This window comes from Lissotriton helveticus, chromosome 1_2 (genome assembly GCF_964261635.1).
Source record: "Lissotriton helveticus chromosome 1_2, aLisHel1.1, whole genome shotgun sequence".
NCBI lineage: Eukaryota > Metazoa > Chordata > Amphibia > Caudata > Salamandridae > Lissotriton > Lissotriton helveticus.
This window is the reverse complement of record NC_136058.1, coordinates 313,307,504-313,379,025: the sequence shown is the minus strand read 5'-3', so window position 1 is coordinate 313,379,025 and position 71,522 is coordinate 313,307,504. Positions and strand designations below refer to the sequence as shown.

At 48.7% G+C, this 71,522-nt stretch overlaps 2 protein-coding genes across 2 annotated transcripts; one reads left to right on the top strand and one right to left on the bottom strand.

Moving 5' to 3' along the window:
- Positions 1 to 45,794: 45,794 nt before the first annotated feature.
- LOC144802418 (histone H2A type 1) lies at positions 45,795 to 47,417 on the bottom strand. The gene has a single exon (XM_078671810.1). The coding sequence runs from the start codon at positions 47,340 to 47,342 to the stop codon at positions 46,950 to 46,952; it is 393 nt and encodes a 130-aa protein (XP_078527936.1). The 5' UTR covers positions 47,343 to 47,417; the 3' UTR covers positions 45,795 to 46,949.
- A 187-nt stretch (positions 47,418 to 47,604) lies between these two features.
- On the top strand, positions 47,605 to 48,975 carry LOC144802434 (histone H2B type 2-E). Its single transcript, XM_078671811.1, has one exon. The coding sequence runs from the start codon at positions 47,654 to 47,656 to the stop codon at positions 48,032 to 48,034; it is 381 nt and encodes a 126-aa protein (XP_078527937.1). The 5' UTR covers positions 47,605 to 47,653; the 3' UTR covers positions 48,035 to 48,975.
- Positions 48,976 to 71,522: the final 22,547 nt, after the last annotated feature.

The window sequence follows — 71,522 nt, the reverse complement described above, 5'->3', positions numbered from 1 at the left end:
GAACTCTTGTTTCAGGATCAAACAGTACCTGGGAAAGAACGTTATAATTTGAGACCAAGACCTATGGACAAATAAATAAAATATTTTCTTTTTCCCTCCAAGTACTATTTTTGAAAGTGCAGCTCTCCCATCTGAAAACTTGCTTATTTTTGTTTTTCGAACCGCCATCCGGGTTCCGCTGCTAGGGCCGCGGTTGACTAAAAGTCTTTGGGGTGCAGCTGACAACGTTAGGTCGGTAGTTCTGGTTGGTCCAAGGGAGTTGCCCTGGACTGACAGAAGCATCCCTTAGCAGAATCAACCTCCCACCGCGGGCAGCACTCTAGAGAGGATGGAGTTTTCCGAGATGGAGAGACCTGCCAAACCAACGAACTTTAAACACAAATTATGTAAAGTGATGACAAGGAAAAGTTTTTTAATATTGTGCATTTTTCTGCTATTCAGTGTGATGACATTTTTGATGGGATATGTTTTATTCTCTTTTCGTGTAACATTTGCACCCACTGTATCGCCCATACCTCCTCCTACTGTTTCCTCTCATTCTTTCCACCCTCTTCCTGACCATGAATCCAATAGAAGGTTAGAGTTCATTAATAACTCCTTTGTTCAGCTGTTGCACCAACACCAACTAGTAATGAACACAACTAACTGTTGGGTGTGTGGTCTTATGCCTCACACAACGGATAAAGGTATCCCTTATCTGGTTCTGCCTTTCAGCCACAATGGTTCTGTGTGGGCATACAGAACAATGTTCATATACGCCCGTGAAGTCCACCCCCTACGTTCTGTAAAAGACAACCCCAAGACTAGCGCCCTAGTCAAAGGTATAGTCGACATGATTAAGGGAGAAATCTCTTATGAAAATACCCCGGACGATGAGATATTTGCATATATAAATTGGAACGTGACCGGATATGAAGCTACTCTGAGCGAGAAGCAGCAAGCTAAGAGATCATCCCCGATTTGGATTGTACCCCATCAGGGTCACCTGTGTCTGCAAGGTACTGGCAAGAATCCCAGAGCTCAGTTAGGGAAGAGTGTCTGTACTGAAACATATGTTTTTGGGTCTCAGACTTCCCCTGCGTTTTTGGCAGCTAAGGGTACTTATTTCATCTACCATGATAGAGCCTATACATGGTTGCCCCCTGACTTTTCGGGCTCATGTTTTGTTTCATTCCTGTTGCCTCCCACCTACACAGCAGCGGCAGATTACCACAGGACAAGGATAGTTAGAGGTGTCTTGAGTAAAGAAGACACTGCAGGTCAAGAATTTGGGGACTTTGCAAAGGGTTTTCTGCCATTCTGGGGATCCATGGCTAACAGCAGGAACATAAGGCAATTGACAAGGGTAGTTGAGTCCACCATGATTGAAACTGCTGGTGCCCTTAGTAACTTGACTGCTGAGCTCCAGTCGGATCATCTTATGACCCTTCAGAACAGGGTCGCTTTAGATGTCATACTTGCAGACCGAGGTGGGGTATGTAGATTGATCCAATCGAGCTGCTGTGTTTTCATCCCAGATAATGCTCCAACAGTGTACCAGGCCATCTCCAAACTGCATAAGATTTCCGAATCTATTCATGTGGACAAAGGAGATTGGTCATTAATGGGATGGTTCTGGGAACTGATATCCGGCTGGGGATGGAAAATTCTGATGGTCATTGGGATGGTCTTAGCCATCCTTTTCCTGTTCTGTCTGTGTGTGCAGTGTGCTCCTGCAATCTGTGGCCTCTGTGTTACATCATGTGTAAGGAAACCTGTATCACGAGACGAGCTAAGTACTAGGATGATGTTACAGCAACATCTCAATGACTTTAGGAATATAGACCTGGACTCAGATTAGCATGAGATTAGGTTAATTTGCCTATGTAAGGGCAAAAGGAGGGATTGTAGTACTGAAAATTCTGGACTCGTGCAATAATTCTGCACTCGAGAGCACTCGAGAATAAAACTTCACCGGAACATGACGAATTTGGTATCAAAAGACCGAGAATGGCTAGTACACTATGTACAAGCATTTTTGTCGTATTTGAGTGACGACTTCACCTCGAAATCGTCATTTACCTCCTGAACCCTTGGCTTCCATTTTGTGTACGACAGCCATTTTGTGTGTTGCCCTTTACATAGGCCTATAATGCAGCTCCATTCAATCCCAAAGGACACGTACACCTTTAATTGACTTTTCTCTGACCTGGGCAAGTTGGAACCATTGCCCCAGGCGGAACCTGTTTGGTCAGTTCATCTCCCAGTGGCCGAGCAAGATAGCATCAAGGCTCAACAGGCCATAAACCCATTCATCGCACACACACCCTGCCGAATCTCGCTCACACCTGTCCCTGCTCTTTTCTCTCGCTTGCTTTATGATGGGGAGGTGCCCGGTTTTATTGGGGGTCCAGCGATATCTGATGAAATGTTAGACCTCGCCGGGTAATTTATTGTGGGTTGAACCAACTGAACTGTGACCTTGTCATCATGACTCTGCTTTTCTTTTGTAATGGTAACATGTCTATGGTATACTAAAATTCGGAGAATGTTTGCCTTAAGCACAATATTTTGTATAAAAAGAGAAGCCTGACTTTGTGAATTGCGGCAGTCTCCTGAGAACATACTTCCTGTGTGTTGTACTTCTAGGATGCTTGTTACCTTGGTTGCAGCCAATAAAATCGATCCTTGACTTCACCTAGAAGACTCTGAGGGGCATATTATCAAGGGGGTTTATCTCCGCTTTTTTGGCTTTAAAAGCCAAGAAAGCGGAGATAAAATTATCTCCCTATTACCTAGCTGTCGCTAACACCAGTTAGCGACAGCTAGTAGGTGATAGCGACCATCTTGGGCCCCACTTTGCATGTCAGTGATATTTATCAATAATGACATGCAAAGTGGGCGTGCCAAGATGTTAGCGACTGGAAACAGTCGCTAACATCGCTATCTCCTATTACCAAATTTTGGAGATATTCGCGCTAAGCGCGAATATCTCCAAAAACTAACACCTGCCCTGAGCAGTTCTTAGCCATGTTATCCAATGGGAGGTGGATAACATGGCTAAGAGCATTAGCTCGGTAATGCATGAATATCGCTGACTTTTCAGCGATATTCATGCATTGCGGCCGTTTTTTATCGCATTTGCGATAAACCTTGATAATAGCAAGGTTTATCTGCGATAATTTCTGACGATGCTTAGCGTTAAAAAATTCGTTGCTAAGCATCGTTAGCGATAAATATCGCTTAACGTTGGTAATATGCCCCTGAGTTTCTGTGGTCTAAATCAGGAAGAACTCGAGGTCTTTGGGTGTACCCTGGCACCGCTGGGTTACCGGATCAGTACCGGTTCTGAAAAACCCAGTACCTCACCTTCCAGTCCCATGTCTCATTCCTTTACCTAAACACTCCCTTTTTAGCTGTCTATTTATACATGGCTGTGTACCAACCACACTATTGCTCTACCTTTAAACTCTCTCTGTACATCACACCTCTCTTTCAATAAACCTCAGTGCCCCACAGCACTTACCTCTCATGACCTCAACTTGCCACCTCTCTCCGATCGTACCTCTACATCTCTAGCTCTCGGTCAGCTCTCTGCCCCTCTCTTCTCAAGTACCTCTCTCTCTCTCTCTCTCTGTCTCTCTACTTTCTCTTCTTTCTGCATCTTGCTGCTCTGTTTACATCTCATCCCCCTCTTCCATTTACTTCACCTCCCACATAATTTCATCTCTCGTTATCTTACCCTTTTCTATCATTTTTGCCATCTAAACCTTACCTTTCTCTACCTCTCTCTCTTCCCCACCTCATACACTATCTAGCCTCTCAATTTATCTCACCTATTGGCCTTCTATGTCTCTCTTTATTGATGTCCTCTTTCCCTCACCTTTCCCATTATTGTATTTCTTTCTCTCTACAATGCTCTCTATACCTCTTCCACTCCATCTATCACTCCCTTTGCTTTCATCTCTCTTTCTATCTCCTTCCCTGTTTCTGTTCACTCTCTCTGCTTCCAATGTCTCGCTCGTTTAATACATCTGTCTTACCTCTGTCTCTCTCTCCCTATTTCACCATTCTCTACTTCTCCCTCGCCCTTCCTCTGTATTCGCCCCACCTCTCTACCTCATCTGCACCTCTTTTCTCTCTACTTCTCATATCTTTCTATTTTTCATTCCCACCAGATCTACCTGCCTCTCTGCCTCGCTACGTTGTTTACCTGACCTGTCATTCTGTGCTTCACCTTTCTATTTGTGCTATCTCATTATAACTCACCTCTCTTCCTATCTTATTTCTCGCTAGACCTTGCCCCTCGGGTTGGCATCTTTCTTACCAGCCTACATTGAAAACTGCATGCCAGGCCTAAAACAAGCATTGGCATAGCCAATAGGTCTCGCCTTTGGGACCTTATACGTTTTTAGCCATGCACCAGTGATGTTATTGATGTTATTGCACCAGGGATATTGCGCAGTATAACTAAATACTTATAAGGTCCCAAAAGCGAGACCTATTGGCTATGCCAATGCTTGTTTTTTATCGGTTTCGGTGATAAAGATGATGTCTAGGTGATGCCCTCAATAAATTCTGCCACTTCTAGCCCATGTGGTATTTGCCAAGCATTTTTCCAAAGAGTTCATCAAGACACAAAAACAACACAATTTGCCTTAGAAGTCTCTTATTGGCTACAGCCCCTAACCTTTATGGCCAATTTAAACAACTGGTTTCCTTAATGCTTTAGGCATGAGGAGGGGAGCGCCTCTGAAGACCTCTCGTAGGACATGCCCATTTAAGTTTAACATGACAAAAAGAGCACAATCCTTGAAACTGTGGTGTTCAGCCACTTTCTTCCAGTCTCTGGAGCTCAAACGCAGCCCGTAGTGTGGGATTCGACTGTGATTCATTCACAATGTCCACCTTGTCCATTGCCAGGGGATGAGGATGTTTGATGACAATTCTAAGGTGTTTCCTGTCAATGAAGGCTCTGGTGCCAGCGTTCACCATTGGGAGGTGGAGACGGTGGTAGGATTCTGGTTCATTTTAGGTTTGTGTATCATCTTGAAAGGATAATCCTGAAGTCACAGATCCCACTTCTCAAATCAGAGAGGTGAGGAAGGGATACAATTTTTTTAGGTTGTCTAATGCAGTCACAAGAGCTTGATGATTAGTAACAACTGAGAAAGTTTTTCTAAATTAAACCCAATCAAAATGCTCAGAGCCCTATACCATGATGACTAGACTCTACTTTTTTCTTTCGTGAATGTGTTCCCTGGGTATTTCAATCTCCTGCTGGAATGTTTAATGATGTGCCTGGTTGTGTCAGGATAACGCGGTGCTAAGATGATGCCTATGGCAACAGAATAGGCATTTATTACTACTCCAGGGTGCAGGGGAGCTAATGAAGGCTAAGCTCTAAAGGTGTCTAGAACAACAGCTGGCCAATCCAGGAAATGATCTCAGAGTCAAGACATTTTCAGGAGCAGGTGCTGAGGGGTGCTGGTTGCCAGAGGCTGTTGATCTCTGGTCAGCTTCTTCTGAAATATTGAATAATACCATTTTGAAGTATTTGCACCCATAGAGACCTGGTGGAATGTTGCACACTTCTATGGACTTGGTATACCAACCACCAAACAAAAGAATATTCAGGTGGGAAGGGGGGCGTGCAGGAGAGATGGTGCAGCTCATGGCCATCACTGCAGTGATGGTGCCTCTCAGGTACAGCTTGCTGGGTCTCAAAGAACTCACCTGGTCAAGGAGTTCCACTTGCAGGGTCATGAGACCTCACATCCGTGGGGATGGATGGGCTCAAAACAGTGGAGGGCGACTTCCCAGGCTCCTTCTAACAGGGCCTCATGCCAACCTTTTGCCTGCAAGGCGTCTGGGCTCCTGATAGTGATGGGCCACCTCATAGAGTTTCTCTCATTGGGTCTCGTGTGGCTTCATGATGAGAAGTCATGGGGTTGGTAGTAGTGACGGGTCAATCGTGAAGTACCTCTCGCGGGGTCACATGCTGACCTCAGGCTACCGGTGCTTCATCGGGCAGGAGTTCTAAAGTTTAGCTTCTCTCGCTGGTCCCAGGGACATTGTGTCCTTTCTCAGCATGACCTAGCACCACTAACCACTTCATGGCAGCCCAGACACACGTGATCACAGGATCTAATACTGTGGTGCAATGAACGTTGCAAGCACATAAACCCGCCCAGTTCCTTCTCAGCAGCTTTTCCAATGTCATGCGTTACCTATATATATATATATATATATATATATATATATTCACTGAAAAAACCATAGGTTATAGACCATATATAGTTAGGAATTAGCATTTACAAAACCTTGAAAATTCACTGAAAAAACCATAGGTTATAGACCATATATAGTTAGGAATTAGCATTTACAAAACCTTATTTTACTCACACAAAACCATTGAAATTCCATATATAGTTAGTTGCACTAACTATATATCGCGCACCCGCAATCCACTGCTGATGATGTCACATATTACATCATTCATGACATGGTCAGTGACATCACTGATGACATCACTGATGACATCTCAAATGACATCACTGATGACATCACTGATGACAACATACAGTGACTGTATGTTTCTGTAAAGTTAAAATGTGTCTTACATATTGAAGAATGAGTGGAAGTATAAGTGTCTGGACAAAGGATTTAGTAGGTGCATGACTGAATGTATGAGTGAGTGATTAAATGTGTCTCACTGAGTGCATGGGTTAGTGACTAAACTGTCTTAATTTGTGCATCATTATGTCTGTTGTTCTGTAAACTGCTGCATGTGTTGATCAGTAGCTATATGATTAACTATATGGGTTACTGATTGATTGTCCAAGTATTTGTATGGGAGACTGAGTGTGTGTGTGGCTGGCTGGGAGGTGTGTGACTCTGTGCAGATCAATGTGTACTTGTATCAATGATTGTATAAGAAGGTAAGTATGTGTTAGTATATGTTTGAAAATGTAAGGTGCTCTATGTTTAACTGTATAGACAAGAAAATGGAAGTGTCATTGATTCTTTACAGGACTGACTAGGTGTGTGAGTAACTCCATGGATGAGTGGCAGACTGTGAGTGTCTGTATAGGTGTATGAGTGCATATGATAGTGTTGTAAAGATGAGTGATTGTATGTATGAATGATTGTATGGGTGAATGAGTGAATGTGTGTGTAGACATAGGAATCAGTGAGTGCGTATGTAGTAACTAGTATTGGTGTGTCAATGGTTTCAAAAATTATACTCTGTATTTAACACTGGGTGAAACAGAGGTTATATTAAAATGTGAGGAGATGCATTGTATTGTCACATGAATGATATCATCAGTGATGTGGTCATTGATGTCAAATGAGATGTCATCAGTGATGTCATTTGAGATGTCATCAGTGATGTCATCAGTGATGTCACTGACCATGTCATGAATGATGTAATATGTGACATCATCAGCAGTGGATTGCGGGTGCGCGATATATAGTTAGTGCAACTAACTATATATGGAATTTCAATGGTTTTGTGTGAGTAAAATAAGGTTTTGTAAATGCTAATTCCTAACTATATATGGTCTATAACCTATGGTTTTTTCAGTGAATTTTCAAGGTTTTGTAAATGCTAATTCCTAACTATATATGGTCTGAAACCTATGGTTTTTTCAGTGAATTTCATTGGTTTTTTAACAGCTAATATCTGTAGCTGTAAAATGTATTCTTCTTTAAATCCAAAAATATATTTTATATGTTTATGAATAATTTTTTTTTTAAATTTTTTTTTTTCTTCGTTCCCGCTTCGCGAATCGGGAAGCTTCCCGTTAGCTGACCTTGATGCCGCGAAATAGACCGCGAGCCGGTAAACGTTTCTTTACCGCAACTGCCGCGTTAGAAAACAACATCGTGACGCCTCCCGTCCGCATGACGTTTCACGTTGTCGCGTGATACGTCATATGACGTGCTACGTTAGCGAACTGGTACGCGAAGCGAGTCGCAAAGCGCAGGTTTCTGGAAGCAAACCGGGAGGCCCTGCAAAGCGCTTAACGTAAACACAGCAGGTCATGTGACTTGGTAATAACACTTTTCATTGGTTCATTTCACTTTTGGTTTCCTAATGATGTAAGACTAGGTCATATAATATAAAATGAACACTTTTCATTGGTTGAGAACTCTTGTTTTTCCCAAATGATGAAAATCCCTCCTTCTTTCCTCACTCTGACTTTCATCTTTGTGAGAGAAAGACCCTTTGTTACCAGTGAGCAATGGCTTCTTTAGTAGCTTCAGCTGGTGCTTCCCCACCACCTCCACCACATCCAAGGAAGAGTGGACCACCTGCTCAAGTTATAATTCAACAAGAAGAGGAAGAAGAGGAACAGGACGACGAGCACGAAGAGAGGCAGTTTTTGCCTGAGGAGCTCAGGACGTCTCACCGGAAAGAAAACTTCATTTGGCAATTTTTTAAAATTCCCAAAGGTCAGAAAAAAGTAAATGCAAGATACGTAACTTGCCTTATATGTCAAGATAGACTGTCCAGAGGGACCGAGAAAAAATACAGTTTCGGAAACTACACAATGCATCGCCATATGACTAGGTGGCATCCTAACAACTACAGTGCTGCACAGTTTCGGAACGACCTAGATAATCTCCCTATTATGGCCAGAAGATCTGTTGTACCGGAAGTAACGGGACCAGAGGGCAGGGAGATAGTGCCAAATATACAAATGAGATTTGGTGAAGTAAAACACGTCTGCGTACATTGCGATGGATTCATTTGCTACGGAGAAAGAAGCATCACTCTGATCAACAGAGCTATTGACTATCATATGCAAGTTTGTACAAAACGCCCAAAATAATAAATACTTTTTTTTTGTTTTGTTGCTCCTGTTGAGCCCTTTACAATGAATCGTTTTCATTGCCCCCTCCAAGAAAAACCCAAAAAAATATAAAACTGTTCAGAAAATTTCAAAAAAAGTAAAAAAATGTTCAGAAAAATAATAAAAAAAATATAAAACAACAAAAACAATAAAAAAAAAAGTTCTTTTCAGAACTACCTCCCCGTTATTAAAAAATTGGTACAATATTTGGAACTGTGCCAACCTCTATTTCTCATAGTTCGCTTCCCAGTTCGCTCGCCGGTACGCGAACCGGAAGTGAACCAAAATGTTTTTTTTTTTTAAAAGAACAGTAAGTATAAGGGAAGGAAACAGACACTTATGTTAAAAGAAAGACAGCTATAAGGAAGTAAACTAGAGATACTATTACCCGTAATCCACTGCTGATGATGTCACATATTACATCATTCATGACATGCTCAGTGACATCATCAGCAGAGGATTGCGGGTTTTTTGGCAACGTGCCTTATCCACGGTTTAATAACGCTGCCTTTTGCTTTATATAAGTTTTCAAATTGTATGAAATATATACCAATAGGTCGTTATGAACCTTTAGGTAGTGCTTTTCTTCATGAGGTCTGGTCGCTTCCATACACATACAGATGTTTCAAAGATGATCAAGAAGTTTATCTGAATGGAGAGGAATGCACTGAGACGCCACATCATTCACTAATGTGTAGGCACATACAGTTACACGGTTCATGCAACAAACACCGACCAAATAAGGCTTGCGTGTTGCAAGGCACGCCAGTTCCTGCTATCATCCCCACGTTCAAGTTGTTGGAAAATGGTAGTTATTTGATGCTCAATAATGAAGATTGTTCTGGGTTAATTAAAAGTATTCCTTTTATCGTAACAGTAAGTGAACGGGTTATTTGCTGCAGAAATGTTCTATTTCCTCCCACACATGAACATAGGGAGTTTTCAATCTCGCCACAAATACCAACCTTGGGAGCAGATTTCAACGGCATGGCAAGAATAAGAGCTCTTTTGTCTCAGAGAGAGGTGGCCTTGAGTTCGGCCCGTGAAACTTTCGTGCTTCACATAGCGAACACCCGTACAGAGGTGCAGACCCTTTTCAATACAGATTTGCCTTTCCATTTCAGCAAGATGGTTCGGACTATCTTTAACGCGTCCTCCACAAAGGCCCTGGCGCACTTTTTTAAAGTTGTTACCAGTGGTCTCGTGACTTCATTTGAGAAAATCTTTGGAGTCATCCCTGCTTTCTTTCATTCTATTTTTTCCACTCTGCTTCGTGGATTCCCCTTTTTACTTGCATTACCAGCGGACGCTCTTGTGCTTTTTTACATTTTTAAATATGGATGTCCCTCCTGTGCAAGCTCCCGCCCTGCAGCTGCTGACACTGTTCCGCAATCGCATGCTAGAATATTATGGCACAATGCCGTTGGCGATATTAAGCACGGCATATGGATTATCTTTTCGATTCTCCTACTTCACCTGTGTCCAGCCTGTATTTCACTGCCTGACCTGTGATTTCGATTGGGCCATTGATTTGTGTCTCTGCGGACCGGTTTCTCCTGACGTCGACTTTAATCAGCTGATGACTCCTATCATTACTCACGAGTTGGTTTGTCCTGGCGAAAGGATTATGGCTGTGGCATTGATGCATGGACTAATTGGTCCCTGGAATTTACTGGCGGCAACACAGTCTTTCTTGGAACAGAGCTTTCTTGAAAACCCACCGAGCTGTCCTCTGATGGTGATAGAGGATCCGGTGCTGGGAGAGCACGTATGTTCTTTTCCGCTTTTAAATTGGATGGCTGAACTCTTTCGGATGAAGACGGTGACTTCCTATTGGAGGCTGTTGCAGCTTATTTTGCATACACAGTTATGTCATAGACCTTTTTCATGTTTGATATGCTGAGTACTAGCATTTCATTGACAATTCATTGACTTATTTGTCAAGTTTTTATTATTTAGCTTGCCTATTGGCTTAAGACTCGATAAAGTACTTGGCTGTTTTATTTTTCTTTAGCATTAAATTTTCCTAGTTTTTAATGCTTTACCTTGCGGACCGTCCACATATAAACTTGCAATCTGCTCTCATGAGATGGCACTTCTATTATCTTATTCAGTTCGTTTCCGGATCATGGGGAGGTGTCATCTAGGTCCTGGATATCTTTACACCGTGTTAAGTTAGCATGGGCTCATTACCGGTTTAAACGCCATTTTTCCTTTTTTGCAACTTCTGCACACGACACTTAGTTGTTGCTTTAGCTTTCAACCTAGTAGTTCATCGTGGTTTACATGAGAATAATATGTTCTTGCTCTACTATCTGCTTTGCTTGTTAAACTATATCTGTACAGCGAGTGCTGAAGTTTCAAGAACAACACGATACAGAATTGTTATGAGGTCTGATCTCCACGACTTCATACTCATAACATAAGTGCAACTTCTGCCAATTCTGGGCATGAGGCGGGTTTTATATTGCTTTGCCGAACACACATACACAACAGTTGATGCGGTTCACATGAAGAGAGAGCTGGTGTATGCTGATGTGATTCCTTCAAATCTAAGACACTAAAGTATGGGCACGCCCTAAACCAACACAAAGAGACCTTCTTAGCAAATAATATAATATGTGTATTAGGGAGGGTGAGATATAAGCAGCCGCGGGCCGTGGAGGGAGTTACGGTGGGGCAGGGAGGCGGGGAGGGGGAGGGGCAGGGTGGAGCCCTCTCCACCCTGCCCCTCCCCCTCCCCGCCTCCCTGCCCCACCGTAACTCCCTCCACGGCCCGCGGCTGCTTATAAGTGTTGCTAACTCTTATTCATTTACAGCATGTTAACATACTGTCACCATTCGCTTTTTATGTACTAGTAACTATGCTGGTAATTTTGCTACTGATAATATGTGTACTTGTATTATCTAACATACTACGCCTGAGAAGACGGCATTAGTAAATAAACATTTCAAATACACATGTGTTCTTCTTAACTCCATGTTCTGGTTTCTAAGAAATATATAACGACCGACTGTTCATGAGTTCCACGTATCCTGAGGTACTATAAGTTCATATTCTGGATTGTCTAAACATTGAGAGTTTGTTATATCCAATGTGACACTGTACCTAGCTTGCTAAGGGGTTTTGATTACTAAGGTGAGTTCTGGGACACTTTAATTCGCCGAGGTTCCAATCCTCTGTCCACAGTTCTGTGTGAGAACAGAAACCCTGCGACAGGGGCACCCCTGAGCCTTGCTGGAGCTTCATCACACTTGCGATACAACTCCAGCAATGCGCCACCTTTACGGCACAGATACGTCACGCATCTGTGCTGTTTTTGCCCCATGATGCGCCGCATTGTAAATGCAGCACACCATAGGTGACGGAACAGCGGCACAGAATGACTAACACATCCCTGGTGATGCGCCAGTCATCATAAATCTATCCCTATGCTTCTTATCTTGTTAGAGATGAACCGCCATATGTATCATCAACGTTTTTTGCATTTCCTAAATAGCGAACTTTAAGGAATAAATAGCGATTCTTTACCATTCCTAGTTTGCGATGACCTATTTGCTAATTACAAATTACCCATTCATTTCCATGCAGCAGGAGGCCCATAGGAATGAAGGTGCAATTTGCGATTAGCAATTACCTCATCGCAAATTACGAATTTTTCCGAGGGTGCAGGGGTGTCTCAAGAACACCCTGCTGCACCCCCGAAAAAGAAATTTGGGGGCATATGGCGCACATAAATTTTGAAAACATTCCTTTACCTCAAAAAGGATTTTCTTTTTTTTTATATATTCATACTTTGAGTTTCAAAACAGTCTCAGAAACACACCAATTTGTCTTCAGCAGAGCAAAAGGTATGCACTCCAGAGTCTGCAGCTATCAAAAGCACAGAAATGATGTAATTCCTCACACATATCTCTCATGTCACACCAATCAAAACTCTTCCCTCACTTTTTTTCAAAGCAAAACCCTGCCCCCTCTCTGCTTTTTCTGCATAGCAACCACCTCTTGCAAAACCTCTGGTGTTTCCAAGTTCACACAACAATGTTGCAATTGAACTCTGAACTCTCAGTGCACCTGCATATCCAGAGCATTCTTTCATTTAATGATTTTTTCTTCGCCACTCAAAATACATCTTTCAACGAACTCATCCATGCACACTAACTTTCTGTTTTCAGCAATCAAAATCCACCAATCACTCTTACTGCTTCATTAACACAGAAACTCCTCAGTTTTTTTCATTTTACACTCTCATTTTTTCAACTGCCATTTCATTGCCACACTTCATCTGACTGCAGCAGAACCTTCTCTCGCCATGTTTTCTGTCTGGATTGTTGGACATAGTTATATCTATTGGGCTCAAAGGTACGCTGAAAACAGGAATTTACCTAACCTCAATTTACAAGATGTGGAAATTAAGTGGTTTGGCCACAGAGGATTAAAATGTCACCAATTGATACCATTGGTGAAAACCTTTATGCATTTGCCAAAACCTGACCTGTTAATTGTGCACTGTGGAGGTAATGATTTGGGCACTTTGACTGGGTAGGTCTGGAAATGCTTTTAAAGGACACCTTTGAGCAATTGATGGCACTTTTTCCTCAGACTGCCTTGGTATATTCAAATATATGCCAAAGACAAAAATGGAGGTGGTCGAACCAATTTTGTCCACAAATTGAGAAATCGAGGAAGCATGTAAACAAATGTGTTTCAGCTTACATGAGAGACCATGGAATGGGCTCCCTGTACAACAATAACTTGTGTTACTACATGCAAGATATCTACAGAGGAGATGGAGTTCACTTCTCAGATGAGGGCAACAGAATTTTCACTCTGAATTTAAGACTGTGCATTGGTACCTACTTATAAGTACCTAAATGTACCATAAACCCAAAAGCTCTTCTCAGAGCTACCCTACATCTGATCACTCACAATTATTATTTTACTCTAACTTTTTTCACTAATTTTCAAGAAAGTACGCTCCCCAAAACGCTTCCCGGTTCGCGAACCGGGCGCACTCCACGCAAAAAAACTAAAAAAACGGTATATTTTTTTTTTGCCCTGCGAGACCCTTTCAAAGCCTCCACATCAAACCTAGGGGGTCAGGGACGATCTACTATGCCCCCTTATGGTCATTTGCCCCTTCGCTTTGGCCTCCTCTTGTCTCTCGATCCTACCGAGAGACAAGATGGCGGCCGCTACGGACTGTTTGGAATGTTTACAGACGCCGAAGAACCAATCAGCTTCGCAAACCTCCGTAACGCGAAAAGTACACGAAGCGGAGCGCTATTACAGATATATATCTTTTTTTGAACGTTAATTTCTCAAAATCCACTGGAGCACATATATTGAGACCTAGCAAAGGCACATCGGGCTACCAGTCCCTAATATTTTACCAAGTTTCGTGCAAATCCATTCAGCCGTTCGATTATTATTATTATTTTTTTTTTTTGCCCCGCGGGGCCCTTTTAAAACCTCCACATCAAACCTAGGGGGTCAGCGAGGATCTACTATGCCCCCTTATGGTCATTTGCCCCTTCGCTTTGGCCTCCTCTTCTCTCTCGATCCTACCGAGAGACAAGATGGCGGCCGCTACGGACTGTTTGGAATGTTTACAGACGCCGGAGAACCAATCAGCTTCGCTTCACAAAGCTCCGTTGCGCGAAAAGTACGCGTCCTGGAGCGCTGCCCGGTCCGCTGTTACAGATATATATCTTTTTTTAAACGTTAATTTCTCAAAATCCACTGTAGCACATATATTGAGACCTACAAAAGGCACATCGGGCTACCAGTCCCTACAATTTTGCCAAGTTTCGTGCAAATCCATTCAGCCGTTCGGGCTAAAAGTGAGGCCAACCGCCCTATGGAAAACTCAATGTTAAAAACACGTTTTGGGACCCCCCTTTTTTCTCGGCCCCCCCTTGACGAACCCCCCCCAAATTTTCAAGGGCTGCTCAGAAACAAAATGTGCCATTTTCCTGAAAATTTCAGCCAATTCCGTCCACAAACGCCAAAGTTATTAGACATAGAATTTTCAAAAATCCCATAGAGAAAAAATCCTAACTATATATACCTACTGGCGACCGCCAATAGGTAATATATATATATATATATATATATATATATATATATATATATATGTATATATATTATAGCCACCCTTATTCAATCATTTGACCTAATTATGTTTAGCTATGTGGATAATACACAGCTTTCTGTGAGCCTAGAAAAAAGTCTCTAAAATCCAATCAAGTTTTTAGAGCTGTTCTTGTGGAGGGGTGAACCCTAACTCTAGAACATTACACTAGGATACAACTGAAGACCTCTTCCTCTGAGACAACTTTTCCCCTTGATGGAATGCCTGCTGCCCCATCCCTGGACCAGCCTCCTCTGCCCACCTCTGCAGAGTGAAATCTGGGAACCTTCTTTGATGTGTCTGTCTTCTCTACACCACTCCTCAATAAACTTGTCTCCGCCTCTTTTGGCTATGAACACTTTGAAGCGGGTCCTCCCCATTGTGAAATAGTGCTCAAGGCTGTTTTAACTTCCAGACTGGATTATGGGACTGTGGTTTAATTGGGGTCTGTCTGAACATTCTTTGGCTCCCTCCAGATTATCCAGTCCACGCAGCCAGGGTGCTCTGTGGCCTTCGTGTTGGTGGTCAGCCCATGAACATCTAGTGATACTTCCCCGCCACCCACCCATGAAGCAAACTACCTTTAAGGGTCTGTGCTGTCAGTGGGCGTATCTCAGGACCTCTTTTTATGTTTATATTGTATTTATTTTATTTTAGGAGTTGTATATAGCGCTGGCATGACCCAGGGGTATCAGAGCGCTTTACAGCAATAAATACAACAGAATCATAAACAGTCATAGTACACTAATAAACAGAGATTCTAGGTAGTTTTCAATTCGAAATAATGAAGTAAAAGTTCAGTTCAGGCGAGTGGAAAGTTTGAATGAGGAGTTGAGGATGGGAACAGCAAGAAGCTTTGTAGTCCCTTTTCTTCTGCCTATATTGATCATATTTCATTGTGCCATTCAAGAGTCCAGCCGGACCTAAAGTTTGCCCCAAATGCTAAGAGGAAACCAGTTCCTGCAGCTATTTGGCCAAAGCCCGGTGGAGCTACCTGATAGCTATAGAGGAGATGGGTTTTGGGACTTCCCCCTCGACCGTCACCTAACCAGCCGGACTTTGGGCAGACTTTCCTTTGTCTTTCTGCCATATCTCCCTCCCACCCCTTTACCCTTACCCCCTTCCCCTCTAAATTTCACTTATCTCGTTTTCTATGCTCTTGTAATTGTTTGCCTAGCAACTGATGTAAATTGGAACTGATGCAATCTTGTAATTTTGTGGAAGCTCATGTAAAGCGCTCTGATACCTCCGGGTCTAGCCAGCGCTATATAAACTCTTAAATAATAATCGTGTCCTTCTCTCTCAGATTGCCAACAGCTCATTTGCAACCCCTGGCTTGGAAGGAAACTCCCATCTTGCAGTGTGTGTATTTCACATTGGCTGTTTCAGTTCTCTGGTGTGAAGTGAAGTATTATCCAAGTTGTTTTTTGAAGTGGGCTCCATGTAGCCAGGTCACCTGGCCAAAGTCTTTGCCCCTGTACTGCACTTACTCACGTCGCACCTTGATTGCTGCACCCCACCGCACGTGTGCCCACATTACTGCCATGCACATGGGACAGATACTCAGGGGGAACACAGGGGGTCCACTTATAGCCTACTACATCAGGGGTCTCCAGGCTTTTCTGTAACACGAGTTACTGATGTTCAATTAAAATCATCCTTAGCTTCTAAAATGATTAGTGTTGTAATAATGACCAAATCACACAAGAATACAGTAGTGGCCACCCAATGCCGGATTACCAGCACAGATCACCTCAGCGCATGACGCGGAGTTGCCAGCAGTAATGTAGAAAGGCTTTGTCTGATGGGAATGCCTCTATGTAGGAAAGGGGTACAAAAGGGGGTGGTGATGGACAGAGCATCTGAATCAATCAAACACTCACACCCAGTCAAAAGATCTGGGTTGGATCCATCACCGTTCTTTAGCCCACTCTGCCACCCCAGTTCCCACATGGCTATATGCAAATCAGTCTGACCCTGTGCCTCATGGGAACAGTCCAGCCCGAACTGCCAAGACATGCCTTCCCTGGACCGGAAACAAGCTTCCGGGGACCGGTTTCTGGCATTACAGCCATCTTCAGCCCGGCTTGCTTGAATCCAGTGGCAAAGTTAGCAAGGGACTCACGTCTGAGCACACCCTGCCACACCCTTGGCGGCCAAAGCGGTACAAAAAGGGGTGGTGATGGACGGAGCATCTGAATCAATCAAACACTCACACCCAGTCACAGGGAAGGCATGGGTTGGCAGTTCGGGCTGGACTGTTCCCATGAGGCACAGGGTCAGACTGATTTGCATATAGCCATGTCTGAACTGGGGTGGCAGAGTGGGCTAAAGAACGGTGATGGATCAAACCCAGATCTTTTGACTGGGTGTGAGTGTTTGATTGGTTCAGATGCTCCGTCCGTCACCACCCCCTTTTGTACCGCTTTGGCCGCCATGGGTGTGGCAGGGTGTGCTCAGACGTGAGTCCCTTGCTCACTTTGCCACTGGATTCAAGGAAGCCGGGCTGAAGACGACTGGAATGCCAGAAACCAGTCCTCGGAAGCTTGTTTCCGGTCCAGGGAAGGCATGGCTTGGCAGTTCGGGCTGGACTGTTCCCATGAGGCATAGGGTCAGACTGATTTGCATATAGCCATGTCTGAACTGGGGTGGCAGAGTGGGCTAAAGAACGGTGATGGATCAAACCCAGATCTTTTGACTGGGTGTGAGTGTTTGATTGGTTCAGATGCTCCGTCCGTCACCACCCCCTTTTGTACCGCTTTGGCCGCCATGGGTGTGGCAGGGTGTGCTCAGACGTGAGTCCCTTGCTCACTTTGCCACTGGATTCAAGCAAGCCGGGCTGAAGACGGCTGGAATGCCAGAAATCGGTCCTCGGAAGCTTGTTTCCGGTCCAGGGAAGGCATGGCTTGGCAGTTCGGGCTGGACTGTTCCCATGAGGCACAGGGTCAGACTGATTTGCATATAGCCATGTCTGAACTGGGGTGGCAGAGTGGGCTAAAGAACGGTGATGGATCAAACCCAGATCTTTTGACTGGGTGTGAGTGTTTGATTGGTTCAGATGCTCCGTCCGTCACCACCCCCTTTTGTACCGCTTTGGCCGCCATGGGTGTGGCAGGGTGTGCTCAGACGTGAGTCCCTTGCTCACTTTGCCACTGGATTCAAGCAAGCCGGGCTGAAGGCGGCTGGAATGCCAGAAACCGGTCCTCGGAAGCTTTTTCCGGTCCAGGGAAGGCATGGCTTGGCAGTTCGGGCCGGACTGTTCCCATGAGGCACAGGGTCAGATTGATTTGCATATAGCCATGTCTGCACTGGGGTGGCAGAGTGGGCTAAAGAACGGTGATGGATCAAACCCAGATCTTTTGACTGGGTGTGAGTTTTGATTGGTTCAGATGCTCCGTCCGTCACCACCCCCTTTTGTACCGCTTTGGCCGCCATGGGTGTGGCAGGGTGTGCTCAGACGTGAGTCCCTTGCTCACTTTGCCACTGGATTCAAGCAAGCTGGGCTGAAGACGGCAGGAATGCCAGAAACCGGTCCTCAGAAGCTTGTTTCCGGTCCAGGGAAGGCATGGCTTGGCAGTTCCGGCTGGACTGTTCCCATGAGGCACAGGGTCAGACTGATTTGCATATAGCCATGTCTGAACTGGGATGGCAGAGTGGGCTAAAGAACGGTGATGGATCAAACCCAGATCTTTTGACTGGGTGTGAGTGTTTGATTTGTTCAGATGCTCCGTCCATCACCACCCCCTTTTGTACCGCTTTGGCCGCCAAGGGTGTGGCAGGGTGTGCTCAGACGTGAGTCCCTTGCTAACTTTGCCACTGGATTCAAGCAAGCCGGGCTGAAGGCGGCTGGAATGCCAGAAACCGGTCCTCGGAAGTTTGTTTCCGGTCCAGGGAAGGCATGGCTTGGCAGTTCGGGCTGAACTGTTCCCATGAGGCACAGGGTCAGACTGATTTGCATATAGCCATGTCTGAACTGGGGTGGCAGAGTGGGCTAAAGAACGGTGATGGATCAAACCCAGATCTTTTGACTGAGTGTGAGTGTTTGATTGGTTCAGATGCTCCGCCTGTCACCACCCCCTTTTGTACCGCTTTGGCCGCCATGGGTGTGGCAGGGTGTGCTCAGACGTGAGTCCCTTGCTCACTTTGCCACTGGATTCAAGCAAGCCGGGCTGAAGACGGCTGGAATGCCAGAAACCGGTCCTCGGAAGCTTGTTTCTGGTCCAGGAAAGGCATGGCTTGGCAGTTCGGACTGGACTGTTCCCATGAGGCACAGGGTCAGACTGATTTGCATATAGCCATGTCTGAACTGGGGTGGCAGAGTGGGCTAAAGAACGGTGATGGATCAAACCCAGATCTTTTGACTGGGTGTGAGTGTTTGATTGGTTCAGATGCTCCGTCCGTCACCACCACCCCATTTTGTACCTCTATGTAGGAAACACATGCCAGAGCCAGTGCAGTGCCCCGGCACAAAAGTAATCGTATTAGTAATAGGCCTGCCCACATGATTTAGCACTCAAATAGCAGCCTTAAATATATTTTGGAAATTCTGCCATTTTTCTCCAAACTTTAGCTTAAGAATTCTGAAAATACACACATTTTCATCTTGAATAGACAGTGTTGGCAAACATATTAATTCAGCCAAGCAAAAGGTTGCAACTTAGTAGGCCGGGCTGCACACAGAAGAGCTACTCACAGGTTGTTGGTGAGCTACCAGTAGCTCACAAGCTACTCGTTGGAGGAGCCTGTACAGGGCCGGACTGGCCGTAGCGGGCACCAGGTGTTTCCCCGGTGGGCCAACAGGGTGGGGGGCGGTGTCCACCTCAGGGGGGTGGGGGGCGTTTTTGTTACCAGGGGGCGGTTTTATCACCCTCCGAAGCAAAAGTAGCGGCAGTGTTTTGTGCGCGTCACGCCCACCCCCGCGCCGCCGGTCTGACTCCATTGCCAGGGCTGGTTTGCGTTCCCAGTCCGGGCCCGAGCATGTACAAGGATTTACCAGAGAGAGCCAAGGAAATGTCCAGAGTGGGGTTTAAGTAAGACGGTATTTAACTTACTACTAGAAATAGCATCCACCATTAATAATGTCAAAGCCAGGGCACCAGAACTATAGTCTCCCACTCTAAAAGGGGTCACATTTTGGGTGGTCCCCGAAAGTGTTATAGCATTCTTTCAGTAAGGCACGTGGCATAGTCACCTGGGGCACTGGACAAGGGACGTGCGACAAGAGTCACTTTTACCAAAAATCATATCAGGTTTTCCCGAAAGGTTAAATCAAGGAGCAGGTTTACACCTGGACACTCCACCAGGGATGTCTGACCCTCTACACCTGCTGCCATTTTGCCTCCTGAATTACAGTGTTGCTTATTCTATGTACATAGGTGGTTCTGAGTAGGACTGCATGTATTGCTATGTTTGTGTCGATTGTGTGTCATCAAGTGTGTTGATCTGTACGTGCTGAGATGTCCTTGTGTGTTGCTCTAACTGCATGTATGAACCATAGTATAAAATGCACACACAAATACACATGGAAATACTAATCTGCTGGCATGGAAAACTATAACTGACTAACTTAGCAATGTCGTCATGTTGTTTATTAATGCAAAGCTTTAATATAATCAAATGCGGCATAAATGTGCTTCCTGTTTGTGTATTTCGTGGCAAAGGCATGGAGGTAGGTGAGTATATCACGCATACATGTTGCTTATTTGCTAGGTAACAACTAACGGGAAATCTTTAGTACGGGGGGAGGTAAACAGAAGGGCTATATTTCAATAATTAACATTTATTTGTGTTTGTTTCTATGATAGTTTCCGTTCTGGCCCGTGAGGCCTAGTGAAAATATGGCTGCTTTATTAACTGTGAATAGAAGATGAACTGAGCATGCGCAGCCGACGTCCGAAATTGAATGTGAGCTGCCTGTGCCTGAACGAAAGGGGTTCAAGGACGACTTGCCCTGGAAGTCCTGATGACTGCCAAAAGAATGAACATTTGGGTTACTGATCGTGGAAAAGGTTCATGTAGTTGCTAGTTGAGGATGTGACTAGGCCAAAGACTTTCTCAAACAAAGGACTCTTTAAAATTCAGCTGATGCTACGGAAATTGAATATTGGAATGATGAGGTGATGCTCATCCACCCTCAAATTGTCCAATCAGAACTTGAGTTTGTGCTGATAGTTACTTTTGTAGATAGATAAAGTTAGTGAAAAGGGTATAAAAAGTCCTGATTTTCCTTAAGAAAAAACTCTCTTCCGATTTCCTCCTGAGATGCTGTTGGTATGCTGATTTCCTGAGATGTAAGAATTCTTGAATAAATGTTTTATTTCTTTGAGTGAGAACTGAGCTTTAGATGAGGTCATTAGTTAGGGAAGTTAGGAAAAAATGAATTTTGGGAACTATCTGTCGTTTGCTAATATTTGTGTTCTGAAATCTAAATAATAATGTCTATTTCTGAATCTCTGAAATAAATGAATATAATTGTTTGAGATAAAACGTTTCCTCCTTAAAGTTATTTTTAAATAAATAAATAAATAAAGCGAATAAAAATCTGTTGGACATGCTAAACGTTGCTTTTAATAAAAACTAGATAAATGGAGAATTAAGCTGGTCTTGTATTTTCCTACGCCTAATTTTTTACTAGCAGATTCGTCGAATATAATGGTGGTGTGTCTGAATAAAATGTCTTGTTGATAGAAAAACCATGGTAAAACTCATTTTACCTGTAGGTGTAAATAGTATAAATATTCGGTTTTAATTTAGACACTTCGCTATGATACAGCAGCTCTCCTTTGAATTTCACCGATCCATGAGGTAGGGTGGAAGTGTTTGTGAGTGACTCACAGTGTTATGGGGCCCACTGATGAGTAAATGTATGATTTGATACTTCAGGGAAAGGTGATATGGCTTTAGAAAATATTTCTGGAGTAGCGCTGCATCACTGCATGTATGAACCATGTCAAACTGTGCCTGTGTGCATGCGCCACATAATAGCAAAACGCATAGGTTTGTGGGTGTTCGTTTTTGTACAACATTCCCCAACTAAGGGTGTCTGGTTTCTTTAGCTTACTGCCATATATGGTGATTGATTCTACGTTTCCCTATTTAGTGGTTGCTGGTTGATACACTCCATGTTTGGAGCGTCACTGCCTCGTCAGCAAACGTTATCTTTTAGCGGTTGCGCTGCGGTGAAGGTTGCCTTATCTCCCTAGCGCAGAAGGGCTGATGACATCCACATTTCTGGATATATATGCTCCTGGCCAGGGAGGTTGGGTGGTGGGGTGTGCACAGTCACTAGTTAGTTCAGGGGGGCGGGGGGCTGGTCCCAATGGTGGGCTCAACTAATTTTGGGCTCACCAAAAGAGCAGCATTATTGGCACTTACCTTCCTATATGTTCCAGATGAAGGGATGTTAGAAGCTTATAGGTGAGAAGCTTAGGTTACAGTGCCTGGAAGTGGCTGTCTGGGTTGGTGGTAGTTGCATAAGTGACAAACGTTCATAAGAGCATTGAACAAATACCATAAAGACTCACGCATTATATGTTTTTGGTGAAAAACATGCAAAATGTGTTTCTGGGTTGATTCCTGTATACTTTCCCTTACATTTCACACTGGATTTTGCCTACTTTTAGTAGCTACTCTTTTGTGGGGGAACCTGGACATTTGCAAGCCCAATGGGGCCCATAACTTTCATGAATCCATTTATGTGGGAGACGACGTGTTCTTACGGCTTTCACTTACCATGGCCCTTGATTACATTTTTTATGGAGTTTTATATAACGGGAACTTGACCCAAAGATATTGGAGCACTTTACACGAGCACCAGTTGCGTTACATGAGGACACATTAATTTTTGTTAGGCACGGGGAGATGAAGTGATTTGCCCAGAATCGCAGGATATTGCGTGTCCTTGCCCAGACTCGAACCTGGTTCCACAGATTTGAGGTTGACCGCCCTAGTTGTTAGGCCACATCCTCATCCTCCCTTTATTTTGATAATGTAACTAATGATACACTTCTCATTCTTTGGTTTCAAATTTAATTAAGGGGGACCCCTTGGCCATGTATCAATTTTAGATTGAGCCTATTAGACAGTGCATGGGCTGTCTGTCCTTTGCCAGGCTTATTGTGTGTTACCGAGCACACAGAGCAGCTTGGACCCTGCCCACTGCTTACCATTATTCCGCTTTCCTTATCACTGTCATTTTCCTGCTTCTTATTTGAATCCCAGCTCGTCAATCTTATATGTGTCCCTCCCATGGAGCATTGCCTCTTTACAAACCCTTTGATTGGCTGTCATCGCTGCCTCCACTGCTTACTTTTCAAGCACTACTTTTTCCTTTAGTGAAGCATTTTGTTATTTTTTGTGTTTTTGAGCCGTTTGCCTCGTATATATACACGTCTCTTCCCCTGCACTCCGTGGTGCTCTCTTTTGCACAGCCTGTTTTTTTATTTTATTTAATGCGATTTTCTATAGCGCGAACTTTACCCGAAGGTGTCAGAGCGCTTTACATAAGAACCAGTTGCAGAACATAAGGACTTAGGATTACTTGCGTTACATACAGGATACAAACAGAAAAAAATCTACAAGATGTAAAGTCACACAAGGAGGAGATACAAACAGAAACAAATTGCAAATGTACAAGTTGTAAAGTCACACAAGAAAGAGATACAAACAGAAAGAAAAATTGCAAATCTACAAGATCTAAAGTCACACAAGGAGATACAAACAGAAACAAATTGCAAATGTACAAGTTGTAAAGTCACACAAGAAAGAGATACAAACAGAAAGAAAAATTGCAAATGTACAAGTTGTAAAGTCACACAAGAAAGAAATACAAACAGAAAGAAAAATTGCAAATGTACAAGTTGTAAAGTCACACAAGAAAGAGATACAAACAGAAAGAAAAATTGCAAATGTACAAGTTGTAAAGTCACACAAGAAAGAGATACAAACAGAAAGAAAAATTGCAAATGTACAAGTAGTAAAGTCACTCAAGGAAGAAATACAAATGGATATACTCTAAGAGTCACATAGGAATGGTAGAGAGTACAAAGGTCTACTACATATACTAGTGGTTAGAGTTATCTCTATATACTTATATATACACATAGTAGATTTTCTCAGGTCAAGACCCACAAAAAACAAACCAGGAGAGCAGAGTTCCATTAAGTGGGGTCGGAGGGGGAACGCAGTCACAGCACCAAGGGAAGGCAAAACAGAAAAGGGAAGAAACATTTGAGGATTGTCAAGGGGGAAACGAGGGAAAATGGTAAAGGAGGAGGGAATGGACAAGATGGCAGGTCGGGGTCCAGAGAAAAGCGGCCGAGAACAGCAGCAAAATGGCGGCCAGGACAAAAGAAAAAGTAAAGACGTCCATGAGAGTTCGTGGCGGGACAGGCCGCTCCGATGAAGAGTGTTCTCTGGGGAGGGTATGTTCCAGAAGGGGCTGTGGTGTGCCAGGCAATATAGGTTCGGACTGGAGGGTAGACATGTCCAAGGTTAAATTGCAGGACCCAGTATGCACGTTGTGCCATCTTCTGGTGGCAGGTTAGTGTCCTAGCATGCAGCTCCTCTAGACTGAGCATCCGTGCGGCACCCCTCCTTACCCTTGCCGATGAGGTTGTAGATGTCCGGATCGACGCACTTCCTCCAGAGCACCGCGTGGGTGGAGAAGAGCGGGCGGCCGCAGTGCGGGGCCCCAGCACGCCGGCCCCAGCCCCATCATTGCCCGCCAGTCCTACAGTAGCTCCTTAGGTTCGTGCACGCCACCGGCCGGCGCCGGGGAGAGGAAGCCCAGGCGGCCGGGTCCCGGGTGGTGCGCCGCACCGTTGGTAAAGCGCCATGACCCGTTGACGCTGCGGCGCCCCGGAGCTACATGGATTATTTTTATGCTACTGCTTTGGTAGTAGACTGGACAAACCTAGTTTACTTTTTAGTTTAGTTTACTTCTCCAGATTGCTTTCCCCCACCTGTGCCCCATGTTGTTTCCTCTGTTGCTTTTGCTCCATCCCCTCCACCCACGTACCATCCAACAATGCCCCTATTGGTTTTGCACCCCCCCACCCCCTCATTTTCCTTCTGCTTCCCTGCCGACCAGTTTTTCAAATAACATTAAAAAAACAAGCTTTTGCGCAATTTAATTTCCTTTTAGTACCTTTAAAAAAGCGTCCCTGTCATTTTGTATGCATGGTGCACACCTATATAATCCTGCAAGCGTCCCTGTCGAATGTTTTGTGTGTGTTTTTTTGAGAACTTTAACCATGCTGCGGTGGAGCGTGGCTAAAAAAACATTAGCATAGCCGATAGGTCAGGAAGCCGAGAGCTATTGCCTTTACCAAGACTATTTTAACCTAAATCACTGCACCCGTTTTATACATAATCTTGTTCACTAGTCTTACCTTTGTTTTATTATTTTGTTGTTTACACCCTGCCCCCCATTTAACTACCTGGTACGTTTTTGAATCAAAAGGTAATTGACCCGAAAAACACATGTGCAGCCAGGAGTGCACTCTTCCATGTGGGTTCAGATCACAGGGACACGTTTAGCAGCAGTGGGACATTTTCACGAGCAGCCGTCCGGGGAGAGGCTGGCACAGACAGACAGCCCTTCGAGCATATGGTTGTTTGTGTGTGTGTGTGTGTGTCTTGGCTTCGGTGCCACCTGTAAATCACACGGCTGCATTTATTACCACGCAGTCGGCAGTAGGGTGTCTTATGAGATAGGCTGGCACAGATGCACTAACAGCAGTTAAAGCACAGGGGCGAGGGGCACTGTTTATGGCTGGAAATGTGCGTTTGTGGCTCATGTGTCACCTGTAATCTCAAGCACACTTTTGGAAAACTGTCCGCTCCCACCTTTGCCCATGCATGCTCTGCGCTTGCCCGAGGCCACGCAGTGGCCATCAGGAGGGCGGGCTCCTAGTTACGGAGGGCTGCCCCCGCCCACCTTGTGGCCAGCCACTCCTCGCCTGGGCAGGTATCGCCCAGTAGGAGGTAGGCGGGCCGCTGACGCACGTCCAGGGCGGCGAGGAGGAGCCTCTGGGGGTATTTTACCCCAGGGCACCATTTTGGAGGCCTCTTTTCCGCTCCGGACGTCGCGCGTCAGCGTCGGGACACTCTTTCGCCGAGGACACTCTAACGGTGAGTGAGGCCTATGGGCCTTACCCCCCCTCCGCCTACTCCCTCCCTGTGGAGGTGCGAGTCATGGCTAGGCGGCCCGCTTAGCGTCGGGCCGCTGTGGAGGCGGGGGTCATAATGCGACAAAGATTCTCCCCCGTTCCGCCCCTTGCTTCGGGGTGCGGGCTATGTTGTTTGCCCACGTGCATGTTGGAGCTGCACAGGGGGTTCGTGTCCCGTTCGGCAGCTATATGGCAAAGAGTTATCCCGCCCCGTGCCTTTCTTTAGGTGCGGGCGACAACGTTGCCCACACGGTCACTGGTCACGGCGGGTTAGGCCCTCGTCCTGTGCCCACGCGGGGGAAATGTTGGTTTCGGAGCGGTTGCGGGTGGTGAGGTCCGGGTGTGAGAATGCTTTGCCGGGCCCCACATACCTTTCCGGCTCGATCACGGAGTTTGAAAATGTGCTTTTATTCTCACTGTACCTTTTTTGATGTTTCAGTAACGCTTCGTGCGGTATGCCTTGTTACCAATGTGCTTTTATTTCTTCGATTGTGTGCCTATCAAGTGACTCATCCATTGTGCGAGCTAGCTCACGGAAGCTCGCGGGTGGGGCTTTGAGTGTTCGGACCAGGCCCGGTCTCTGAGAGAACGTGTGTTTCCTTTCGTTCACTCAGGCGGGGTTGTGACCGAGATGTGTAGTCTGCGGCTTCTGCCGCGGGGCTGCTCGTATGTTGCCCCCCCCCGTCGGTATCGAGTACCAAATGTTTAATCATGTCTTGTCTCTGGTACCAGTGGGGTAGGGGAATCTAATCCTTAATGGTGTTGCCGGGCATTCATTGCGAGCGCCTGGTGTATTTCCCGCTTCATACGTTGCCTTTTTGGGTGTTGGGGGCAGTCTAAACTCAAAAAAGGTCCTCATATTACTGTCGTGCAATTTGCTGTGTTTGAGGGGGGGGGTATCATGTGTTGCGCCCGCACTCGGGCATATCGTTTCTTTTAGCTTCCTCATCTGCTGTGGGGTGTGTTGGTGCATTTTCAGTCAGTGTTCTATTCTACATGCAGATATGTTTGTTGTCCTTCTGCTGCTGGGTTTTATGATCTCATGGTGGCAGTTTAAGGTTGCTTTCAGGGGCGGGCCGCAGTGCATTATGCGCATCTTGCTTAGATTCAGCGGAAGTTGCCGAAGATCCTCCGGGATTTAGGCTCCTGTGCCATTGCCGCGTGGTGCGGGATGTCGCCATCTTGGGGATGCCGCCATGTTGGTGGGCATGCCGGCGGGGGTCCCCATGTTGTGTCGGCATGCCGTTCTAGCACGTTTCGATTTAGAGAGAGGGTTATATTGACACGTGGCCCACAGCAACGGTGTTCGCCGGAGATCCGACGGTTAGGCGAGGCTCCGACGTTTTAATCGCGGGGCCTCGCAGGAGCGCAGCCACAGCGGGATCGCTAGTGAAGTGGTCCGCCGAGGCTGGGAGTAGGTCAGCAGTCTTTTGGGTGGTCGGGGATCAGCAGTGTGCCGAGTCCCGGCTTGGGCCAATATCACGCCTCCATTCTTCCTTGTGTGCTTACTTGGGTGGTGTGTACGTAGTCCTTGATGACTGGCAGCCGGGTGTTTGCACTTTCGGAGTATGCGGAGCCCCATTTACCAACGGTGTTTTCCCATTACTAACGGCGTAATTTTCCTCCAGTGCAGGCTTGACTCGCATCCCCAGCCCCGTGCAGGCCCGGGTCGCATCAACTTTTCTCTCTCCCCTGTGCCACGTGGTCCTTGCAGCTTCAGCTACTGTTGTGTGGTATGTATCCGAGGCGCGGGGGCTTGTTCTGGAGGAGACGTGTGGGTGGTATCGTGCGGTAAGCGCAAGGCATCGCTTTGGTTGGGGCATTGTTTCAAGGTATCCATACTGGCAGCGGCCGGCACGTATCTTTCACTAAGTCGCGCCCCTGCTTCGAGGCGGGTGGCGCGGGCACTTGTATCGGTTTTTACCGGCAGTAGTGGGTATTGTTGTCAATCCTCATTCTTAATAGTGCCATTCCTCCCGCTGCTGTGGGCCTCTCGCAGTTGTAGCAGCCTGTGTGGCAGCAGTATTAATTGTGTCCTTTCTTCCCGGTTACAGACTGCGTTCGCAGCATTTTGCCAATTGCGCACGTCCGGCGCCGCGCGGATTCACGCTACGTCAACACCCCTGTGGGGGAGGTATGTATATTGGTGAAGTGGGGAGCCATGTTTTCGAGGGAGCCCTATATGGTGCTTGTTGTGAGCAGCGGTGTGGGCAAATCAGGGTGCAGGACAGATTCACCGTCCCCTCTTTACAATGCAAGCCACGGTCTGATAACTTCACCTACTCATGTTAGCGTCTCTTTTGATTGTTTTAATTTCAGTCGTGTGGGTTAGTGCTCAACCTGATTTTCACACAATGTCTCTTGTAGCAGGCGTCTTCCATTAGATAGCAACGCGTCTATGATAGGGTTGTTTCATGATCACGTGTAGGTGGTCTGTACTGCGTGCTCTTCGTCCACTTGGTCTTTGGCTCGCGGTAATTTTTTCTTTCAGGAGAAGAGCCAAAAGATAACATGGATGGTCAGGGGGTCCCCCCCGCTTTTCACACAGACGTCCCAGGTTGATGACTCAGGGGTAGGTCCCTCCCAGGATGCCCAGATGAAGGCGCTATTGGACATGATCAAGGCTAACGGGGTGGCGTGGGCCAGTGAACTTTTGTCGGCCAACCCCCCCAAAGACCCCGGGGTTGCCCCCGCCCCCAGTGCCCCAGAAATAGACATTGTGGAGGATTCTGGCACAGGGAGGCCCAAGCGCGTGAGGAAACCGACAGTGAAAGACTTCCCAGCGGAGCCCCCTCCCAAGACCAGGGCGGCCAAACCCTTTAGGAATGTTATTGTGCACGCACCAGCCTCCCCACCTGCAGTGCTTCGGGCTAGCCCCCCCCACCCCCTCGCCCGGTGGCTGCAGCTGTGGAATTTGCCACCCGGGAGGATTTGGGTAAGCTCACGGACACTCTAGCTGTTTTTATGTCTGAGGTTAGAGCGGGTTTGCTTGCCGCTACCTTGCGGTCTACGCCTCCGGTGACCCCCCGGGTGGCGGAGCCTGCGGTTGTCGTCCCCCTCCTTTTGCCGGAGGAGGCAGCTGTTGCTCGTGTGTGGGGTGGGTCCCCTGTCCTAGGTGGGGACAGCTGTGCAGCGCCTGCTGGCCTCCTTGTTAAGGTGGCTTCCCAGACGGATATTGCGCTTCCTTCCTCCGCTACCATTCCTACCCCTGCCCAAGCGCTGCTCCACACCTCTCCAGCGTATGCAGCTGCGCTCGCGCCTGTTTCTACACTTGCCCCTGTTGCGCCCCCTTTGTCGCCTGCGCCCTTAGCGGTACCTGCGCTCCCAGCTGTTATGGCACCGGTCACGGGAGTGGCCCCCACGCCACCAGCAGTGCTTATGACCATGGCTCCCTTATTGTCTGGCAAATGCTCCCTCGCTTGGCAGATACCACAGGCAGCGAAGGAAGGTATTTGGCGCAGAGAATTTATAGACATCTTTTCTCTCCTGATGGTGGGGGCCTATGGTGTGGACATTAGAAAAATGGGTTCTAAGGATGAGGAAAAGAAATCTCGTTTCCAGTCTTGGCCTGAGAAAACGATCAAGAACTGGAGACAGGCTTTCTCTATTTTGGCTGCAGTTATCACAGAGCGTTTCCCAGAGCAGGCACAGGGTTTGTTCCAATACGCCAGTGTCATTACTGATGAAGCAGAATCCTCTACTGGCATGGGGTGGTACTTGTATGACTGTGAATTTCGCAAGAAAATGTCAGTGTGTCCAGAGCTGGACTGGGACCAGGTAGAGGTGAGACTCTGGATGCAGCATATGGGGAAAGGAAAATCCGAAGCTGTGGCCAAAGCCAGTCCCCAAGTTAAAGCGGAAACAAGTAAAGGGTCTTCAGAGAAAAAAGGTAACTTCAGACAGTCCTTTCGTGGGGGCAGAGGTGGAGGGGGGTTCAATAGACAGGTCTACAAGAAGGGCTTCAATGCAACATGCAGATTGTTTAATGCGGGTAATTGTACCTGGGGTAAGGCATGCAGGTTTGCACACTCCTGCAGTAAATGTGGTGCGGCCCATCCAGGATCAAATTGTGACAAACGTGAGGCAGCAAGCAGCGCCTCTGGCAAAGACAAATAAGACCCCTTACAGAGTACTGCCGCCTAGCGACCCTTCTCCCACGTTCACCCCACTCCAGCATCCTCACCTGCCTGCCCTCTCTGATCACATTGCTTCGGTTGTCTCCGGCGGAGACTCCACCCTCCTTCATGCTAAGGGCCCGTCTCCTGTCATCATCCCGAACTTGCTGGCCTTGCTGCGATCCTACCCCAATGAGAAAGACAGGAATGTGTTGACTGTAGGTTTTTTTGAGGGTTTCAGGATCCCTTACCAGGGTCCCAGGGTCAGTAGAGATGCAGAGAATCAGAAGTCTGTTAGGGAACTCCCTGAGATCGTAGACAAGAAAATCTGCAAGGAAGTGTCTTTGGGGAGAGTGGCGGGCCCGTTAGTGTCCCCCCCTTGCCTGATTTTGTGGTGTCCCCGCTGGGTTAGGTCCCCAAAAAGGAGCCGGGGGCTTACAGGTTAATTCACAATCTTTCCTTCCCAGAGGGCAATTCGGTGAATTCTTGGATTCCAGAGGGGGCCTGTTCTGTCTCTTACTGTTCCCTGGACATGGCTATTGACCTAGTAAGGAGAGCAGGGGAGGGGGCTTGGCTTGCAAAGGCAGACATTGAGGCAGCATTCCGCTTATTGCCTGTGCACCCGGACAGCCAGCATCTGCTGGGCTTCAAGTGGAATGGGGAGTACTATGTGGACAAGTGCATGCCAATGGGGTGCGCCATTTCATGCGCTTTCTTTGAGGCTTTCAGCACCTTCATACAATGGGCCCTCTCTGCGAAGTACGGTGTCACGGCGGTGTCCCATTACCTCGATGACTTCCTTTTCATTGGAAGGGAGGGCACGCAGGAATGTCAGGAGGGTTTGAATTGTTTCATTGATTTGGCGGGCCATCTGGGGGTGCCTTTGGCGCCTGGCAAGACTGAGGGTCCGGCACAGGTATTGACTTTCCTGGGCATAGAGTTGGACACACTTACAGGTGTGTCTCGACTCCCGGCCGATAAGGTTCGGGGGCTGAAACACGACATTCAAGAATTGCTGGGAAGGGACAAAGCACCGCTAGGGGTCGAACAAAGTCTCCTAGGCAAACTGAATTTTGCCGCTAGAGTCATCCCAGTTGGTCGCGTGTTTGCAAGGCGGTTAGCAAGGGCCACTGCCAAAGTCACTAAACGCCACCACTTTGTAAAACTGTCTTCAGGCCTAAAGAAAGACTTATTGATGTGGGATGAATTTTTGTCAGACTTCAACGGGACGGTTATCTGGAGGTCCCCGTGGGTGGAGAGCCCCGAAATCAGTATGTTCACCGATGCCTCTGGGCGGGAGGGTTTCGGGGCAATTCTGGGGGAGCTGTGGTGCGCGCAGGAATGGCCAAATGCCTGGCGCAAGCGGGGGATCACTTCCAACATAACGGTCCTTGAACTCTTCCCTATTGTGGTCTCTTTGCATCTCTGGCCGGACACTTTGTCCAACAGGAAGGTCCTGTTCTGGTCGGACAATATGGCGGTGGTCCAAGCCATCAATGGTCTAACAGCTAGTTGCCCCCTTGTTCTTTGCTTACTTCGAGAATTGGCCAGCAGGTGCCTGCGCTGCAATGTGGAATTTAGGGCTAGGCACATTGCAGGGGTCAAAAATGTAGCGGCTGACGCTCTTTCTCGTTTGCAGTGGGACAGTTTCCGGGCGGTCTGCCCACAGGCGAGAGAGGAGATGACCCCCTTCGAACCAGGATTGTGGCGCATCTTGCAGTGGAACAGGAACTGAGAGAGTTAGGCGAGAAGTCTTTAGCGCCAGGAACTAGGAAGCGTTATGCTAGCCACCGGGCCACTTTCCTCAAAGCTACTGCGGATTTAGGTGTGGTGGCCCTTCCACTAGAAGATAGAGTTCGGGCCTTCGTAGTTTGGGCCAAGAGACAGAACAAATCACACTCCTGGGTCTGCGGTCACCTGGCAGCCATCAGTCACGAAGCTAGGTTGTCCGGGGTGGGTGATCCAGCTAAGTCTTTTGCAATCAGGGCAGCTCTGAAGGGCTGGGCGCGGGAAGAACCTAAGACTCCTGATAACAGGTCCCCTATTGAGTTCCCCACGTTACAGGCCATGTTGGGGGTCCTTGAGTCGGTGGTGCATTCTCCCTACGAGGCTTCCCTTTTTTCTGCAGCCTTCATCTTGGCATTTTTTGGGGCATTCAGGAGCAGTGAGTTAGTTGCACGCTCCAAGGCAGACCGGTCTGGGGACGCCCTCGGGGTGGCGAACGTGTGCCTCTCGAATGAACTGTCTATCTCGCTCAGACGGTCCAAGACTGACCAGGCTGGAAAAGGGACAGTCATCCGGTTGGCCCCCCTCGGTGATCCCCGCTTCTGCCCCATGGCCGCCTTACAATCCTACCTGGCGCACCGTCCTGCGGCACCAGGTTACCTTTTTATCCACCTGGATCACAGCCCCCAGACCAAATACCAGATGGATAAAATTATGTTAGCCTGCCTGGATCGGGCTGGTCTGTTGAAGCAGGGTAAAAAGGTTCTCCAGTCATTCCTTCCGTATAGGAGCGGCAACATCTGCCTTCAAAGCTGGTTTGCAGCCAGACAAGGTGCAATTGGTAGGGCGTTGGGAGTCCCCCTGTTATAAACGTTACATTCTCCCTTGAACAGGGTATCCTGTCAGGTCCATGTTCTTTATATTTGCTTGCTGTGCTCCATTTGGAGGTTTTGCCCAATTTTGCTGTGGTGTGCAATTTTCAATAAACAGTCTTGAACATATTGCGTCTTTTTCTTGACAGGGTCAAGAGTGTGGGTCTTGGGGCATTCCACAGTCGCCAGGTTGGGACGGTGGGCTGCAATCAGGAACTGGACCCAGGGCTTCAAGAGCTTGGATTTTGTGTGGCTGGGCTTTCCTGGGATGCGATGGAACAGCTTGCTGCACAGGTTACAGGAAGCCCTTGCCTCCGCGGGGCCTCCCCCTCAGCATTTGGTAATTCATTTGGGGGGCATTGACCTGACCAATTTGGGGAGATCGACCTTGCTGCAAAAAATGCAAACGGACCTGGGGGTCATCTGCGGGCTCTTGCGGGAGTGCGAGATTTGGTGGTCAGAAATTGTCCCTAGGCGAATTTGGAGGGGTGCTAAGTCTAGTGAGGGAATTGAGAGGTCCAGGAAAAAGAGTCAACTGCGCCATGAAAAGATTCACCCAAAGGAGGGGCCTGGGTTACATCAAACACGAGATGATTCAGGACAAAGTCCCGGGTTACTTTGAAGCTGATGGAGTTCATCTAACGCCTGTGGGTTTAGACCTGTACCTCCTAGACCTTAAAGAAGCACTGGTGAGCAAAGGTTGCAGGTAATGAGTAGTAGTAGTGGTGGGGGGCCCGTGCGGCAGCGGGTACCACCGCACGGCCTGTGGCGGAGTTACTGGGCGATCCGGAAGAAGAGAGGTGCAAACACTGTACTTCATCGGGCACATAGGGGTGCCAGAGCCTAACCTGTAACCTCATGGGAGGTGCAGGAACTCGTGTTGGCGCCCCAGTAGTCCTTCGGGCGGTTGTGGGCCTGTGCCTGTGCAGCCGGGGGTTTGCCTAGTCACGCCCAGCAGTTGGGTGGTTCGCCACTATGCTGATTGGCTCAACAGGCGGGCAGGTGGCGAGAATGCGGCCTGCCCTTTGATCGCCCGTAAGATAACCCACCATCATTACATATGTTGTATGTAATAAACCTGCAGCAAATTTTCCCAAACTTAACACTTGTGTCTGTGTGTTATTTGCGGGTTTGGGCATCACGGGGGCGGGGGGTCCTGTGGCCCTGATGTGACTATGCGCTTGCCCGAGGCCACGCAGTGGCCATCAGGAGGGCGGGCTCCTAGTTACGGAGGGCTGCCCCCGCCCACCTTGTGGCCAGCCACTCCTCGCCTGGGCAGGTATCGCCCAGTAGGAGGTAGGCGGGCCGCTGACGCACGTCCGGGGCGGCGAGGAGGAGCCTCTGGGGGTATCTTACCCCAGGGCACCATTTTGGAGGCCTCTTTTCCGCTCCGGACGTCGCGCGTCAGCGTCGGGACACTCTTTCCCCGCCCTTCCTCGAACCCAGAGTGTCTGCTTGAGGGGGGCTCCAGGGGGAGCTTTAACCCCATGGATGCTCAGCATATTCCCCTGCTGTGCTGAGAAATCGGAAATCCCACACAAGATGACGAGCTGGGCTCGTCATGAGCGTGCGAGGAGGCTACTTCATGACGAGCCCAGCTCGTCATGAGCGTGGAAGGGGTTAATGTGTTCCTTTTTCGTTGCAGGCGGAGTTACTGGGCGATCCGGAAGAAGAGAGGTGCAAACACTGTACTTCATCGGGCACATAGGGGTGCCAGAGCCTAACCTGTAACCTCATGGGAGGTGCAGGAACTCGTGTCGGCGCCCCAGTAGTCCTTCGGGCGGTTGTGGGCCTGTGCAGCCGGGGGTTTGCCTAGTCACGCCCTGCAAGGGGCGTGGGTAGTATAATTATAATAATTGTGCAGCAGTTGGGTGGTTCGCCACTATGCTCAACAGGCGGGCAGGTGGCGAGAATGCGGCCTGCCCTTTGATCGCCCGTAAGATAACCCACCATCATTACATATGTTGTATGTAATAAACCTGCAGCAAATTTTCCCAAACTTAACACTTGTGTCTGTGTGTTATTTGCGGGTTTGGGCATCACGGGGGCGGGGGGTCCTGGGGCCCTGATGTGACTATGCCTTTCCTCGGCTTAACACATGCTTTGGAATGATTCCCATGTGCCCTCCTCGGGTTCGGGGGTACCCAGGCCACCCGTGGCACTGTCGGGCGCCCGCGAACGGGTGCCATGCCGCAGGGTGGGCATAAAACCACGTACAGAGGTCACACACACTCACAAGAGGCTCTGTGCACTCACATGTACAGAGGTCACGCACACTCACAAGAGGCTCTGTGAACTTACACGTACATAGGTCACGCACACTCACAAGAGTCTCTGTGCACTCACACGAACAGAGGTCACACACACTCACAAGTGGCTCTGTGCACTCACACATACAGAGGTCACACACACTCACAAGTACAGAGGCCACGCACACTCACAAGAGGATCTGTGCACTCACACGTACAGAGGTCACACACTCACAAGAGGCTCTGTGCACTCACACGTACAGAGGTCACACACACTCACAAGAGGCTCTGTGCACTCACACGTACAGAGGCCACACACTCGCAAGAGGCTCTGTATACTCACAAGTACAGAGGTCACGCACACTCACAATGAGGCTCTGTGCACGCACACGTACAGAGGTCACACACACTCACAAGAGGCTCTGTGCACTCACACGAACCGAGGTCACACACACACTCACAAGTGGCTCTATGCACTCACACATAGAGGTCACACACACTCACAAGAGGCTCTGTGCACTCACAAGTACAGAGGTCACACACACTCACAAGAGGCTCTGTGCACTCACACGTACAGAGGTCACACACTCACAAGAGGCTCTGTGCACTCACACGTACAGAGGTCACACACTCACACAAGAGGCTCTGTGCACTCACACGAACCGAGGTCACACACACACTCACAAGTGGCTCTATGCACTCACACATAGAGGTCACACACACTCACAAGAGGCTCTGTGCACTCACAAGTACAGAGGTCACACACACTCACAAGAGGCTCTGTGCACTCACACGAACCGAGGTCACACACACACTCACAAGTGGCTCTATGCACTCACACATAGAGGTCACACACACTCACAAGAGGCTCTGTGCACTCACAAGTACAGAGGTCACACACACTCACAAGAGGCTCTGTGCACTCACACGTACAGAGGTCACACACTCACAAGAGGCTCTGTGCACTCACACGTACAGAGGTCACACACTCAGGAGAGGCTCTGTGCACTCACACGTACAGAGGTCACACACTCACACAAGAGGCTCTGTGCACTCACACGAACCGAGGTCACACACACACTCACAAGTGGCTCTATGCACTCACACATAGAGGTCACACACACTCACAAGAGGCTCTGTGCACTCACACGTACAGAGGTCACACACACTCACAAGAGGCTCTGTGCACTCACACGAACCGAGGTCACACACACACTCACAAGTGGCTCTATGCACTCACACATAGAGGTCACACACACTCACAAGAGGCTCTGTGCACTCACAAGTACAGAGGTCACACACACTCACAAGAGGCTCTGTGCACTCACACGTACAGAGGTCACACACTCACAAGAGGCTCTGTGCACTCACACGTACAGAGGTCACACACTCAGGAGAGGCTCTGTGCACTCACACGTACAGAGGTCACACACTCACACGTGGCTCTGTGCACTCACACGTACAGAGGTCACACACACTTACAAGAGGCTCTGTGCACTCACACGTAGAGGTCACACACTCTTGTCCAGCACCGCGCGCTCAGACCCAGTGATGCATACGTGCGTTTTATACTGAGCGCTTTGAGGCCCGTTTCATGCTTCACTAAAATATGCAAGTTCAGTTCATAAATATGAAAGTATTTACTCATCCACCTCAAAAGTCACACCCCTGAAATCCAGTGCAACTGTCACCTGACCCATTAACCTACCTGACCCATTAACCTACATCAGTATTAATCTACAGTCCTTTCCTTCCACACAAATAAATATATATATATATATATATATATTCCCACGCAGCGCTTCACAGTAGCATCCATTCCTTAAAAGCCAGAGCTGTTGGCATTGCCAACGCTTGTGAGTCGTCGCACAGTGCTGGTGCATCATGCAACCCTCTGCAAAACCTGTGAGCGTGTGTGATGCCACAGCTTGTTTGTGCCCAGTTGGCTCGAACGTCTTGTGTTGGAGAGCCCTGCTGTGGGTGGAGCCGGGCATCCAGCCTTCCTCACCACAGAAGGTGATGGTCTGTGTCTGCAGCAGTGCGCCCCTGCTCCTTGTGCGCTTAGATTCCCAGCACTGTGCTGTGTTGTTAGAATGTGGTGGTCTGTGTCTGCAGCAGTGCGCCCCTGCTCCTTGTGCGCTTAGATTCCCAGCACTGTGCTGTGTTGTTAGAATGTGGTGGTCTGTGTCTGCAGCAGTGCGCCCCTGCTCCTTGTGCGCTTAGATTCCCAGCACTGTGCTGTGTTGTTAGAATGTGGGGGTCTGTGTCTGCAGCAGGGCCCCCCTGCTCCTTGTGCGCTTAGATTCCCAGCACTGTGCTGTGTTGTTAGGTGGTGGTCTGTGTCTGCAGCAGTGCGCCCCTGCTCCTTGTGCGCTTAGATTCCCAGCACTGTGTTGTGTTGTGAAAAGGCGTCGGTCTGTGTCTGCAGCAGTGCACCCCTGCTCCTTGTGCGCTTAGATTCCCAGCACTGTGTTGTGTTGTGAAAAGGTGGTGGTCTGTGTCTGCAGCAGTGTGCCCCTGCTCCTTGTGCGCTTAGATTCCCAGCACTGTGCTGTGTTGTGTTAGAATGTGGTGGTCTGTGTCTGCAGCAGAGCACCCCTGCTCCTTGTGCGCTTAGATTCCCTGCACTGTGTTGTGTTAGAAGGTGGTGGTCTGTGTCTGCAGCAGTGCGCCCCTGCTCCTTGTGCGCTTAGATTCCCTGCACTGTGTTGTGTTAAAAGGTGGTGGTCTGTGTCTGCAGCAGTGCGCCCCTGCTCCTTGTGCGCTTAGATTCCCTGCACTGTGTTGTGTTAGAAGGTGGTGGTCTGTGTCTGCAGCAGTGTGCCCCTGCTCCTTGTGCGCTTAGATTCCCTGCACTGTGTTGTGTTAGAAGGTGGTGGTCTGTGTCTACAGCAGTGCGCCCCTGCTCCTTGTGCGCTTAGATTCCCTGCACTGTGCTGTGTTGTGTTGTTAGAATGTGGTGGGCTGTGTCTGCAGCAGTGCGCCCCTGCTCCTTGTGCGCTTAGATTCCCTGCACTGTGCTGTGTTGTTAGAATGTGGTGGTCTGTGTCTGCAGCAGTGCGCCCCTGCTCCTTGTGCGCTTAGATTCCCTGCACTGTGCTGTGTTGTGTTGTTAGAATGTGGTGGTCTGTGTCTGCAGCAGTGCGCCCCTGCTCCTTGTGCGCTTAGATTCCCAGCACTGTGTTGTGTTAGAAGGCGGTGGTCTGTGTCTGCAGCAGTGCGCCCCTGCTCCTTGTGCGCTTAGATTCCCAGCACTGTGCTGTGTTGTTACGTGGTGGTCTGTGTCTGCAGCAGTGCGCCCCTGCTCCTTGTGCGCTTAGATTCCCAGCACTGTGTTGTGTTGTGAAAAGGCGGTGGTCTGTGTCTGCAGCAGTGCGCCCCTGCTCCTTGTGCGCTTAGTTTCCCAGCACTGTGTTGTGTTGTGAAAAGGTGGTGGTCTGTGTCTGCAGCAGTGCGCCCCTGCTCCTTGTGCGCTTAGATTCCCAGCACTGTGCTGTGTTGTGTTAGAATGTGGTGGTCTGTGTCTGCAGCAAAGCACCCCTGCTCCTTGTGCGCTTAGATTCCCTGCACTGTGCTGTGTTAGAAGGTGGTGGTCTGTGTCTGCAGCAGTGCGCCCCTGCTCCTTGTGCGCTTAGATTCCCTGCACTGTGTTAGAAGGTGGTGGTCTGTGTCTACACCAGTGCGCCCCTGCTCCTTGTGCGCTTAGATTCCCTGCACTGTGCTGTGTTATGTTGTTAGAATGTGGTGGTCTGTGTCTGCAGCAGTGCACCCCTGCTCCTTGTGCGCTTAGATTCCCTGCACTGTGCTGTGTTGTTAGAATGTGGTGGTCTGTGTCTGCAGCAGTGCGCCCCTGCTCCTTGTGCGCTTAGATTCCCTGCACTGTGCTGTGTTGTGTTGTGAGAATGTGGTGGTCTGTGTCTGCAGCAGTGCGCCCCTGCTCCTTGTGCGCTTAGATTCCCTGCACTGTGTTGTGTTAGAAGGTGGTGGTCTGTGTCTACAGCAGTGCGCCCCTGCTCCTTGTGCACTTCGATTCCCAGCACTGTGCTGTGTTAGAAGGTGGTGGTCTGTGTCTGCAGCAGTGCGCCCCTGCTCCTTGTGCGCTTAGATTCCCAGCACTGTGTTGTGTTAGAAGGCAGTGGTCTGTGTCTGCAGCAGTGCGCCCCTGCCCCTTGTGCGCTTAGATTCCCAGCACTGTGCTGTGTTGTGTTAGAAGGCAGTGGTCTGTGTCTGCAGCAGTGCGCCCCTGCCCCTTGTGCGCTTAGATTCCCAGCACTGTGCTGTGTTGTGTTAGAATGTGGTGGTCTGTGTCTGCAGCAGAGCACCCCTGCTCCTTGTGCGCTTAGATTCCCAGCACTGTGCTGTGTTGTTAGGTGGTGGTCTGTGTCTGCAGCAGTGCGCCCCTGCTCCTTGTGCGCTTAGATTCCCAGCACTGTGTTGTGTTGTGAAAAGGCGGTGGTCTGTGTCTGCAGCAGTGCGCCCCTGCTCCTTGTGCGCTTAGTTTCCCAGCACTGTGTTGTGTTGTGAAAAGGTGGTGGTCTGTGTCTGCAGCAGTGCGCCCCTGCTCCTTGTGCGCTTAGATTCCCAGCACTGTGTTGTGAAAAGGTGGTGGTCTGTGTCTGCAGCAGTGCGCCCCTGCTCCTTGTGCGCTTAGATTCCCTGCACTGTGTTGTGTTAGAAGGTGGTGGTCTGTGTCTGCAGCAGTGCGTCCCTGCTCCTTGTGCGCTTAGATTCCCTGCACTGTGTTGTGTTAGAAGGTGGTGGTCTGTCTACAGCAGTGCGTCCCTGCTCCTTGTGCGCTTAGATTCCCTGCACTGTGTTGTGTTAGAAGGTGGTGGTCTGTCTACAGCAGTGCGCCCCTGCTCCTTGTGCGCTTAGATTCCCTGCACTGTGTTGTGTTGTTAGAATGTGGTGGTCTGTGTCTGCAGCAGTGCGCCCCTGCTCCTTGTGCGCTTAGATTCCCTGCACTGTGCTGTGTTGTGAGAATGTGGTGGTCTGTGTCTGCAGCAGTGCACCCCTGCTCCTTGTACGCTTAGATTCCCTGCACTGTGTTGTGTTAGAAGGTGGTGGTCTGTGTCTGAAGCAGTGCGCCCCTGCTCCTTGTGCCTTAGATTCCCAGCACTGTGTTAAAAGGTGGTGGTCTGTGTCTGCAGCAGTGCACCCCTGCTCCTTGTGCGCTTAGATTCCCAGCACTGTGTTGTGTTAGAAGGTGGTGGTCTGTGTCTGCAGCAGTGCACCCTTGCTCCTTGTGCGCTTAGATTGCCTGCACTGTGCTGTGTTGTTAGGTGGTGGTCTGTGTCTGCAGCAGTGCGCCCCTGCTTCTTGTGCGCTTAGATTCCCAGCACTGTGTTGTGTTGTGAAAAGGCGGTGGTCTGTGTCTGCAGCAGTGCGCCCCTGCTCCTTGTGCGCTTAGTTTCCCAGCACTGTGTTGTGTTGTGAAAAGGTGGTGGTCTGTGTCTGCAAGTGCGCCCCTGCTCCTTGTGCGCTTAGATTCCCAGCACTATGTTGTGTGGTGAAAAGGTGGTGGTCTGTGTCTGCAGCAGTGCGACCCTGCTCCTTGTGCGCTTCGATTCCCTGCACTGTGTTGTGTTAGAAGGTGGTGGTCTGTGTCTGCAGCAGTGCGTCCCTGCTCCTTGTGCGCTTAGATTCCCAGCACTGTGCTGTGTTAGAAGGTGGTGGTCTGTGCCTGCAGCAGTGCGCCCCTGCTCCTTGTGCGCTTAGATTCCCTGCACTGTGTTGTGTTAGAAGGTGGTGGTCTGTGTCTACAGCAGTGCGCCCCTGCTCCTTGTGCGCTTAGATTCCCTGCACTGTGTTGTGTTGTTAGAATGTGGTGGTCTGTGTCTGCAGCAGTGCGCCCCTGCTCCTTGTGCGCTTAGATTCCCTGCACTGTGCTGTGTTGTGTTGTGAGAATGTGGTGGTCTGTGTCTGCAGCAGTGCACCCCTGCTCCTTGTACGCTTAGATTCCCTGCACTGTGTTAGAAGGTGGTGGTCTGTGTCTGCAGCAGTGCGCCCCTGCTCCTTGTGCCTTAGATTCCCTGCACTGTGTTAAAAGGTGGTGGTCTGTGTCTGCAGCAGTGCGCCCCTGCTCCTTGTGCCTTAGATACCCAGCACTGTGTTAAAAGGTGGTGGTCTGTGTCTGCAGCAGTGCGCCCCTGCTCCTTGTGCGCTTAGATTCCCTGCACTGTGTTGTGTTAGAAGGTGATGGGTCTGTGTCTGCAGCAGTGCGCCCCTGCTCCTTGTGCGCTTAGATTCCCAGCACTGTGCTGTGTTAGAATGTGGTGGTCTGTGTCTGCAGCAGAGCACCCCTGCTCCTTGTGCCTTAGATTCCCAGCACTATGCTGTGTTGTTAGGTGATGGTCTGTGTCTGCAGCAGTGCGCCCCTGCTCCTTGTGCCTTAGATTCCCAGCACTATGCTGTGTTGTTAGGTGATGGTCTGTGTCTGCAGCAGTGCGCCCCTGCTCCTTGTGCGCTTAGTTTCCCTGCACTGTGTTGTGTTGTGAAAAGGTGGTGGTCTGTGTCTGCAGCAGTGCGCCCCTGCTCCTTGTGCGCTTAGATTCCCAGCACTGTGTTGTGTTGTGAAAAGGTGGTGGTCTGTGTCTGCAGCAGTGCGCCCCTGCTCCTTGTGCGCTTAGATTCCCTGCACTGTGTTGTGTTAGAAGGTGGTGGTCTGTGTCTGCAGCAGTGCGTCCCTGCTCCTTGTGCGCTTAGATTCCCAGCACTGTGCTGCGTTAGACGGTGGTGGTCTGTGTCTGCAGCAGTGCGCCCCTGCTCCTTGTGCGCTTAGATTCCCTGCACTGTGTTGTGTTAGAAGGTGGTGGTCTGTCTACAGCAGTGCGCCCCTGCTCCTTGTGCGCTTAGATTCCCTGCACTGTGTTGTGTTGTTAGAATGTGGTGGTCTGTGTCTGCAGCAGTGCACCCCTGCTCCTTGTGCGCTTAGATTCCCTGCACTGTGCTGTGTTGTGTTGTGAGAATGTGGTGGTCTGTGTCTGCAGCAGTGCACCCCTGCTCCTTGTGCGCTTAGATTCCCAGCACTGTGTTAAAAGGTGGTGGTCTGTGTCTGCAGCAGTGCACCCCTGCTCCTTGTGCGCTTAGATTCCCAGCACTGTGTTGTGTTAGAAGGTGGTGGTCTGTGTCTGCAGCAGTGCACCCTTGCTCCTTGTGCGCTTAGATTGCCTGCACTGTGCTGTGTTGTTAGGTGGTGGTCTGTGTCTGCAGCAGTGTGCCCCTGCTTCTTGTGCGCTTAGATTCCCAGCACTGTGTTGTGTTGTGAAAAGGCGGTGGTCTGTGTCTGCAGCAGTGCGCCCCTGCTCCTTGTGCGCTTAGATTCCCTGCACGGTGTCGTGTTAGAAGGTGGTCTGTGTCTGCAGCAGTGCGCGCCCCTGCTCCTTATGCGCTTAGATTCCCTGCACTGTGTTGTGTTAGAAGGTGGTGGTCTGTGTCTGCAGCAGTGCGCGCCCCTGCTCCTTATGCGCTTAGATTCCCTGCACTGTGTTGTGTTAGAAGGTGGTGGTGTGTGTCTACAGCAGTGCGCCCCTGCTCCTTGTGCGCTTAGATTCCCTGCACTGTGTTGTGTTAGAAGGTGGTGGTCTGTGTCTGCAGCAGTGCGCGCCCCTGCTCCTTATGCGCTTAGATTCCCTGCACTGTGTTGTGTTAGAAGGTGGTGGTGTGTGTCTACAGCAGTGCGCCCCTGCTCCTTGTGCGCTTAGATTCCCTGCACTGTGTTGTGCTGTTGTATTCCCTGGCCTCTGACATTTCTTACCGTCTGGAGGCCTCTTCCTTAGAGGTTTCTTTGGCTCCAGTGGGGGGGGGGGGAGGGGGAGAGTGGGGAGGGCAGGGGGGGCACAGGCAGAGCTGGTGGCGGAAGAAGTTAAGGGTTAGGTGGGCGAAGCTCCAGTACAGGGTGTGGAGGGGTAACTGGGTAGGGCTGAGATGGGGTTGGTATCTGAAGGGTGATTGGCGGGAGGAGGCAGATCGCATGGTTAGGACGGGTCTCGGCAGAAACGGTGTTGTGAGGGGTCGTCACATACCCGTGCATACACAAGAGTGCACCGAGCGGGGTACAAGAGAAAGGTGGGGGCGGGAGAGCTGGTTTCAGACGAGAAAAGACATTGGTATGGGTATGGCACAAGAGACCGGGATACAAGAGGGCGCATGGAGGAAGGGTGTCCTGATGTGGGATGGCGAAGAGGGTGGCAGGAACTAGTCAGTGGTGGGGAGTAAGGGGGCAAGGGAAGGGCCCTTGGAGCAAGGGTGGCCAGAGGTGGGATGGCGAAGAGAGGGTGGCATGAGCTAGTCAGTGGTGGGCAATAAGGGCAAGGACAGGGCACCGTGGAGCTAGGGTGGACCGATGTGGGATGGCGAAGAGAGGGTGGCATGAGCTTGTCAGTGGTGGGCAGTAAGGGCAAGGACAGGGCCCCGTGGAGCTAGGGTGGCCAGAGGTGGGATGGCGAAGAGAGGGTGGCATGAGCTAGTCAGTGGTGGGCAATAAGGGCAAGGACAGGGCACCGTGGAGCTAGGGTGGACCGATGTGGGATGGCGAAGAGAGGGTGGCATGAGCTTGTCAGTGGTGGGCAGTAAGGGCAAGGACAGGGCCCCGTGGAGCTAGGGTGGCCAGAGGTGGGATGGCGAAGAGAGGGTGGCATGAGCTTGTCAGTGGTGGGCAGTAAGGGCAAGGACAGGGCCCCGTGGAGCTAGGGTGGCCAGAGGTGGGATGGCGAAGAGAGGGTGGCATGAGCTTGTCAGTGGTGGGCAGTAAGGGCAAGGACAGGGCCCCGTGGAGCTAGGGTGGCCAGATGTGGATGGCATTTGACTCGGACATCAAAGCCAGTCCACGCCCCTGGCAGGGGTACAAGAAGAATCACACTCGGACGAGGAAGGTGCTGTGGAACAGGCTGGACTCATGTTCACCCTTTTACCGTATTCATGGCTGAGGGGACACGCTTTCTTCATCCCATGGGGTAGCCAGGGTCAGCCGCTTCGCTCCTCGCTCTGAAACCACTACATCTCGGCTTCTCCTTCGGGCCTTCGAAGGCGCTTTGTGCTCTGGTGAAGAGCTGTGGAGAGCCCGGCACCCCTGTACTACCTGGGATGCAGGGCTTCAAACGGAAGACTATAATTATATAAGAGATAAAGTACACCCTGTCACACATTATGAGGACATTGTAAGTCATCAAGTAGTTCATTTATAACGTTATTTAACTCCGAGGTGACTTGCAATATCCTTATTATGCACGGCAGGGGGTACCTTAGTCCATATAATATATGGGCACACAATTACCATTCCCACAAACCACTTAAAGCATTGGTGTGCAGCTCTTTCACATGAGCAAGCATGTTTGCAAATATGAAGAATAAAATATAACCCCAGCGCAAAATTAAATGCATCAAAACCGGTTAGACATTTGATGCAAAAAGATATTACTAATAGTCCAATACTAGTCCGTTTAAAAGAAACAAAGGCTGCTGTACCTCGAATGTGTGGAAACCTGCAGAAAGAGTTTAACTTTTCTATAATTACATAAGGCATAGGTTTTCAAACCGGGGGCCTTAATTGATCCGAGGGGCGCGCCAGGCACTAACCAAGAGAATAGGCATGCTGATAACCGTGCTTTTTTTTTTTTTGCAGAGTTTTATATAGCGCGAACTAGACCCGAACCGAATCAGGTATCAGGGCGCTTTACATAGCATCAGTTACGTTACATGAGGACACGCATTCGTTTTAGGCACGGGGAGATTAAGTGATTTGCCCAGAATCACAGGAGGTTTTTGGCGTCGTTACCGTATTTTTAATGGAAAAATAGGTCCGCACTAGGCCACTCGCCCATTCCTCACATGGCTTGTCGTCCGTACCAGGGCTGTGAGTAGGTGCCAAAGGGGGAGGGGCTCCAATGTTACCTTTACACTAGAGTAAGACCTTGCTGACCAGAATAGTATTTTGGCAGTCATGTATTTGATTGTATTTTACAGCGATTTCTGAAATAAAAAGTTACATTTTGTCAATTGTACCACAGTGTTTAAAAAGTACTTCATTCGGGGGAAAGGAGGGGGGGGGGGCAATGTTTTTTTTTCTTCCTTACAGTGGAGTGGGGCGACATTAAAAGTTCGAAGACCACTGATCTAAGGAATGCAAAAAATAAACTTGTTCTTTCTGCTTGGCACTGCAAGCTACAAAACTGGTGAAATGGGCCATCAGTTGTTCGAGAACGTAAAGCAATGGATATTTTAACAACGCTTTGCCCATCCAGGCCTCTGGAAAGAATTTAAACTACATTAAATGTACGCTTTCCTTTGACCTTTTATCGGACACTTTATTTTGTTCAGTTTTTCACGTCAAACCAGGAAATGTTTTCATGTGCAGGTCAAATCTCACACCGGAAAGCACCAAGAAAACAAAAACAGATTAGTATAGGTCACCCAAGCAGGAGAAATGTGGCTGTTGCGTCAGCTCAGGAGACTCGCTTCTTGTGATTTTAACGCTTGTCAGCATGGACTCTGTCCCCACCACTCACCACTGTGCAGAATGTACCTGAAAAGACAGCGGTTCCAGCACGTGACTCGGGTATTCGTGTCCCTGTTCAAGACTCAGTACTGCCAAGAGGACAGAGTTGACACGTTCCAACACACAGGACGAAGAAATAAAGCTTACTGTTATCTTAATGTTTCTACCACAAACAACGCCGCGCTGCACCTTCTGCGTTTACTTTCCATAGTCAACTTTATTTACTAGTCGAGTACAAAAAATATACACCAGGAAAAAAAAGAAGTCACCTCGTTTGTGAAAATGCGTTCAGTGCTACCAAGCCATGGTGAGCTCCAGTTAAACGCCTTACAAATGCAAGAATATCCGAGCGAGAAAATAATTACAAACATACTTTAACAGAAATATTACATTAGTGCTGCGTTGGGTAATTACAAAACATATAAAACGAGCGCTTCTGGAAAGTAAACATAACTCAGTCTATTAAATAATAAGATAGATTTAATACAAAGGTCAAAAACTCACTGCAGCGTGAGAGGGAACAGTCAGTCTTAAAGTGGACGCAGCCTTTCAACACTGGCGGGCGTGCTGGGGGGCCTGCACATAAAACATTGATGTCACATGATCTGCAAAACACGTTCCCACGTGTGGACAGATCTGAATGATGCATGTATGGGTCTGGTTAATGAAACGTATGTAGCAGACCTGTAAGATGCATGTAACGGTCCTCTTGGTGAGACATCGTCTGCAGAAGGAACGCATACAAGGCCACGTGTGGACAGCTCTGGGGTATGGATATACCAGCCCTATTGTTGATACACGGTCTGCAGAAGGGACACGTACACGCCCACGTGTGGACAGATCTGGAGGATGCATGCACAGGTCCTATTGATGGTACACGGTCTGCAGAAGGAACAAACGCCCACATCTGGACGATGCATGTACAGGTCTATTGGTGATGCAAGTCCTGCAAAAGGAACACATACACGCGTGGACAGGTCTGGGGGATGCATGGACAGGTCCTACGGATGATGGAAGGCCTGCAGGACGAACACATGCCCACACGTGGACAGATCTGGACGATGCATGTATGGATGAAGGGTCACGCCCCCTGCGGCCGGAAGTCATGAAGGGAGAGAGGCGGGTCCCGTCAGTCAGTCTCGGAAGTGGATACAAACAGTCCAGCCCACGTGTCCCCGCCTGTCAGTCCCCGGTGAGGCCGCTGGGGGGCAGTGCAGCGCCCCCTGCCGCCGGGCCCCAGTCATGACGGCTCTTGATGGCGAAGGGGGCGGGCTGCTGACAACAAAGAGCCGTTGTGGGGTTTGTTTTGGTCGGTGTGGGTGGGGCCTCCCGGTGCTGCCGCCAGGCCTCACTTGCCCTTGGTGGACTTGTGGCTCTCGGTCTTCTTGGGCAGCAGCACGGCCTGGATGTTGGGCAGCACGCCGCCCTGGGCGATGGTGACCTTGCCCAGCAGCTTATTGAGCTCCTCGTCGTTGCGGATGGCCAACTGCAGGTGCCGGGGGATGATGCGGGTCTTCTTGTTGTCGCGGGCCGCGTTGCCGGCCAGCTCCAGGATCTCGGCCGTCAGGTACTCGAGCACGGCGGCCAGGTAGACGGGGGCCCCGGCGCCCACCCTCTCAGCGTAGTTGCCCTTCCTCAGCAGCCGGTGCACGCGGCCCACGGGGAACTGCAGCCCGGCGCGGGAGGACCGCGACTTTGCCTTGGCGCGCGCCTTCCCGCCCTGCTTCCCGCGGCCCGACATTTTGTTTTTTGTTCAGACACTGAGCGACCAACTGTCAGCTCGAACGGTCACAACACGGGTGGGTGTGGGCGGGCGCGCGCGCCAGCTTGTTTTATTCAACGTGCCTCGGCATTCTGATTGGCTCGGGCGCGAAACCGTCCAATCACGACTAGGATCGAACAAGCACCAATCAGCTGTCATATAGTGTATCCACCAATAAACAGCTGTATATTTGATGCTTTTTCTTTGCATACCGAGGTTACATGTAGGGCTTGTGCGATGACGCGCGTTTATTCACTCTGTTAATCGCACCGGAAGTAGAATCTGTCAGAATGCCCGAGCCGGCCAAAGCCACCCCGGCGCCCAAGAAGGGCTCCAAGAAGGCGGTGACCAAGACCCAGAAGAAGGACGGCAAGAAGCGCCGGAAGAGCCGCAAGGAGAGCTACTCCATCTACGTGTACAAGGTGCTGAAGCAGGTGCACCCGGACACCGGCATCTCGTCCAAGGCCATGGGCATCTTGAACTCGTTCGTCAACGACATCTTCGAGCGCATCGCCGGCGAAGCCTCCCGCCTGGCGCACTACAACAAGCGCTCCACCATCACCTCCCGGGAGATCCAGACGGCCGTGCGCCTGCTGCTCCCGGGGGAGCTGGCCAAGCACGCCGTCTCCGAGGGCACCAAGGCCGTCACCAAGTACACCAGCTCCAAATGAGGCCGCCCATGTTGATGAGGCTCCCCCTGCCCTCTTGACAGGCCTCGGCCTGCGTGGGGTGCAGGTGCACGTGCAAGGTGCTTGGGCAGGTGGGGAGCTGCCACTGACTCCTATAAAACTGAGCCCCCTGCGGTGGAGGTGCACCCCCATGGGTTGTCAACACACGGACCATGTGCTGCTCCTTTATTCTGAGAGCCCAGCGTCGCTGTGGATCCCTAAAGAACAGACTCCCATGCTCCAAGCAGTGCTCCCCTGTTGTGGGCCTTTAAATAAAGGGTATATTTGAAGTTAAGCTGTAGAAGTCTACTCTTGTGGATTCTGGCTCGTTGACTTTACAATTTATATAGTAAACCCTTTCTCAAGAAAACAAATCGAATGTGCTCCTATGTTGTGAATCTCTGTAAAAGTCACAATTTCTAATGGAAATCGCGATTTATTATAATTTTACCCATCCACTTTAAGGTGCTCTTCCCAAATGTGTATTGCTACATTTATTTGGCTGGTACCACTGATTGGAACCGCAGTGTGGCTCATAGATCACATGTGCAGTCCGCATGCATTCATGCTTTCTCTTTGTATACCGAGGTTATATGTAGCACATGCATGCTTTCAGACGAATCCAAGATAGGACGCAGACTTCCTTCTTGTAGAGAGAGACACGACACTTTACATATTTAACATCCATATCTACGTCTCTTGAGTGGTTTAGTTACTGCATCCGCAAAACACCCCCAGATCGTGTTCTTACTACAATGAACCTACCCAAGGAGAAAGGGGGCGTGCTTGATGATACTTCACCTACTGTGCTCTTTATACTGTCTTTCGATGTACTGTTACTGTGGGGATTTATATGCAACCGATTGCATTTTGTAGATTCCACCAGCCTTGTTTGTGTATTATACTGTGATGGTATTTATTAAAAATGTTTGTTTTATAAAATACTTATTTTCTCGCAAAAACTATATAATTCACATTAGGTATGCAAATAACATTCGAAAGGGGGCTTTGGATGTTTGTATTTTTTTGATTATTTATCGTTTTGCTACGAAGATATCAGATTTTAGGTGACTTGTCATCCATTGGCCTTGTGAACGTTGGAGTTTCAGTCCTAAACACTTTTGAAACGCTTGCCTGCCGAATTAAAGTTAGTAAAATAGTTGGCTGCTGTGAGCGCTTCTAAGAGTGAATGATGTTACTTTTGAAAGGTGTTCGGTGTTGCCAGTCATCTTGTCTAGTTTAGTGTAGTGTTGCTGTACTTTGATCATTATTAGCCATGATGAATATGGCGGCCATCTTGGAGTGACCGTCTGCAGCAGATTTGTAATTAGCGGAAACCTGGATGTGTTCCTCTGGGGATGCGAATGAATGGGAGAGCAGTTGCCATATGAGAAACGCAAATTTTCATTTAAAGTACCGTTTTCATGCAACCCAACGCCGTGCTGGTCTAACACATTGTAAGGGCCATTTATTTTGGTCTGCTTGTGGGCCAGTTTTATTGACTGCTTCGCATATTTTTACTCTAGATTTCCCTGCTATTTAAACTAGCATTGTCTGGAGCCAGCCCAAATTAATGCTGCCTCCCACACATTGCAAAACATCGATTTCTTTAAAAGTTAAAACTGCCACAATTTGCCAACGTGGGCCACTTTTTCCGCTCTCTGATTAACTAATGAGGGCAACTTTTGCTCTAGGCCTATTTTCTGACACAGCCCGACCCTGGTTACAGCTATAACGTCTAAGCAGCGACTTGGAGGTCGAGAGGTGCCCACTTTGCAAGTATCATTTCCATTGTTTAATACTCATACTGGGTTCGCACATCGCAGCACCTTCTCTTCTCCTCACTTCTCCGCTCTCCCTGCCAGTGACTCACTGTGAAGTATTGTGATAGTGTCGAGTGTATGGCAGCCGTGTATTATGGCTCAACAACCCCTCTCTAATCACCCTCCCCCGGGGTGTCAGCTGCTTCCCTGGCAGTGCACCAGCAGCGTTAACTCCTTTTAGCAGTGCCCTTTCAGATCGCTAAGACTTTGGCAATGTCACATATGCCAACTGCTTAGGTAATTCAAGCAATTTCAGTTTTGCGCAGGGCCCAGGGGCAACCTTTCCCTGCAGTGCGAGGCTCTAGCGAACAGTGCCATGCTAGTATCAAATAACTAGGACAGCGGTTAAAGTACAGTAAAGTCCACATTTGTAAAGCGCACAATCACCCGTAAGGGTCTCTAGGCGCTGGGGGCCGTCGGTAAGATTAAGCGAGCTATTGCCCAGAGTCACATGGTGCTGGGCTGACCTGCCGCCGGAGCCGGGGATCGAACCGTGGTCCCCAGATTCCAGCGTCAGTCGCCCTGGCCGCGGCGCCACACCTCTTCCTTTCCATCCTCTCGTTGACGACAGTCCCTTCTGAATATATTGAATCCCTGCATGGGGCGCTACCAGCAGCAGTGCCATCTCGTTTCTGTTTAGAGCCACGAGTGCCTTGTGAATATATTGTGCCACTGCATTGGGAGCGTCCCCCAGCAGTGCCCTCTCGCTTCTGTATAGCTCCACAAGTACATTGAGGACCGTGTACCGCTGCATTTGGCGCTCCCTGCAGCAGTGCCCTCTCGCTTCTGTATAGCTCCACAAGTACATTAAGGACCGTGTACCGCTGCATTTTGCGCTCCCTGCAGCAGTGCCCCTTGCTTCTGTATAGCTCCACAAGTACATTGAGGACCGTGTACCGCTGCATTTTGCGCTCCCTGCAGCAGTGCCCTCTCGCTTCTGTATAGCTCCACAAGTACATTGAGGACCGTGTACCGCTGCATTTTGCGCTCCCTGCAGCAGTGCCCTCTCGCTTCTGTATAGCTCCACAAGTACATTGAGGACCGTGTACCGCTGCATTTTGCGCTCCCTGCAGCAGTGCCCTCTCGCTTCTGTATAGCTCCACAAGTACATTGAGGACCGTGTACCGCTGCATTTTGCGCTCCCTGCAGCAGTGCCCTCTCGCTTCTGTATAGCTCCACAAGTACATTGAGGACCGTGTACCGCTGCATTTGGCGCTCCCTGCAGCAGTGCCCTCTCGCTTCTGTATAGCTCCACAAGTACATTGAGGACCGTGTACCGCTGCATTTGGCGCTCCCTGCAGCAGTGCCCTCTCGCTTCTGTATAGCTCCACAAGTACATTAAGGACCGTGTACCGCTGCATTTGGCGCTCCCTGCAGCAGTGCCCTCTCGCTTCTGTATAGCTCCACAAGTACATTAAGGACCGTGTACCGCTGCATTTTGCGCTCCCTGCAGCAGTGCCCTCTCGCTTCTGTATAGCTCCACAAGTACATTGAGGACCGTGTACCGCTGCATTTTGCGCTCCCTGCAGCAGTGCCCTCTCGCTTCTGTATAGCTCCACAAGTACATTGAGGACCGTGTACCGCTGCATTTGGCGCTCCCTGCAGCAGTGCCCTCTCGCTTCTGTATAGCTCCACAAGTACATTAAGGACCGTGTACCGCTGCATTTTGCGCTCCCTGCAGCAGTGCCCCTCGCTTCTGTATAGCTCCACAAGTACATTAAGGACCGTGTACCGCTGCATTTGGCGCTCCCTGCAGCAGTGCCCCTTGCTTCTGTATAGCTCCACAAGTACATTGAGGACCGTGTACCGCTGCATTTGGCGCTCCCTGCAGCAGTGCCCCTTGCTTCTGTATAGCTCCACAAGTACATTGAGGACCGTGTACCGCTGCATTTTGCGCTCCCTGCAGCAGTGCCCTCTCGCTTCTGTATAGCTCCACAAGTACATTGAGGACCGTGTACCGCTGCATTTGGCGCTCCCTGCAGCAGTGCCCCTTGCTTCTGTATAGCTCCACAAGTACATTGAGGACCGTGTACCGCTGCATTTTGCGCTCCCTGCAGCAGTACCCTCTCGCTTCTGTATAGCTCCACAAGTACATTGAGGACCGTGTACCGCTGCATTTGGCGCTCCCTGCAGCAGTGCCCCTTGCTTCTGTATAGCTCCACAAGTACATTGAGGACCGTGTACCGCTGCATTTGGCGCTCCCTGCAGCAGTGCCCCTTGCTTCTGTATAGCTCCACAAGTACATTGAGGACCGTGTACCGCTGCATTTTGCGCTCCCTGCAGCAGTGCCCTCTCGCTTCTGTATAGCTCCACAAGTACATTAAGGACCGTGTACCGCTGCATTTGGCGCTCCCTGCAGCAGTGCCCTTGCTTCTGTATAGCTCCACAAGTACATTGAGGACCGTGTACCGCTGCATTTTGCGCTCCCTGCAGCAGTGCCCTCTCGCTTCTGTATAGCTCCACAAGTACATTAAGGACCGTGTACCGCTGCATTTGGCGCTCCCTGCAGCAGTGCCCTTGCTTCTGTATAGCTCCACAAGTACATTGAGGACCGTGTACCGCTGCATTTGGCGCTCCCTGCAGCAGTGCCCCTTGCTTCTGTATAGCTCCACAAGTACATTGAGGACCGTGTACCGCTGCATTTTGCGCTCCCTGCAGCAGTGCCCTCTCGCTTCTGTATAGCTCCACAAGTACATTGAGGACCGTGTACCGCTGCATTTGGCGCTCCCTGCAGCAGTGCCCCTTGCTTCTGTATAGCTCCACAAGTACATTGAGGACCGTGTACCGCTGCATTTGGCGCTCCCTGCAGCAGTGCCCCTTGCTTCTGTATAGCTCCACAAGTACATTGAGGACCGTGTACCGCTGCATTTGGCGCTCCCTGCAGCAGTGCCCCTTGCTTCTGTATAGCTCCACAAGTACATTGAGGACCGTGTACCGCTGCATTTGGCGCTCCCTGCAGCAGTGCCCCTTGCTTCTGTATAGCTCCACAAGTACATTGAGGACCGTGTACCGCTGCATTTTGCGCTCCCTGCAGCAGTGCCCTCTCGCTTCTGTATAGCTCCACAAGTACATTGAGGACCGTGTACCGCTGCATTTGGCGCTCCCTGCAGCAGTGCCCCTTGCTTCTGTATAGCTCCACAAGTACATTGAGGACCGTGTACCGCTGCATTTGGCGCTCCCTGCAGCAGTGCCCCTTGCTTCTGTATAGCTCCACAAGTACATTGAGGACCGTGTACCGCTGCATTTTGCGCTCCCTGCAGCAGTGCCCTCTCGCTTCTGTATAGCTCCACAAGTCCATTGAGGACCGTGTACCGCTGCATTTGGCGCTCCCTGCAGCAGTGCCCTTGCTTCTGTATAGCTGCACAAGTTCCTTATTGAGGATAGTGTACAATGACGACAATTGCTAAAATTCAACTAGGCAGAAGATGATTGGGTCTTAATTCAACCCTGTAGCGGCCCATCATCCAAAAGACACGCACTTGTCTCAGGCATGACACACATGCAGCATTCATGTGACACGTGAAAAATACAAAAAATGCACGACTTATGCTTGGCATGTTAGATATCTCGCACCCTTATTACCCTGTCAGGTACCGAGGTCTTAATTCCTGCTAGTGGTTGCATGTGGGCACCAGTACTCCTTTTTTGGGACTTGAACCTATTTTTTTTTTTTTATCGTCAGTCTTTAACCTGGAGTGAGAGAGGTAAAGGCAATAAAGAGAGACAGAAGGAAGAGACAACTGGAAAAAATGAACACATGGAGGAAGCAGGAATGAAAAGCAATAGGCAAGAGTGATGAAGTGGAAGGTGGTAGAAGAAAGGGCATTGGGTGGAATTAAGACTAGGAAGTAGTGGTAATAAGGGAAGCCAGCGTTCTGAAGAGTTGGTGGCAGGCTCCTGAGACAAACATGTCCCCTTTGTCCGTTATAGTAGTGTAAAATGTGCACTTTGTGCCAGTCACTGTCTTGCAATGTGGGGTTCGCCTTCTGTAGCCTAAATCACAAATGTTCCAAGAGTCATCTGATCCTTTGACCTGGGCCTGTGCTGCTAGGAGTTGTTTAGCGCATTGTTGTGTAACGGCCCTCCGCAAAGGATTGCAGTCACTACATTTATAGGAGCCTTCCTGAGAATGTTGCAGGAATTCTTTGTTTCTTTGCTTTACCACCCTTATCTCTGAACCGTCTAACTCAGGTCCCTGACAGTAGCAAAGAAACTAACAATTCCTGCGACATTCTCAGGAAGGCTTCTATAAATGAAGTGACATATTTCGCCGCGTCACGCCTCACATGGGGAGGTGCAGCATTTTGACACATTCCCAGGTCTACTATTTGTGGCAATCTGGGAATGGGCCAAAATCCATGGGTGGATGCGTGGGATCACCCATGCAGCACCTATTGAAAGGCTCCCTTGCAATGCACTCCCTATGATAGCCGCTCTCTTCAAAGGAGAGGGGCCTGTGTCCTGCTGTGTCAATTAGGAGCATATATTCTAGGAATCGATCATGACTATGCCAAGATTCCAATACAGAAGCCATTTCTAGGCCTTCACAGAGACTAGCGATTCTTATTATGGGCACTTGGGCACAGGGTAGGATGTACTCATCACCACAGGGCTTCTTTAAACATAGAGACACTAGAATGTACTAAATGGAAGTGCTCTTCAGCCAGCTTGAATTAAATGTCCTCCAAAGCATGTTGCGATTTCAATACTGGTCACAGGAGTATTCTGCATCCTGGTCTTGGTCCCAAAGCCCTCTGAACATACAAAAGGGGATAAATGAAAACTTGCAAACACTTCTAATTGCTTGTTTTTGAACCATTGTGCCACTCTAGACCGAAAACTGCCTAATCAAAACCACTACTGACCATGCTTTTTAAAGGAACAGCCCATCTCGAACTGCCAAACACTGTCCCCTTCACAAGCAATCCCAGGCTGGTTTTAGCCTTGTTATTCCTCATCAGAGAGGTGTAGCTTTGGTTCTGATGGCACAGTGACCAAAAAGCCCAATCTGGGCATACATGTGGCCACCTAGGACATTTCCTCAAGCACCCATAAGGTGATGGGAAGAATGCTTGCAAGTAGTCTAAGCCACTGACAATCGCTCTGGGTAGCATTTTAAACCATCTTTTGTTGCCCAATGTTCCTCTTTAGAAACAGACTCTCCTAATGCAAACCATTATTAACCCTGCTCCTCATTGAAACAGTCCTACTTTTGTGTGTTTGATTTAACACCCTAAGTGGCCATGGATATGCCCATGAGTGTGTTCCTTGCTCGCTGTGGCAGAGGATTCAAGCTATACCTACCTAACCCGGCCTAACTAGTTTGAACCCAGTCTCTGGTTGCTTTTTTCCATTCTGGAGGTGGTCATGCCTGGAAGTTGACTGTGGACATTTCCCATGAGCAGCACAGTCAGAAATAATTTGCATATGCCGGGCATCTGTCTAGAGTCGCACAGTGGATGAAAATGATGGTGTGGAATACTTTTTTTTCCAGAGCAATTGCCTGTGGTTTAAACTATTGTGTTTTTGCCTGATGTATCACAGCATTCTTAAATTGATAGTGGTTGAAATTAATTCAAGCATTCTACTCAGCACCTTTTGTGTGTTTGATTTAATGGCAGGTGTCCTATGGTATGTTCAGACTTGGGTCCCTTGCTCGTGGTGTCACAGGATCCAAAATATACCTCACTGATGAGGTCTAGCAGTGCTGAAACAAGTCTAGGGTTGCTTGTGTTCCTTTCAGGATGGCCCTTCTCTGGCAGCTCAAGATGGCCTTCTCCCATGAGGAGGAGGGTCATTGCTGATTTGTAGAAGGCAGGCCTCGAGCGTCACATAGGGCAAAAAAAGGTTGGGATGCTACACAGAGCAATTGCCGGTGGTTTAGATTCTTTGCAAGTATTCCAACCCTCCCCTTTTGAGTGCTTGCTGGACGTTCCTCAGCCAAACCTGTTGGTGTTTAGGAAAGATCCCAGCTTGTAGATGTGGTGTTAAATCATAGACAAATGTAGTCAGGATCTGTGGTCTCCGCTGGAAGCAGCTCTTTCTTCCAGCAAGAGGCTTCGGTGACCTGGAGGGTGGTTACGTACTTTGCACTTGTTCTCAGAAAGAAGGGGATCACACCTGGTCAGACAACATGGTTACAGTGGCATATGTGACCTGCCAGGGCGGAACCTATTCCAGAGGACTGACGGAGGTGCACTTGTCTTCTGAGTGATCATTGTATCCTAGAGCTCAGGAATTCCAGGGCAGACTGATGATGGTGTTTCCCTTCTATAGAGAATTTTGTCTCAATCTTATTGTTTAGCTCTTGTTTTGGGTCCATATCAGGAATTCCTGCCTAAGCTTATTTGACTCCGGAAAAAATAATCTTCTTTCCTCTGTATTGCTCAAGATAGAGGGTATGACAGCTTGGAGGGGGTCCGGTTTGTCCTTCTCCTGTTTTAGAGACTCCACTGATTCTAATCCTGTTCTAGTGCATGACCTCCTGTTTCCTGCCAATTTCTTCTCAGGGCCCTTTAGGTTCTCTGGCTTTGATTTGTAACTTTAGAGCATGCTTTAAGAATGGGAAATCAACCATTTCCACTTAATTGCAGATGGGTAAGGCTACCTATGTCAACGGCCTGTGATCTCGTGAATGTTGATCTTCCGGGACTAATTCAGAGGAAGTTGACAAGGGCAAAGCCCACAGCATGGGTGGATGCAAGTGTGTGCTCCTCTGGTTATTGGAAATGCTGTCTTGTGGGCCAGGCTCCTCACATTCATTCTTCACTATCAGTATTGTGTTCACTATTTGGCCTCTGTGCTTGGTTCAGCTTCTTATTGACTCCAATTGTTCTTGTGTTCACATTGCAAGCTGATGTGTGGCTTATGGTGTATTTTGATTGTCAGACATGATTATAATATTACAAGGAACCTTCTATGTTTCAGATTTCCTTTGTTGGCAAGAATGATCACTTGTTTATGGGGGTCTGCCTCTTATTCTGACTGGAGGCCTGTTTGAGGGAGACCCCATTCATACTGGTCTCCTTGGAGAATGACTCTGTGTAATGAAGATTACTGGTAAGTAATACAGCCATGTTCTCCCTTTCTCTACCATCTCTATGGTCTAATTCTCAGTATTTCCAAAGACCACCTCTTTAGCCTTCAGCATTCAAGGGGATGCTCTTTGTGACAAGGTACGCCCAGCCATAGCTTTTCCAATGGAACCATGCTACACCTGACAGCGAGCTCCAATTTTATTTAGTTTTTATATTGTGTAGTTGCCCGAAGGCCTGGCACTGAAGCAATCAACATACTCTTTGGGTCTCAGAGAGGACTAATTACTGTAAAGCCACATTTTCAGGGCCTTAGAGAATGAGCGCTCATTGGAAGGCAGGCGTAACTCAAGGGGAATAATGTTCCAAAGTCAGGGGGCCGGATTAGAAAATGAATGCCCACCCCAACGAGATCTGCTAAATTTGGCGGCCTGCAATCAGTGTGTTGAGGATGATCTAAGTGACCTTCCAGGGATGTAGGGGATAGCAAGCTGAAACAACAAAAAAGGAACTACCGGTCTGTGAACGTTAAGACAAAGAAGGACAGAAACACGTGATGTCAATGCAAACCCACATTCACTGAGGCAAAATAAATCCCATCAGGCCACCACAGTGACGGAGCATCGTCATCTGGGAATGGTTGTGCATTGTATGACTGGTTTAGCCCACAGCTGTCCAGGGGGACAGCTACACTTCAATCGTTGCCAGTTATTGATCCAACCACAGTTATATTTTGATCAGTGGTGCTGAAGATTTGCAGTGCAAAGAAGTGAAAAGAAAAGTGCAAAAAAGTTAAAATTGACTACCAAGACACAAATAACTTTAATAGACGCTATCTTAGTGTCAAGATTAAAAGCAAGTACTGATAGTTTGAAAAAATAACTATCTAGAGCTTTAGAGAAGTAGGTCTACATGTTTCAGCCATACAGGTATCACTAACCATGTTTTCTTCAGGACCAGATGGTAATTACCCTACTGCAAATATCATAAAGAACTGTGCAAAGAAAAATAAACAAATAATTGGTACAATACACCCTACTAATGCCTGTGAATCCCTACCGATGTCCGTGCCGTCTCCCCCCCGCCCTCCCGTTGTCCGTGATGCCAAGTTGCCAACCATTTGCAATGCAATAGGTCTTGCATAAATTGGAGACCTATTGCATTGCAAATGCTTGATTGTTAAGGTTGTTGCCCAGAATCATAACCTCAGTTTTGTCTTCGTTAAGCTTCAGTTTACAACTAGCCATCCATCTGGCCACCTCTTGACGCTAAGGGCTCAACCTGAGGTGGCTGGAGCTGGGATCGGGGAGATGGAAGTCATCGGAGTAAGAAACCAATGACCGCCCAAAAGAATTAACAATCTCAGCTAGGTGACACAGATAAAGATTAAGAGTGGGGCTAAGAGAGGGCCATGTGGCACCCATAGGACAGGGGAAGAGTCTGAGAATACCAGGAGTGGTTGAGCTCTTGAAAGGTTCTTTCCTTTACGAAGGAAGAAAGCTAATTCAGGGCACGGCCGACAACACAATCCATAGATGCATAAGTGTTGCATGATCAACCGCGTCGAAGTCCACGCTCAAATCCAGGATAATGGCTACCGACCCTCCTTTGTCCAACAACAATCTGCGTTCCTCAACCACAGCCAGAAAAGCTGTTTCAGTGCTGTGATGTGGTTTGAACCCCATTTGTAGAATACCGTTGGGCTCAAGAAAGGCGGAAACATGTTTATTAGCATGATTCTCCTGGAGATTTGAGAGACCTGGCAGCAAGGAAATAGGCCAGTAATTACTCAGGCAGGCAGGCAGGATCCAGACCTGGCTTCTTTAAAAGGGGTTTGACCACCACATTCTTCCATTGCGGGGGGAAAGGAGCCCTTGTCCAGTAGTGAGAGAGAGGTTCAAAAGGTCCACCAGGGTAGGGGTAATACTGTCAAACCTCTGAAGAAGGATATGAAGGAGAGCAGGGTCGGGCAGCATATTTGACTACATTTAGCAAATGTGAGAGCAGGCTCACAATAAGATCAGGAAAAGCCGAAAGCAATCCGTGGGACTGTACTGAGGGAAAACTACTTCCAGAAGGTTTCTCAATAAAAGAGCCTGGGATTTCAGACTGGACTGTTCTGACTGCAATGGGTCAATACTAATTTGCATATGGGTAGGTCCAAACGAAGGTGGCATGGTGAGCCAAAGAACAATGGTTTGGAATGCTACCCAAAGCAATTGCATGTGGTTAGACCTATTGCAAGCATTCCTCCTATCACCTTTTGTTTGTTTGCTGCATTATATGCTAGGCAGTGTACGGTAGTGGCTCAAAGCTTTTTCGGATTCAGACTCTGGTAACAAAATTTACCCTATGAGACCATTACATTGCCCCTCTTTTAGTAGTCTCACATTTCAGAAAATATGGGCTGGTATTCCACATGACCACAAACTAGAAATATCTCCTTTGCTGTCCTTCAATGATAGTTTACAATAATGGGAGGATCGTGTTTCTATTACTGGATCTCAATGAGATCTTCATTTCCCAACTCTTTTCAGGGCCATGAAACTGTCACTCATCTCTGCACCTATATGCTCACCTCTGACCTCTTGCACTCCTTCTCTGACAGTCGTTCTCAAAATGCAGTCAATTCTCATGATCACATTTCTGCTCTAAGCCCTGGCTTAGGCAGCTGTCAGACTTCCCATCTGTTCCACCAGCCTCACCTATGTTAACTGTGAACCCGGTCCTTTCTATTCATAGATCCACTGAGTTTCGATTTGTCTAATCACCAATGTACTTATTTTCCTTGTACCCAATGGATTCCCCAATCCATCTTCTTGCCACTCATGTGGAAATGGGACAACTTTCCCAATTTCTTGACTCTCCATGGGCCACATTTGATGACTCTCAAACCCCGTTCTTCTCTTCTTGACACATTCACTGCTGCTCCATACTTGCAGTGATAATCTGTCTTTCTGGTTCCCTCTTGCACCTCTGAGCCATCAATCCTTATCTGACTGCCCACTCGAAGTACCCTATTGTGAAAATGATGTCCTCCACTTACATCTCCCATCACTCTGTGCTGTTTTCATCCCAGGCATCTATCTCCTAGCTGCATCCCAAAATGTTTCCTCTTACCATGTCCTGCAGCCTCAGGCCCCCTTTGGTATCCCTATCCCCCTCAATGATTCCGGCTGATTTTTTTAATCTGTCCCTCTCTAGCCCATCTTTGACTTAGACTATCCCCACTTTCGACAGGCTCACCCCCCTCCGCTTCTACCGCTGGTGCTGTAGCCTCCTTCTCTTCCCCGCCTCTTTGTCTTCTCTGGCTGTCAGGTTTCTTCTGACTCTGGTGTTTTGGATACCAAGGCTGTAGCCTCATGATTCCATATTCATTTTAAGTCTCTGTTTTGTTTTCTTATTGTTCTGTGACACTTTATCACAGGTGAAGTTGGTTCACATGGTCGGCGCTGTGATGGGCCGTGGATAGCAGTCAAAAGAGTTTGCAGAAATGTCAGCAAGTTTCTTGATCAGTCGGTTTTCCTCTTGATCTAATCCTTTGTAGAATTTCTCGTTGAGTTTGTGGAGATGGTCGTCGAACATCTCAACACCTAGATCTCTGTGGAGGTCTGCTGTTCTTGTGAAGCAAAGAGCACCTGCTGCTATGCGTGAGGCCTTGTTCTGAAGTGTCTGCAGTGGCTTCTGATACTTCAGCTGGCAACTGCTCCACATCAGTGAAGCTTATATCATTGTTGGTCAAATAATTGCATTGATTGTACGCACCTTGATCTGCATAGGCATAGACTTAGTCCTCAAAAGCAGGTACAATGCAGCCAGTTTGGTTGATGCTTTCCCGCAAATCTTCTCAATGTGGTTCTCCAGCTGAGTTTGGAGTCAAGTGTCACGCTAAGGTAGGAGCTGTTGTTTCCCCACTTCATCTCCTATTCATTGAGGCAGATCTGTGGATGCTTCTTGATCTGCTTTCTGTTGAATAATGTTGCTGTGGTTTTGCTTCTGCTGAGGGTTATCTGCCAGTCAGTGTACCATCCAGAGATTCTGCTAAGTGATGTTTCAAGGTTATTAGCCGCTTCCTTTTCACTGATAGATTGGAAGATCACTGCGACATCATTGGCGTAAAGAGCAAGGTCTGTATTCTTTAAGTCCATAGGAGTATAAACTGCAGCTATGAAGCGGGTAACGGGTTGGTCAATGTCTTCGATACAGCTAGTGTTTCATCCAGGTTTCTCTTGTAGAAGCTCCAGTCTGCCTTCTTGAAGTTGAACCTGGTGCCCTGTTGTTGGGTTTTGATAACATCTCCAACCGTGATGAATACCAGGTCGGACGTCCGTGCTGTTAAAGTCTCCAACTCCATAGACTGGCAAAGGTTCTTCATGACAAAGATATCAAGAACATCCGGTTTCAACCGTGCAGCACCTGGATTGTGTGTTGGATAAGTTCGGCCAGCAACAACAAAGCCCTTCTTTCTTGAGTGGGGAGAAGAGCATGCCCTTTGCTGTTTGCAGTCCAGCAGTTACAGCATTGTGCTTGGCATTAATGTAGCCTCCAATTAATGTTGGGATGCTAGAGTCCAATAAAGCAGCTATATCTCTTGGTCATAGCTAGCTTGGGGGTTTGTAGGTGGCAATAAAACAAAGCGGGCCTGCAGATGTTTAGATCTCTATACCAGTAGCTTCAATATTCCCCACTGGTGGTAGTGCAATATTGTGATACTTCACTTTTGTGCTGATGATCAAGGCTGTTCCTCTGCCCTTGGCTCCTGTCGAGCGGTCTGTGTGGTGTACTCTATAATTCGCTATGTTGAGCTTCTGGCTCCCTTGGAGATGGGTCTCAGAGATAAACTCTGCATTCACATCCTTAGATTTCATCAGTTGCAAGAGTTTGTTAGTTTTCTTTTGAATGCTGTTGGCATTCCACATCGAGAAGACAGTTTTTCTTAGTCTTGGTTGCCATGGCGGTCGATTTCTTCACAGTGGAAAAGTCTGGAGATGAAGTTCACCACTGTTGTCACCACAGGGTGGTTGTTTATAGCTGCAACTACCTTTGTGAACTTCATGATGAGTTCCTGCCAGTTGATGGCACTGCTTATTTAGCTAGACGAAACTGGGGTGGTTGGTGGATTGCCTTGCTTGGGCCTTGTAACATCTGTGTAAGACCTTCCATCCACGTGCGCATCGCTACAGTTCTTTGTTGAGGTGAGACTTGGGATCCTGTATGATTTTCTGGTCTTGTGGGTGTATGTGTTCCGTTGGTCCTGATCTGTTGCCGGTGAGTGGTGAGATATCTTTTGCGGTTGATGTAGTTGCTTCTGTGGTTCGTCCTTCCTTGTTTTCTGCAGATAGGAACAGCCACAATAGCTTGCAGGGTGATTTCCTGTGCAGTTTGCACATATTGCTGGTTCCATTTCTCTATTCCTGGTGAATTGATTGGAGGTATGTCTCCTCCACAGCGTATACACCTTGGTTTCTGATGGCAGAATGCAGAGGTATATCCCAAATGTTGACAGGTATAGCACATGACTGGACCCGTCTTCCCATAGGTGATTCTGTGGTGATGATGCAAATGCAGAGTCTTGTGACTATTGAAAGATCAGCAGGTTTTTCATCTTAGTTTGAACAGGTTACAATGAATATGGGAAACGTCTTACCAGTAGTCGAGGCAATCTGGGTTATGTTCTTTACAGCAAGTCCAATTTCTGATAAATCGAAAGTGATATGTCCATGGGATGCATTTACTCGTGGTCCACTTATTAAAGTTACGGGCTTTTACTGTAGTCTAGGAGAAAATATGTCATTCTAGTTTCTGTTCCTTAAATACGCTGGTCACACTCCTATAATCTTCAGGTGTTGCAAGCATGGTTTTGGCGTGGTCCTGCCGGAGCTTGATCGCAAAAGTGGAGACGCAGTGTTCCTCCAGTCGTTCCATAAGATCGTTGTGAATGGACGTTATTCAAAATGAAGGGAGGGATACACAGTCATTTTTAAGGGCATGAAATTGTTTTAGTGCAGGAGGTCCTGTTTTAAAGATCAGTAGAGCAATCCATAGCATTTTTTAGGGCTTGAAAGCATTTTGCATTTGTACTGGCTCTGGTTGGTACACGGGCAAGCTTCAGCACTTTTTCTGGTGAGGTTAGGCATGAGTCCCGTCTTCTTTGTTTTACTGTGCCATTCCATGTTGTCTGCAACGTTGGGTGAGTTTGCACTGGCTTCTCCATTCTATAGCAGTGGTGAGATAATCTGTTGAGATGCTGAGCAGGCTACGCTATTGTTGTCAATCCTTCGTTGGATCTGGAGCGTGCTTAACTTAGATACTAATATTAGATATATTATCTAGTTTGCACTCTCTTCCAGCTTTTTTTCAGGTGAGGTGGAAAGGCAAAGACAAAATAGCCTTTAACTGGTCGGGCCACTCTGCACTACTCTAATTGGGTGCCGGGGCAGATTTGTCTGGTTCAGGCATGTTCGAACTGAGCACCTGAATCCAATCCGCCTCTTCCCCTCTCATCCTATTCTCTTTTGTCCCTTGTCCACACAGCCACCTCTATCACCTCCCGCAGGAGACGGTGCCTCAGTGTTTTCCACAAATAAGAATATTGGGGTGTGGCCTAACTAGGAATGCAGTAAAACATTTTGCGTGGCTGCCAATACCATTGTTCTTCCTGCTGTACAGACACGTACCTCCTGACAAGCCAGAATGTGTATAGTGCCTGTACTTACCCTGGGGAATCTGCTGGACATAATACTACGAGCTAAGAAAACCAGACTGTTGGATACACCGCTCACCATAGAGTCAAAATGGTGCCTAATTCAAACAGAACTGAGGCCTAGGATCCCGTAGAGAAGAGGACCTAATTGTCAGCTCTGAGCTGAGGCAACCGGGGCTTCTGGCTGTAGAGGTGAGGTGGGCAGAGATGCAAGCAGTAACAGCGAAGTAAAGATTTCTGCCGGGTGTTAGGACCCGGTGGCTGCGGTGGCCTGGGTTGCGGTGCAGTGACAATGGGTTTATCCTTGGATGAAACACTCACGCCAACCTCGAATGTCTTCTCCATGGCATGGACTTTGCACCAAGGGCTATGCGGTACAGGTCAGTGGCCTCTTTGGACGTTAAGAAGGCTTTCAGCGCCATGTTGTGGAACTAGGTGTTTGAGGTGCTGTGACAGGGAGTCGGCAGAGTTATCATAACTAACGTTGAATTCGATTACTCTATCAACAGAGTTTGAACACGCCATATCTTCTTTACAAATGGAGGATTGGAAGGGTCACATGGCAGGGGTGTCCCATATCACCTGTGCTTTTTGTGCTGGCGGTAGAAACCTTGGCAGCGGTCTTCATTTCGCTGCCACTGCTCACATTGCTGCCCGCCTCACCTCTAGAGCCAGAAGCCCGGGTTGGCCAGCTCGGAGCTGGCCAATTGTTGGAAGGGGAGAGCATACCTCTGTGGTGTGTAGGTGTCACTCTACACCAACATGATATCCTTATACTTGGACAACAGTGCTATTGCTCATGGATCCCATACAAGATCACCATGATATTATACAGGAGCTGGCGTGTTTTGGGGGTGTGTCTGGTCTCAATATAAATTGGGATATGTTCTGATTATTTTTCTGTTCTGGACAGGGGGAGTGGCAGTGCCCCCCAACTTGGATACACCCTTCAGTTGGCAACTCAATACCTTCAAATACTTGGAGGTACAAGTAAATTGAGAAGAGAATAAGCTCTTCGACAAAATCCTAAAGAGATTAGCCTCCCCCTTTGGATGGACAACAACATTTTGGTGAAGGCTGCCCCCTTCCCCAATGGATCACTGACAGAATATCGACAGTCAAAATATCGACAGTCAAAATATCGAGGTAAAAATATAGAATGCCTGAATATCGACTTCCTATCTACAAACAGGTAAGTACAAAAATATCGACTCCAAAATATCGATAGGAAAAAATATAGACAGTCAAAATATCGAATTTTTAAAATATCTTAAAAGTAATTTTAAAGTACTATAATAATAAATATAACTAATTTAAACATACTTAAAATACTTAAATAAACGTAAAATTAATAAATAATTATTGTAACCTTAAAAAAAATTAAAACATATATATATATATATATATATATATATATATATATACATACATATTATTAACTAAACATATACAATATTTTTTCCATAGGATAGCGAGAGGTTTAAAATGACTATTCCAACTCCAATGAGTGCAACAGTAGGGAAAGCGTTGGATAGCGTTGGGGTAAAAATTACTATTCCCACTCCAAAGAGTGCGACAGTAGGGAAAGCGTTGGATAGCGTAGGGGTGAAAATTACTATTCCAACTCCAGCGAGTGCAACAGTAGGGAAAGCGTTGGATAGCGCAGGGGTAAAAATTACTATTCCCACTCCAGCGAGTGCAACAGTAGGGAAAGCGTTGGATAGCGTAGGGGTAAAAATTACTATTCCCACTCCAAAGAGTGCAACAGTAGGGAAAGCGTTGGATAGCGTAGGGGTAAAAATTACTATTCCAACTCCAGCGAGTGCAACAGTAGAGAAAGCGTTGGATAGTGTAGGGGTAAAAATTACTATTCCCACTCCAGCGAGTGCAACAGTAGGGAAAGCGTTGGATAGCGTAGGGGTAAAAATTACTATTCCCACTCCAGAGAGTGCAACAGTAGGGAAAGCATTGGATGGCGTAGGGGTAAAAATAACTATTCCAACTCCAGCGAGTGCAACAGTAGGGAAAGCGGTGGATAGCGTAGGGGTAAAAATTACTATTCCCACTCCAGAGAGTGCAACAGTAGGGAAAGCGTTGGATAGCGGAGGGGTAAACATTACTATTCCCACTCCAGAGAGTGCAACAGTAGGGAAGACGTTGGATAGCGTAGGGGTAAAAATTACTATTCCAACTCCAGCGAGTGCAACAGTAGGGAAAGCGTTGGATAGCGTAGGGGTAAAAATTACTATTCCCACTCCAGCATGTGCAACAGTAAAGAAAGCGTTGGATAGCGTAGGGGTAAAAATTACTATTCCCACTCCAGAGAGTGCAACAGTAGAGAAAGCGTTGGATGGCGTAGGGGTAAAAATAACTATTCCAACTCCAGCGAGTGCAACAGTAGGGAAAGCGTTGGATAGCGTAGGGGTAAAAATTACTATTCCCACTCCAGAGAGTGCAACAGTAGGGAAAGCGTTGGATAGCGTAGGGATAAAAATTACTATTCCCACTCCAGAGAGTGCAACAGTAGGGAAGACGTTGGATAGCGTAGGGGTAAAAATTACTATTCCCACTCCAGTACGTGCAACAGTAGGGAAAGCGTTGGATAGCGTAGGGGTAAAAATTACTATTCCCACTCCAGAGAGTGCAACAGTAGGGAAAGCGTTGGATAGCGTAGGGGTAAAAATTACTATTCCCACTCCAAAGAGTGCAACAGTAGGGAAAGCGTTGGATAGCGTAGGGGTAAAAATTACTATTCCAACTCCAGCGAGTGCAACAGTAGGGAAAGCGTTGGATAGCGTAGGGGTAAAAATTACTATTCCCACTCCAGAGAGTGCAACAGTAGGGAAAGCGTTGGATAGCGTAGGTGTAATAATTACTATTCCCACTCCAGAGAGTGCAACAGTAAGGAAAGGGTTGGATAGCATAGGGGTACATTTTAATATCCCCACTCTAGTGAAAATAAATTAATCTAAGTCACATAATTATAAATTAATCAATTAATACATTTTAATTACCAATTGTTAGCCCTGTCTGGCCTTTTGCGTAGCCCCGCCTATTAATTATTTATTTTGTCCCCTTTTTGCCCCTCATACCTTTTTTATCTTTTTTCGTGTCCACTAGATTTTTATGGTACTGGCCTGGGGGATAGATACTCTTTAGCCCTCATGTTTCTTTTCCTGAGGCCCAGGTGCCTTGTCTGACTAGAAAGGTTGGGTCGTGTAAAATGGTGGCTATTAACTGCCACAACTGCTAACTCTGGAACTGGGCCCATAGGATAGAATAGGCAGCTTCCAGAACCTTCTGGCTGGTTCTGGACCTTAGGAGCTAAGGGTATAAATAGGACAGCTGTAGGGCGACCATTTTGTCTTGTCAGAGAGGAGCAGCTGGAGTATAGGCTATGGGTCTGGAAGGGGTAGGGCCTTCATAGGGTGGACTACTTTTCAAGGGTTGCCCCCTTTCAGGGATCACCACCCCCATTCCTATAGACCTGACCCAGTTAGTCCCGTCCTGCTGACCCTGGACAGAGAGAGACACCTCAAATTGGGTGTAGGGACTGACCGCCAGCTAGCGGTGAAGCTTAGGAGACCCCAGCTGAGGAGGGCAAGAAGTGAGAAGCCCCCCCTTCTTCCCTTTGTCCAGTATGAAGAGCTAAATTGACCTTTACAGAAGATAGAGAACTGGGGCCCGAAAGCGAGAGACTTTTCCTTTAATTCCCCCCTCCTCTGTGACTGTGGTGCCATCTGCTGCCTTCGTAAAATCGGAACCCCTCCCCTGCGACAGGAAGTGCAGCAGGAGTTCCCCCCCCCCCCCCCCCCCCCACCTGTGAAGCCCGGAGTGAGGAGAGTCAGGGCTCCGGTGGGTGGTCCAATTGTCCTGAATCCATTGAGGACGGGCCAGACGGGAAATCACTGGCGCTGCTGCTAAGTGAGGTTGAGCAAAGCATAGGGCTGATCGAGCCTGAGGCGGCGCGCCTCCGCGCATACTCCCGGCGGTGACCGCTTTCCTGTCAGGAGGGGCTTAGGACCGAGCAGGCCCAGAGGTGAGCCACTCCCAGTGCCAGTTGAGTGGAGCAGCCTCCGTTTCAAGGCCGCTACTCTCCCGCGCCTGCGCAGAAGCGCCACCTGTGAGAGAAACGTCCGAGGCGGCCGGAGGTGGGATCGGAGCCAAGCGCTGGAGACAGATCTAGCGCGACCTTCCCCCAGGGCTGGCGTGTGCAGACTCTAATCAGGCCCCCGAGGTAAGAGCTGTTGGGGACCGGAGGAGGCTCCTGAAGAGTGCCGATTCTTGGGACTGGAGCCGTGCGCTGAGACAGACTCTAATAGCGTCCCAAATAAGGAGGGAAGTGGGAACTGTTGGGTGCCTAAGGTCTTCCCTCAATTCGTCTAACCCCTGATTGGAAACACCGATAGAAAGGGGCAGGAGATCGTTCCTGAAGCCCAGTGGAATTCTGATGCATGACTATAACGAGGCAGAGCTAGGGTGAGGTTCTTCAGCCTATCTGAGAAACTGACGCCTGGATGTAGGTTGCCTATGACAAGAATTTCAATCTGTGTTGCGTGTCAGAGAAACTCTCTGTAAAAAAAGTTGAAGTGCTAAGAGGTTACATAACTGAAGGGATCAACTGAGGAAACATCTGTTAACACTGTACAACTGCCTATTTAAAATGCCTATGGTTTCTTGGGGAATTGTATAGGTGAATTTCCTTAATCTACTGCTCATTCATTATTTATTGTGTAGTACGGTTAATATACCGGTGGGTAAAGAAGTGCGGAGCTCATATGAAAGTTGACGGAGGAAGTAAAAATATGTCTTTGTAATGTGATTTCATCCACGTAAAATAAGAGGAGTATAAGGAGAAATAATGGTGTGAAAAGAAAAAGTGAAACAATTCTATTTTTATAAACCAGTCCATATTTTTCCACAAAAAGATTGGTGTAGTGTCGTTTTTGAGTGGAATTGCATTGAGTTACCGCTGGGTGGTGTGCAACCTTTACACCTGTGCCTCTATTTAGTGACTGTCTTACCCTAGGCCAGGCTACCCTATGTAACCAGGCTATCCTAGGTCCAACATATTGGTGTCTAGCGGTGGGATAAGAACTGTGGTTGCGACTACTCTGCAGTAACTAAGTGTAATCCACTGACCTACACCAGGAGTTTTCTCCTGGCGGACTTCCTAATTTTTTACTTTTGCTTTTTCCAAATTTATTCCTGGTGGTGGGGTGGAGGTAGCTTCAGGTTGCCCTTGTAACTCTATTCTTTTTGTGTGCTTGACCTTGAATTGCCTTTAGCAAAATGGAATTTGCACTGGAAGAACTGGACACTTATTCTGTGGCCCAGCTAAAAGACTTCTGTCAACAAATGGGAGTGTTCTTTAAGCGTGGTGCCAAGAAGGGGGAACTCCAGACCAGTTTGAGGGCTTGGGTGGAAGCGCGCAGAGAAGGGAAGGAGGAGGATGAGAGGACAGACCGTGACACGGTCATAGAGGTAGAGGGATTATTCCACCCTGAGGTGGGAAACCTACTCCCAGGACCAATGACCTCCTCTAGGAGGGGCAGTAGTGTCTCCGGGGGAAGCTTGACCGAAGCGGAGCTCACAGACAGGAGGGAAAAAAGGAAGCTGAAGTGGGAGTTAGCCAGGTTAGAACAGGGGAGGGAGGAACAGAGGATGACTCATGAGCTTAGACTAAAAGAGCTAGAACTCAAGGCTCTACAGTTAGGACTCGCCAACTCTCCAAATGGTGGCAGCGAAACCAGAGAACCAACCAGGGAGTCCAGACCCTACCTGCCTAAGGAAATAGTTGCCAGCTATAGTCAGGGGGATGACATAGCCAAGTGGCTGGCTGCCTATGAGGTCTCCTTAAGAGCCCATGGGATCCAGGAGAAACACTGGGGGGGTGGTTTGTACAAGTACATGCCTCCTACTGGTCGGGACACCTTGTTAGCCTTAGAACCGAAGGAGCAGACCAACTACCCCACCATGAAGTTAGCATTGATTAGAAAGTTTGGGCTAACCCCGGAAAAGTATCGCCAAAAGTTCAGGGGGAGCCACAAGTTAAGCACCCAGAACTGGGTGGATTTCCTGGGTTATGCGAGGAAGGCATTGGAGGGCTGGGTACAGGGCAGTGAGGTGAAGATTATGAGGGGTTGGCTGATCTTTTTCTTAAAGAGCCTCTACTCGAGAAATGTTTTCCCGAGCTGCGCCAGCACCTGGTGGACAGCAAGCTGACCAACCCCCGGAAGCTTGCCGAGGAGGCGGACATCTGGGCAAGTACCCGGGTGTCCTCAAAGGGGACTGGAGGGGATTCCCAAAAGGCTGGACAGGGCGCCCCTCTGAAGAAGGAGGGGGGAGATAAAAAGCGGGAGTTCTCTAAAGGTCCCCATAGCAGTTTCCAGGGAAAGGGAACAGGTTTCACCCCTAAGGCTAACCCGCCCAGAAACCCTCATCCTGGCCAAAGCCAGCAGCCAAGGGTTGTCCACTGCTTCGAGTGTGGTGGTGTTGGACATTATAAGGGAGATGTCAGATGCCCAAAGAGACTGTAGTGTTGCTGCCAGTGGGGTGTACCACTGCAGCACACGCCCCCTCCCTACTGTTGTTACATAATCTATCCCTAGAGCGTATGGGGTCTTTGGTTTAGTCCAAGCGTAAGCGTGGACACGCAAGGTGATCAATAAAAGGCCCAGGGAGCTGGGCGTGGCCAAGTTAGTTACTGCCACCAACTACAACCCACGTGTCCTGTGTCCTCCATACTTAGGCCTTGACCAGGACACCACACTGGCGACGACGGTGGTCTACAATCCACCCCGTAGCGTGCCCTGCTGCACCACCGCGACCCAGGCGTGCCCCGCTGCTTAGCGCCGTGCAAGTCTGCACGTGGCGCACCGCCCGGCACCCCGGCACTCCACTCACCGGTGCCGGCTGAGGTATCCGGACCGCCTCCTGTGCCGTCCTGCATCGCCCGCTGCTCCGCGGACCTGGTCGCTGTCATCAGGTACCCCCGAGTGCCCCCGCTTCTCCACGCTGTCTCCAGCCCCTGGCTGCACCGCTCTGCTCGGCCCCCCCGGCCCCCAGTCGGCTCACACCACACTCCTGACGCGCGACGCGGCCGCTCTACCTTTTCTCACGCTTCCTGCGTGAGCACGGACCCTGCCAACCCTCACGCATCTCGCGGGACGAGGCCTCGGAACCCTCCGCTCTGCTGGTTTCCATTCCCGAGTAGCTGCAGCGATCTACGGTGCCTCCTGAAGCCCCTCCTATCACCCTATCAGCAGTGCTTCAGCCATCATGGCCACCGTGCCGCATCTAGAGCCTTTTGCTGTCACAGGAAGCCCCCCCTCTCAGGCTGCCCGGTGGAAGAAGTGGGTAGAGCGGCTTGAAAATTACTTTGTCGCAGCGAATATTGCAGTGGGGCGTCAACGCGCTATGCTGTTACACCTAGGGGGTGAAGCCATCCACGACATCTCCAAGGACGTTACAGAGGGTGCCCCGCCCCACACGTATGCGACCCTGTGAGACGCCATCACGAGGTATTTTGAGCCATTTGCTAGTGCGGACTACGAGCGTTTCCTACTACGCCAAGCACGCCAACTCCCAGAAGAGTCCGTAGATGTATTCTACGCTCGGCTCAAGAAATTGGCCAGCACATGCACTCTCCCGGATGCGGAAGATGAAATTCGCGCCCAATTCATACAAGGATGCGCCTCCCTGAAGCTGCGAGAGAGGGTGCTAGAAACGGACGCGATGCCCATGCGCGACATCCTGGCCCTGGGGCGGTCCAAAGAGCTCTCCAAAGCATGTGCCGCCCACATGGAACCGACTCCAGCAATAACAATCAAGACGGAGCCTGTGTGTGCCGTCAGGTCGCAACCTACAGATGGCCGGATGAGAACCCCCAGGAAAGGGCGACCGAAACCAAGCCAATCCACCCACGACCA

Bases quoted from the DNA above. Each gene is read 5' to 3' on its own strand.
- LOC144802418 (XM_078671810.1), bottom strand. From the start codon at position 47,342: ATGTCGGGCCGCGGGAAGCAGGGCGGGAAGGCGCGCGCCAAGGCAAAG.
- LOC144802434 (XM_078671811.1), top strand. From the start codon at position 47,654: ATGCCCGAGCCGGCCAAAGCCACCCCGGCGCCCAAGAAGGGCTCCAAG.